We start from the raw sequence: 62,929 nt of genomic DNA on the forward strand, positions 1-62,929 counted from the left end.
CAATTAAAGTGCAAACAAATGTTCCCAGGTAGTCAAGTTCACTCCAAAGAAATACAGCCTAATGTTTAGACTTACAGTAAGTAGTCTATGGGGTAAATCCCATTTGTCTGGCCAGTGTTCTGACGCATATTAACCACAAGAGGGCGCCAGAGAGCACCACACCAGAGAAAAGCAAAATGTGAGGATGTGTCATCATTTGGCTCCGCCAACAAACAGACCGGTTAGCTCAGATGACAGAGAACCAGACTTACAATTTAACAATCTTGGGATTCAGGTTCGAATCTCACCTGGAGTGAGTGTTTATTTGATAAGGATATCTTTCACTTTATGTTAGGGTAGCCTACACAAAAAGAGTAACAAATGGACAGGTAATGATTCAGTACTCATAAACTACTTAGTATGATACACCACTTTACAATAGGGTACACAAAAAGAGTAACAAATGGACAGGTAATAATTAAGTAATGAGTAACTAACAATTAACAATATACTCACAAACTGACCATTGACTAACCATTAACTAATGAGTAATTACTCTACTAAGGAACTAACAACTAATCATCAACTAATGATTAACTACTATACTCACAATGTGACCTTAACTAATGATTAACTAATATATTCACGCACTGACATTTATTAATCATTAACGAACGATTAACTACTCTACTCATGGAACTGACCAACTAATCAGTAGCTAACTAATGATTAACTAGCCTACTATATTCACGAGCTGACATTTAGTATTAACATTAAGTATTGATTAACTACTCTACTCAGGAAATTAGATACTAATCATTAACTAATGACTACCTACTCATTAACTGATTAACTAGTGATTGATTAATGACAAATTATTCCTTAGCTATTCATTAACTAACTATTAGTTAATGATTAGTTTACTAGTAACTACTACAGTATTTGTGTAGTTATTGTAAAGTGTTACCCCACAGCCAATGAGCTGTATGGTAAGCACCGTTTAGTAGGAAGTGAATTTGAATATATTTATCGAAAAAACTTTACCAATAATTTGCCATTGTAGCTACATTGCGTGGGGGGGCGGTCTTTATAGAATAGCTCAAAGTATGTTGTTTCGCCTTTTCGCCTCTGGGGGCGTGCTAGAGAAACGGACTATTTTGCGTGGAGGAGGAGGTGGTAGTGCTGGTGGTGGTGGGAGGCGGCACCGTGATTATTTAGCATTGGTCAGCAGCTGCGCTCTCCTCTCCTCTCCTCTCCTCATTCATCTGCACAAACTCTTGCTGACACACATCCACTTGCTGGCTCGGCCCGTGTGAAGTGAGCCCTGTGAAGATGTTGTGCAGACGGGCATGGCAGAAACTGGGGCCGCTGGCCCGGAGTGCCGCCACACCGCTCAGCAGACACGGTGGTGAGTCGACTTTTCCAGGTTTTTACTTGATTGGGCGTGTAGGCTAATTTAAGGAGCAACATTGCTATCATTGGCCTACGTGAGGAGTCGACCGTTGGCTGTGCAATTAGCGGGTCTGCATTCGAATAAAGTTGTTGTAAACCCGGTTTAAAAATAGCTTGAATTTCAAAATGGACATTTCATTGTAAACATTGTCACATGTCTGGATGAGTTTCTGTGATGTTATAGGCCTAATAAGTGCGTGCATTGCTTAAAAGTTCATTTTGTGCGACATATAACGTTAGTAGGCCTACCTCAAATCATTACTTCGTAGGCTATTTGACATGAATGAAATGGAAATGCAGAGGAAGAAAATGACTGCCGTGTGTGAGTGAAGCTGTGCGGCATGGCAGGGCAGAGCGGAGGGGGCAGGGAGGTGTGTCTGCTTTGGGAACACGCAGTTCTGCACATTATGAAACGGCGCATCACACACACAGACCACAACTCTTTCTGATCATATTATATTATAGGCTATAACTGAGCTGCGATAATTGCATCCATGAAGCATCCACTATTGGTAACGAGACCACCGCTTACAAGCGCTTTTTGTTGTGTTGACACATGTCCTAGGGACATTTACCAGCAGGAACATTGAGTTCCAGCTCCGCTTGAACGTAATGGACGAGGGGGGAAACAACCTTTTGTTTGAAACTGAGTTTGCATGCAAGCTCATGGGGGTTTTAATGCGTCCTTCCCCGGATCATTCAGAAGTTCATGTATGTAGTGGTTCTGTCTTGTTGGTTTTCTGTCCTACAGATAGGCCCAATTAATTGAATTCACCTGAATCAATCCCTGATTGAAAGCCAGGTGGGCTGTGAGTGTGTGAGAACCACTGATATGAAGAACAGCGTGTTGTCATTGTGTTGAGTTGAGATTATGTAAAAAAATGCAGAAGACTCAGTTGCCAGGTCTTGGTGGCCTGTGTGTGTGTGCGTGCGCGCATGACTGTGTGCATGTCCTCTGTATAGACCAAGAACGCCTGTGTGCTTGTGCACGCCTGCTCCTGTGTGCAAAAGGAGACATAAATGACTCCTGTTAAGCTGCAAGAGCAGGCACAATCTGTCTGCCATTATATTGCATAACAGACACACACACACACACACACACACACACACACACACACACACACAGAGCCTATAGGCCACAGGGTCAAAGCAGCCTTCTGCACATTCCCCTCCCTGATCTTGTCATGTCATTGAAAGCACATGGCAGCAGGACACATGTTGTGCACCCCCCACACATGTCATGGATACTGGAGCAGCCATCTTGGCTGTTTGTGTGTTGCCTGACATGAGTGTCCATTTTGACATGCTTTAACCTCAGTGAGGATTAGCTGCTTTACCTAATAAATAAGCTGTACTTGGCCTTGTCCAGGTGCTGTGTCATGACTCAGAGGAGCAGAGATAACGCTGGGACTTACTGCCAGGTTGACTCGGCATCCATGACGGTTGTTGTTGCAGTTGGACTTGCCTCCCATCAGCGTTTTGTCATATCAATTGGAATTGAATACAACTAATAATTGAGTCTGCTTTGATGAAGGGCAGAATTGCACTTGTGACCATTCGATTGTTAAAGCTGACTTGGCCAAATTCGGATTGGACTATTGCAGCATGATGAGAAGTGTTAATATTTATGCAAGTTTACAAAAACAAAATCAGTTCTCTTAAGAACGAATGTCTGTGTGTCCTCTGGTAAAATTGTGGAGGTATAAATGAGTTAAGATGTATTATGTAGCAGAGTTTGAAGGAGAAACCTATTATTGGGTGATTTTGAATCTGTAAATGGTCAAAGTTGGGCAGTGGCACTCTGCAGATCAATGATACTGGTTAAAATTGGGAGTGTAGAAGGTGATCAACAATCGCTGTCTTTGTGGATCCAAGGTGATCTTCAAAAGACAGGCTGAGTTGGAGTTCCCAGAACGCCTGGAAAGAAATGTGGGCGGGGGAGGGGCAGTGTAGCCTGGGTAAGGGGGAGTGAGGCTGGGCTCTGCTGTACATTGTGTTCTTTCACCGCTTTAACTGGGCTAGTCGGCTTGCTGGAGAAACCCGCGTGCATGTGTCCACACAGGTTAGGGCACAGAACATGCTAAATGCATGTATGTAATTGAACTGTATACACACTCTTCTGTGTGACTGTGCGCGTGTCTCACTCGGTGTGCCTGTGCGCACTGACGCAGATGTTTGTGTGACATGGACCAAGAGATTAGGCCAAGGCAGTGTCTGTGGTTTTATTTATGGCCTCCTCTGCATGCGCCACAGGCAATCCTCTAAACACATGGCAATCTTTTCACCTGCAAGCCAACACTGCCACAGACTCGCCTACAGTCAGTAGCCATCACAACAACAACAATAGCCTAATAAGAGGTTGCTAAGGTCATCGGATCCGCTTGACGGATAATTTTTCCGTTTTGACGAGGTGTAGATGGGCTTGCCTTGCATGCGTGTGGAGGGACTAGTTGACCAAACAATTGATAGTATTCTGTTACATCACCACATGGCCACCTTTGTAGTAAAATAAACAATCAAGTGACACAAACAGCCAATGAGCTGTGTGTATTGTAGCGCCATATTGGTAGGAAAATGCTTGTGACATCATGGGAATACTATGAATATGATGGCTGCTACTACTAGTGATAAACGGTCTGCTAGATAACTGAAATAATTTGTCTAGATATGCAAGTCTTGGCCCTTGAAGCAGGAAGTAGCTGTTTGTTTGTAGGGGGGCTTAATTAAACGGTTTCACGGTTTAGCTTGGCTGCTGCTAAATCTTTCCATCTCTTCAGCTACAGATGAGTGGTGGGGGCGCATTGTGTAACTGGATTAAGGGATAGAGAGACATGTTGACACTAACAGAATGCACTAGCTTTGTGCAGAGTCAAACTTCAGATGGGCTGACAACTCCCTGAAAAAAGCGATCACAAAAAGACAAGGGGTCTTGCAAATGATCAAATTTACCATCTGTCTCACTCATTTTCACTTTTTATTTTGGATTTCATGACACAAAACAAATGTTCCACCGATATCTAAAGTTTAGTGTCACAAGGCTGTAAATCAATTGTTGAAGGAAGGAGAAAATGACTCCCATCAGAAAACCTAAATATTTTCTTTTTTGATTTTCCAAAGTATGTGTTGTTGAACCCCTTAACTCTGTACCTGGTGATTGTTGGTCAGCCCCCTAACTCTGTACCTGGTGCTCCTGTGTGTTTCTCAGCGCCCCCATCTCGTCACATGGCCTTCGGGATCCCCGGTGGCTCCACCAACATTGCATACTTTGTTCTGTGTGGAGGAGGCCTCACTGCTGCAGTGGTCTATGTGAGTATCTCCCATTTCTCTGTTCATTTTCACCATAATTTTTCTACCTGGTGAACCTCGAAGTCTGTATTTCATGCTTGCGTCCTTCCACCATGTCCTCTAAATGCATTTGGGTCATTGCTTTGCTCCGTTTTATTTTATTTTTTATTTTTTAAAGAAAGTAAGGGTAATAATGATTCTTCAAGAGTTGTTTCCACAAACGCATGAGCATTGGTACAATTATTAATAAATTGAGCATCTAGAAGTAGCCTACTCAAATGACTATTCACACCATTTTCTACACAATTTTTTGGTCATTCCCCCCCCCCCCCTTCCAATAAACCCTTCTCACGGGGGCCATTTTGTGTGGAAAAGGCAGGGTTAACACTGGTGCAAGCAAAACACTAATGAGGGTTTCAAACTTCCATGATTGGAATGTGGAAACCGTCATTAGTGTTTTGCTCGCACATGTATTTATTCTGCCTTTTCGACACAAAATGGCCCCCGTGAAAAGGGTCTATAGAGGGTATGATGCACGTGATGTCACAGAGGCGGAAGTCACTGCAGGGTCACGCCCACTGAGTGGCAGCAAGAGTGAGCTTGAATGCAGTAATCAGCCTATAGATAACTGGCACCTGCTGCTCAGGGAGGAACCTGCTGAATGTTTTGCCACTCAGTCCCGATAGACCCTTTTCCCCGGGGGCCATTTTGTCTCGAAAAGGCAGGGTAAACACAGGTGCAAGCAAAACACTAATGAGGGTTTCCAACTTCCATTATTGTAAGTTGGAAAGCCTCATTAGTGTTTTGCTTGCACCTGTGTTTACCCTGCCTTTTTGACACAAAATGGCCCCCGTGAAAAGGGTTATAGAAGGGGGCGTGTTCCAGTGGGAAAGTGATGTCCGTGCATACCCTCTATTGTTTATATGATGTGCATCTTGGGACCCAACCGTAGGTCAGAGCTGTGCTGTACTTTCCTCTGAAAGAAAATGGCTGCTGTGTGACCAGGGCCATAGATGGAAGGCACATAAAGGTTCATTGTGCGTTCTGGCAAACGTGGTCATTTGTTACTTTCTACAGACCTCTATTGACATGGTCGATTTATTCAGTTGGAGCGGGCGGAAGTGTTGCTTTAAATGAATCAGAATCCTGCATGCAGGGTTTTTAGCAACGCGCATGTTGTTTATGTTGGAGAAAATGGCGGTGTAAGGTGGCCATTTTGTATTTCTGTTAAGGTCACACGTCCATCTTTTTGCCCCCCCTCCCTCCACAGGCCTACAAGACGGTCACTGGTGATAGTGAGAGGTATGACGACAGACTTGCCGACATGGGCTCCAAGACGACGGGTGAGTAGGACTAGCTGCTCGCATAAACACACTCTGACTCCTCAATATGAATGTATTACGGCCCACACGTATTATATTATCATATTTGAGTAATTTCGGAATAGTTTCACTCACTGAAACGTAACCTTCAGCTCAGACTTTCTCTAGCTGGCTCGTCTGCTCGGCAACGAAAGCACAATAACCTGTGGAATCCACAGGATGCCACCCAAATATCAGTCATGGTAGACTGGTCACTCTCAATAGGTTAATCTTGCCTGTCCACTTTGATTTCTGTCTGGCAATTCTTTGTCTGTTCAGCCAGTTTGGGGCCTGGAGGGATGATGGGCTGTGTGCCCAGACCAGATAACTAGTCTGTCACGGGGGTTAGCTTACTGCTACATTCTGTTTGAGAAAGTTACATCTAGTTTAAAAAATAGTCCCTGTGCTGCCCATATATTACTTAAGACTGACTGGACAATGATTACTGTGGATGGGAATGTGCTGAGAGAAATCTGGCCTCCAGACAGTGATTGTGATCAAGGATCATCTTGTCTAAACACATGAATCTCTATGAATACACAACACAGGACTAGGACCTCATGTACTGCGATTGAATGTTCCTTCAGATGCACAAGCAGATGACGACTAGTTATGCGTTTGTTTTGTTTAACTTGGCTGCCAAGTGATTCGCCAATTAACTGTGGAGTTCCGTTTAGGGTCATGAATTAACATTCATCTCCATTTCAATGTGATGGGTTTTCATGGGCAGTGAGTGAAACAATGCAAAACACTGCAAACTGTTGCTGCTATACTTGTTGCACTGCAGCAATGTGACATTTTCATTGCGAGAATTATTGAATTAATTTAATTAATCAACTTTCATCACAAACTCTTTGTTTTGTTACATACAACTTTCTCTAATGAAAATACCATGTTTTGGCATGTAATTCCAGTGTCTATATACTATATTTTCCAATAAATAATAGTTTTAGGTTTTATCTATTTATAATGCTTGTTTAGTATGGTCTGTCCCTGACTGAAAAAGTGTAGTTTGCATTAAGGACTGGGGAACTACTTTTTCTGCTTCGTTCCACATTTGAGTTTAATGTTTTAGTGACAGCTGGGTTTTCCGTCACACCATTTAACACGCCCACAATGGAAACAGAATGCCTCGTTTCTAAAGTCCACAGAACATTTCTTCATGTGTAAGAGTGTTTGTTTTGGTTCCCTCTTTAGATTACTTTTGCTTTAGTTCTACCCATTAGTTTTCAAAAAATTTCTAAAAGAACGACTCTGGTGGGACTCGAACCCACAGCCTTTGAATCACTCCTCCTGTGTTTGACTAGAAGTCCAATGCGCTATCCATTGCGCCACAGAGCCGTTTCCTTAGCAGGCAGTCAGACCGGCTCTAAACGGGAGGAGCCACAGACAACAGCAGCATGTGTTGTTACACAGGCACTTTCCTTTCCTCTGGTCTTTATGTCTGGTGGAAGCCAGCGAGTTTTTCCATAATCTGCTTCTAGTATTTCCTTGTTTTTAAACTGGTAATGTAATAAAATGTCCCTCCTAAATGGGTTGAAAACATGATCAAACCTGGAAACGGTTCAATGGGCCACTTTCTTTTTCAGAGTTTTTGACTCTGAAGAAGACGCAGTGTGCGTTGAAACATCAGTCTTTGCACCTTATTAAATGTATTTAAAGTGATTTTGTGTGCTCCAGTCCTCTCTTTGGCTTCAGTCTAATTGGCCCATTGAACCGTTTCCAGTATTTTGTCCTGTTCTGAGAGCAACGACCTCCCTCTGTGGAGGGGTTGAAGCGCAAAATTTCTTCTACATGATAAAAACCTGTTAAATGTTGTTGCATTATCCAGTAATTTATTACATTATACATTTACATATGTATACAATTGAGTATGTGGACTTTGTCTGTCTGTTTGTTTCAAGTTCTGTGTTCGGCCACAGCTATGCCGTTTTACGTGCCATCGGGCTGAAACCTTCAGGGTGTGTAAAGGGCACCCGTGCGGGTGACCGGACTAGGGCTGGGTTAAAAAATTGATTCTCAGATTTTTTATCTATTTTAATTTTAATCCTTTGATATCAATTCATATGTCCAGAGATCGATTTTCTTTATTATTATTATTATTATTATTATTATTATTATTATTATTATTATTATTTTATTTTTTTAATAAACAGGGTATAATATTATAGGCTGTGTGTGGTAGTTGAAACATAGTTTCAAGTTAACGTTTATTTAGGTTTGTAGTTCAAACAAAAACATAAATACTGTAGGCTACATAAATGGAAATGTTTGATCATTAATATCTACTTTTAGAAATGTATATAGGCTGAAATCAAATCACTGTGCATAATTGTGAAAGTGTCTTTATTGACGGATGAAAAGGCTGTTATTTACCCTTTGTCACCACCTGGGGCGTGTACTACGAAGCTAGTTTAACAGATCCGCGATAAGTCCCTTTGATCTGGTTTGACTGAACAGGATCAAAGCTATCTAGTTTAAGGATACTACGACGCTGGTTTTCTAGTCGATAACTGAAGCTGGGATCTGCCTGTGCACGCGCACGTTTTTCGCTCGTGCACAGGCGCGCGTCCACGCGAAAGAGGTGCGCTAGCCAATCACATTATGAACAGCTGAGTTGATCCACGCCCACACCCATTTCCACACCCATTTCTTCGTTCAATGAAAGCGCAGTGCATGATCAGAGTTTTAGCGGATATTTAATGTATCCGCGATTTAATGTCAGAATGAAAATCCGCGTTGGATAGTCTGCTGAAGGGCTGTCTAAAGCAGCAGCTTGTATTCACATCAGTCATTTGATTTACTTTGATCAGCGATTTCTGTCTGATACAGCTGCATTGATACAGCAGCAACAAATGTAAATGTGTAATCTCAGTCTATACATTTCCACAATCTGTAAGCCTATTTAGACCATAGATTTAGAAACGCATGCTCAATGAATAATGATTTCTATCACTCATGTGTGTGGTTGCACTGATCGAATAATTCATATATAAAATAGCCTAGTATAAAGCCTAATAGCCTACTATAAAAGAGAAAACTGCTGAACTGAATTGAGACGATGCGGGCATAGTTATCATTGATAAAAACTAGCCTATTTTTGCTCATATATTGGAATACAGCCTACAGGACACAGTTCCAGCTGAAAGATGCAAGAATAGCCTGCATATTTAGTATTGGGGCTATTCCATATTTATCCCATATATATGTATAGGCTTTTCTGGCATGTAGGAGAATATCACCCTCACTCCATTTGAGGGTCCGTTCATGATATGCGCCGCGGTGATTAATAGTGATCATATTTCTCCACGCATCGTTGAGCTGTTAAGACATAAAGTGGTAAGTAGGCTTAATTTAATTATGTAGCCTACAGAGCCACGAATGTTTTGCTTGTTCTATTCTCAGTTGACTGCAATCTATTTTTCATATGGCGATCTTATGAATGGTGAGTGACTCCAGAGAGCCGATATTATATGGGTCTCTCATGGATTTTGATCTTATCCTCTGAAGCTAACCTGGTCGCGACCAGGTTAGCTTTGCAGCGTCAGTTGCCATGGTGATTGAAAGTTAACTTGCTTTGTAGTACGGCTAAACCAGGTTTAAACTCAAACTTACTCGGATAAGGCATTAAACTAGCTTCGTAGTACAGGCTACTGGTGAGTAAATATATGTGTAACTAAAACCATTAAAATTGACAACCGGTCCACAACTTTTTTTCCCCATGTATCTACCGGTCCTTGGTGCAAAAAAGGTTGGGAACCCCTATGTTACATAACTGGACAATCATGTAATTCAGGTTACAGCTTAAAAAACATGTTTTAGTATCACTAACCAAATCGATATTGAAATTAATCGAATTGGAATCGAATCGGGATTAATCGATTCAGAACCTTGTGAATCGGAATCGAATCAATTCTTTAAATTTGAACCAATACCCAGCCCTAGACCGGACGGAGCCAGATTTTTTAATTAGGCTAATTAGCTAATGATGTGATGTCATCAGTGATGTCACATTGGTGCGCGTGCACACACAAGGAGGCATTGTGACAAGACTGATCAGTGATGTCACACACACGGAGGCATTGTGACAAGACTGATCAGTGATGTCATAGGGGGGCACACACTGATGTCTTCAGTGATATCATAATGAGCACACACACGCACACAAGGAGGCATTGTGACATCACTGATGCAATAACATTTAGTGAGCAACACACGCGCGAGCCAATAGGGCAGGCGAGGCCGAGCTACGGGCGAATTTCTTGGTATCCTCTGATGTTGAGGGCCGTAACATTGTGCTTGGGGCATTAAACTTTGATAAACATTGCCTTGCATTCCCCAGGAAAACTCATTAAGGCACAAAACCCAAGACACCAAAGCCTGATATTTACCATTTGTTATACAACAAATCAAATGTGTTCTGCTGTTGTCTTCATGCATTTCTCCCAACCCCTTTTCTCCCTTCTGTCTTGACCATCAGCAGCTGCTCCAGCTGAGGCGGCACCCGAGGCCGTACCTGCCGCAGCGGAACCCGCCGTGGTGGAGGAGGCGGCACCGGCCGCAGAGCCCGTGGCCGAGCCCGCCTCTGCTCCTGCAGAACCCGAAGCTCCAGCTGCAGAACCTGAAGCTCCAGCTGCAGAACCTGTGGCAGAGACCGTCGCTGAACCCGTCGTCGAGGCAGTTCCTGAGGTAGCGGCTGCCCCGGATCTTGCGGAGGTCATTGCTGAGGTTGCAGCTGAACCGGCGGTCGCAGAAGAGGCTGCTCCACCTGTCGCAGTAGAGGCGGTCGCCGAAGCGCCTGTCGTCGCAGTAGAAGAGGTCGCCGAAGCGCCTGTCGTCGCAGTAGAGGAGGTCGCCGAAGCGCCTGTCGTCGCAGTAGAGGAGGTCGCCGAGGCGGCTCCTGCCGTCGTGGAAGCGGTCGCTGTGGAGGAAGCGCCGGCCGAGGCCCCCGCAGCTGAGAGTGCTGGTACGGCAGCAGTAGAGGAAGTCCCTCCCCCTCCCCCTGCTGAGGTAGAGACTGGCGTTGCAGCCCCCGAGGCTGAGGCCGCCCCCGCTGCTGAGGTGGCCGCATAAGGCTTTGGCGGTCCGAGGTTCAGCCAGCCGGGAGGTCTAGAGCTTAACTGTGTTGTGTCCCACTTCCTTCGCCCAGGAAATTGGACTTGTGAACCCCTTTTTTTCCTTTAAAGATGTAAAAATAATTCAAATAAATACCAGAGGCAAACGGATTTTGTTTTTCACTTGCAGCTGGTTAATGCATGACTGTTAGGGGTCCATCAGTCCAGTTTTTGGGTGCCCTTCCCCTTATGTCAACCCACCCGGAACAGACCCAAACCATAGCATTTGACGTTTAGTTGCAAAGTCAGATCACGTTATTAAAGCCACTTAAATTCTCTTGGGAAAATTCAATTTCTGTAGCAATTCTCAACTCATCGCCAGAGCAAATGATGGTTTGGCTGCTGTCCATGCAGTTGTGTGGAAGTGTTGAATTGTGGGTACAAGGGATAGAACTAAGTGTTGATGAATGTAACTCATGTTGTCCTGACGATCTGTAAAGATATTCCAAGTGCTCTTTGAAACGGGACGTAAGCGTGCATCTTGTTCCTTCACTTGCCTGAAATATAAAAATGGCGGACATGACTTCTCCCCTTCCTTAGCAAATTGTTAGTCGGCTATCGTTTTCAACAGTCGTATCCAGCTTAGCAGCTCTCTTGTCAGATAAAGCTGTATGTGGGGCGTCATAACCCCCCTGAATCTTAAAACTTATGACCGGTTATGCTTACTATGCAAATGGTAGATCTACTGTATATGAGGTTGAGGAGGCAGTGCGTTTGTTGATTCTTTATCTTATTGTAAAATGTGACCAAAAACCTGCTAGCTCCTTTTCCTCCAGCACTTTTCTACTTTTCTTCTCTCAGATAAAAAGCTATTTACCCAAACTCGACTCCAGAGTAAGAAGGGTTAAAATGGTGGCGTACTCATAATCTGTCATGGCTGCACAGTGCACACTGTGAAAATGCCTTTGTTGATCATACACATTTATTGTAGTCATTTGGTCAAATTGAAATCCTCATACAGCACTTAGGCTGGCTTTACACGGTGGAGCTTTCACGCAACTTTAGTTGGTTGAAACAGAGGTGAAACTTAAGTTGCAAATGATTTGCATGGTCTAAAGCCCTCTGCAACCCACTTTAAACTTGTCTGAAACTCAGCTGCAACAGTTGCAAAACTCACAGCTTTGTGAAACTAGTTTCATCCAGCCAATTCAAAACACTGATATGTAGGCTATTGATGCATGGACAGCCATAATGAAAAGAAGTGACCAGCCAGTGGCAGAAGAAAACCTGATCCAACACGTCTGGATTGATATTCTGTCCAGCTAGAAAACGATACAAAATATGATACAAAGATGCAAGTTACAATGAATGAATGACACTCCACTTGATACAGTAATTACTGTAGCAAGAGAGCGAAGGAAAAACAATGACAAATGAAACCCTACCAATCTAGCTAGCTTATTTTAGTTAAACAAACTACTGTGTTGCATGAGACTTGATCATTTTTGAATTTGTATTTTGAATGTCAAGTTGCATGAAAATTGTTTCATGCAATTTGCAACCTGCAACAATAGTTGCCTGAAAGTTTCACTGTGTAAAGCCAGACTTACAGGAGTCAAACAGACCTTTTGAATGCACCTATTGAGTTGAACCTGACTGCGTTTCGCTCCCGTACTTCTGCTTCTTTTACTACAGAATCACCATTTGATCCTTCTCCCGTCCGAGTAGGCTGCTCGTTTAGGGCAAGCACACGTCAACATATTCCCACCGCTACACTAAGCTTGGACCCATTGGAAATGTGCACCCACTTAATCCAACCGACCATGTGACTTGCCTTATCACTTATGTTAATAACGAAGCCTGAACCTGCCACCTTTTTGTAGATCAGATTCACCACCAATTTACCAGCCACATACAACTGTAGCATTTGGGCTTCACACATCAGACCATACGAACATGCTGACCATCTGTGTAACTAGCCGTTTGACCCCTTTTCTGTGGTGTTGTCTCTTCACTGTGAATTTAAATCTTCAAGGGAACACTAGAAACCGCTTTCACCTTTATCTCCAAGCATTGGATGTTTCATACTTTGTTTTCAAGTTTGTCATTTATGACTAATACATATTAGTGTTTGATCTAAGAATGAAGCATCAGTGAATAAGGGAAGTTGAAGTTGTTCAATAAAGACATTGTCGTTCTTTTTTGGTCCTATATTGCATTTTTTCCCCCCTTTCATTGTGACTGAGGGTTTAAAAAAAAAGAAAGGGTCCCCTGCATGTATTGTTGGACCATTCTGGATTTTTGCCCCTCACTTGTTTCGTAACACTTTTGTAGGCTGTAGAACAATGAAATAACGCTATGGCTAATATTGATTCAGAATCGATATCTAATCTTGTATATGATTCAGAAGTCAACCTTTGTCAAACTGTTGCCAAACCAGGTACTGGCTGCTTGATGTGTGCCTGAGTCCCTCCAACACTTCTCCTACACCCTGCCCCTATCTTAGTCCTTGTTGGATGTACAATGTGTTTGAGTAATGCTTCTGTAGAGACCATGTGTTTGAGTAATGCTTATGTAGAGACCATGTGTTTGAGTAATGCTTCTGTAGAGACCATGTGTTTGAGTAATGCTGTAGAGACCGGAGGATCCCGGTGCCATGTTCATGCCCCTTTGCATTTGAGTTAAGTTCAGATGACAGCTGACATTATTTGGCACAGTTTACAGTGGAATGCCCTGTACTCCACTTCGTTCCTTCTCGTCACATCTGGAAAGCAAGCCGATCAACCTCGCCAAACTTCTGATCACTTTGCCTGTAAGTGTTACGAGCTGCAGGCAGTAAGTAACCAGCTAAAAACCATGGCTAATGGATGTGCAGAGACTTTAAGAAGTCTCTCTGCAAGCACTTAAAAGTGCATCATGTTGCTGCTACGAAATAGCTTTTGCTTCTGTCTCTTCCATTGTTTGTCTTTAGACATTTTGACGTGGAGGTTTTGACTAATCCTAGATTGCCAAACTTGTCCTGATTCTCAGCAGGTTGTGGGTGTCAACCTAGCAGATGACCTTTTGACATCCTACCACTTTGTCCCACCATTCTGAATTTATTATTACTTTACACTAACGAGGTAGAAATGCCATAACTAATACATTTTGAAAGCCTTGTTGAGTTAAAAAAAAACATCCACATCTAGCATCAATCCATGTCAAAGAAATTAGTGGTCTATCAATATTGAATGTGATCAAAAACATCTTGAATTATGGCATTGGCAAACACCCAAACCCATATTTTTAGTAGCTGCATTGGAGCGATCACAAGATGCATGTAAGCTAAGCATTGTTATCTATGACAAATGTACATGTTTCAAACTTTATTTGAAAGGTTACAAGACATGGGGCATAAACTGGCTGAGTAGTCTCCTGTAGAGCATTTCCTGAACCAATGGTGATTTATACCGCCCAGAAGGTAAGTGGAATTTCTTTTTACAAAACAACACAATACAAAATCACGCAAGGATTAATCCAAGCATTACTGAAGTGTTTAAAGATCACATTGTGAGTTGTATCTGCTCTGTGTATAAGCCATATTACACACTGCAGTAGAGATTTACCAGCTGTAATGTTTCAGAGGGAAATCACAGTACGGTCCATAGTTAAAATATACAATAAATCCTATATAGTATAGTAGTGCATTGCAGAATTTACAGTAGAACCCTTAGAATGCAACATCATACAGCAGTTACAATATTGGTGTGGTGCTGCTGGACTTATGATAGATGAGAATACATCAATCCTGTCCATGAAGCTCAACTAGGCCTTTATAGCCATCATGCTTTGGGGCTATTTGAGTGTGTGAACTCAAATTCTCCGTGTATCTCAAAACCATTACTTTGTATCCCCTTTTCTCCATCAGAGTCTATGCCACACCTAACAGCTGTGAAGATGCTGGCTGACTCTTCATTTGAAATTGTGGTGGCTTCCGTTGGAGAGACCAGCATAGTCGAAGCCGTCCAGCAAATGGAAGAAGATGGGAAGGCACCCCAAACTTTGGAATCCACAGTGGACGGGATACAATCAGAAGTCCTCAATGCAACCGAAGAGGAAGAAGCAGCAGAAGAAGCAGTAGCTGAAGCGGCAGCTCTACCTGAAGCTGATGAAGCGGCTGTTGTAGTAAATGAGGAGGAGCCCAAGTCTGTGGAAGCTCCTGCTGTTGACCCCCCCGGTGAGGAAGTGGCTACCACAGAAGATGCAGAGGAGTTGATTGCAGAGGATCCACCTGCTCCCGCTGCAGCAGATGAGGAGGAGGAGGCAGCTGCACCTCCTTATGAAGAAGCTAGAGATGCAGCACCTGCAGTGGAGGAAGCAGGTGAGGCTCAGACTCCAGGCCCTGAAGAGGCTGCCTCTTCTCTGGAGGCCTCCCTGGAAGAGCCTGCCCCCACGGAGGAAGCGGCACCTGTTGAGGAGGCTACCCTCAATGAAGAAGCTGCTCCAGTGGACGAGGCAGCTCCAGCTGAGAAGGCCCCTGATGCTGAAATGTCAGTTGAAGAGGCCGCAGTCGAAACCCCAGAGGAGGCGGTTGAGGATGCACCAGCACACGAAGAAGCCGCACCAGCTGTGGACACAAATCAGGTGGCAGTAGCCTCCACTGGATCAGGCTTGGAGGTCCTTCCAGCTGCTGAACCAGAATCAACATCAGAGGCACCAGTGAAGGAGGTCAAGCACTGCCACTCTGCTCCATCAGCAGAAGAGGAGGTGGCGCCACCTGCTGCCCAGGGAGTGCAGGGGGAGCAGCTGGCCAGTGAGGGAGTCATGGATATAGCAGAGGAGGACAAGGAGGCACTGGTGGAAGAAGGACAAAGTAAGAACACAAACACAACACAAATATGTTTGTGTGTCTGGGTTTCTGTCATGTTCTGCTATTTTGGGATCCTGAGATGGATTGGAAAGACAGTCGCATATTACAGAGAGAAGCACATTGCCTGTGTGCAGAAATGCATTATAATGGACAATTGTCAGTGGTTATACCAGTGGTTCTCAACCTAGGCTCCAGGGACCACCAGGAGTCCTTCAAGGCCAAGGGTATTCCAAGGGGTCCTCAGCAAACTGATTACCCTTCAACGTTATTTCATTTACAAGAAGTTACAACAATTAAAGAATGTAGAACAATGACTGTTTCCATCACAGTTTCACTGTTATCTGTCTACCTAAAATACAGACAGTCATGGAATTCTGCACAAAATCATATCTAACAATAACAATATTCTCAGATTTGGGTTTGATAGACAAAATCTCATGAAATAGGGTTCTGTTGCTCTAATGTGGCCTAATCGAGGGGTCCTTGATATGAAACAGGTTGAGATTCACATATAGATGACTAGATGATCAGATTCTGATCAAATGACCAGATTCAGATAAATCCTGATTCAGGAGAAGCACAAGAATAAGTCACGGTAAAGCCGACAATGTTGTTGAATGGATTATCATGTCCATTTTGCGTCATCTGAGACTATTCTATTTCTGCCTGTATCCACAGTGTCACAGCCGTCTATATGGACTGTAAAAAGCTGCTCAGTGATGTAATAGTACAGTTGAGAAGGTAAAGAGTTAAAAAGAGACATAGAAACACAGCTGTCTGTAGGACCGCATAGAACTAGACATAGTAGAATGGACATAGCAGGGGCGATGAGGGTAGTGTGAATCAGTGTGAATCATATTGGCTCATTATGGTTTTTTTAAGAGCTCGCTACAAAATCTGCTGCTGGCTGAAATTGACTGAATCCTGTATTAGAGACGATAGTGGATAACACATGTTGGGAAGACTGCACAGATGTGTAACATACTGTATGTCCATTCTACTTCAGATTCTATGATAAGAACTATAGGTAGTGGTCCCTAAATGAGTTGTAATACAGTATAGTCATGTATTTACTCAACAAAACTATTGTTGTTTTTGATCGTTTCAGCCACACAGTTGATGGCGATGGAGGCGGCCCAGTCGTGAGATGAAGACAGCCAGATGTGCCAAAACATTCACCTATCTGTCAGTCAAGCCAGGATGACCAATGACAAGTACATCAAGAGTATAATTACTTATGGGTTGAATGATTGTCTCCTTTCTTGAATCTATAATGCTTTAATGTTTCTGTTCTCTTTCTGTTCCTGTTTCTGTCCATGTTGTTTATTACAGCAGGAGGACATCTTTGTAAGGTTTTGGATTGTTGCACTTCCTGCTGTTTATCCCTGTGGAAATGTATCAGTATGAAATATATTCCCATTATCTTTCACTTCCTCCAGGTGCCACTATTGCAAAGCTTTTCATGACCAGTTGAATGTAACCTAAGTTTCTTGATAGGCGGTGAATTGTTAGAATGGAAGTGGTTAGTTTTTGTAATTACCCTAATCTTGTGTTAGAGTTTTTGATTAAAGCAAAAAATAAAGAATAATCCAATAAAAGGGTCCTGTGGATACTCTTTTCAACACAATAGACGGTTGTTTTTAAACAAAGGATTTGGTTTATTGTAGTCAAAGTTAATCAACTTTGTTATAAATATATGAAACCAAAAAAGGCTACTTTAGGAAGAATGTAATTTTCTTCATTGTTCAATATCTTTAGTCGGTTTAATGTAGAATAACATTGAGCTAATATCATTGGGGGTGGGGAATGCAACTTAAATCTTGTCACTGGCTTTACACACCTCTGCAATGTACCATGAAGTATAGGCAAGAAAGAACACACATTGGAATCTCCCTTTTCAGCCTGTTTCTGCAGGTCTACACACAAAGATCTGGGAGGCATAACAGCCTGAACAAATCATAACTGGCACTCCTAAATCTACAGTTTGCCTGCTCAGCAGCTGGAAGACCAACATCAGAGATGAGAGAGAGACAGGTCACACTTCTACAGTCACACTTCTACAGTCGTGTGTGTGTGTGTGTGTGTGTGTGTGTGTGTGTGTGTGTGTGTGTGTGTGTGTGTGTGTGTGTGTGTGTCTGTGTCTGTGTCTGTGTCTGTGTGTGTGTGTGTGTGTGTGTGTGTGTGTGTGTGTGTGTGTGTGTGTGTGTGTGTGGGTGTGTGTGTGTAGGAATGGCATTATAATCAGTCCGTATTTGCCAAAGAGAGGGTTTGGAGGCACAGGGACAGACAGTGCTTGCATCGTTTAGTTTCATTGTGATACTCTCAAATTAACCATTCATAAAACATGAACTATATATCTGGGGTGTGTTTGATTTCACAATAGTGTGACGCAATTAAAAACCTGAACAATCAAATTACAGTAAAATATGAAACATACAGAATAACTACAGATAGTGCTGGATGCAGCAGATACCTGCCTACTGTAGAATGGTGGAGTCCAGTTACATTATGTCTACTTAAACAGAACTTAAACAGCCCCTCCAGACATTAAAATAATTATATTATTATTAGTTGGAGAGGAAAAATGAATTATACTTCAGTACCCCCCGATCGGTAGCCGAGTTAATTTCAAATATCTTTGTGCACTAGGCCTACAAATAAAGAGATATATATAGATAACAGTTGACATCAGTTTTGCTGCATTCTCTTCTGCTCAACCAATGGTCACTATCAACATGATAGCCCTAACGTTTATACGTATCTGTATAAGCGCTGTTGCACGGTGCTGGTGAATGTCAGATTAGTTTATTGACCACTTGGTGGAGACAAATACTTTATTTTGATCTGTTGGCTAACATTCTGGTTATTAGCTCTTTAGGAGAGTTGTGTTCATCACTGGTATAATTAAGACAGAGCAAGAAAATGAATAGAACATAATCAACTATACTTGTAGCCACACATGTTTGGTTATAGTTTATGGAGTAGAGATTAAGTCAAACAAAGGGATAAACGTGTTTCCAAAACTCGGCCAAAGAAAAAGAGGGGAAGTTTAGTCCAAAGAGGATTTATGGTTTATTATTCTACGACGTGACGTCACGAGTGTCATTCGCGAGAACAAGCAAGTGAACTGACAACAGGCTTTGACCTCCATTAATGGAGGGACAGCCCCTCTTTACCAGCTGTATCCATTGTCCCATACAAAGAACTGTATCGTCTGTCTGGTGGTTTCGGGGCATCACGGAGACAAACAAACAGCTACAGTAACGATAGCATTGGAAGAGCTAGCCTTAGCTTCAGCTTGACAGGAGACAGCAGGATCGAAGCCCGTCCGGAGAGGAGAGCTTTCAAACTGGATGTCACACACAGTGACAGCGCACTAAGCTCAACTTGTCTGAAAACGCATTCATCCAGCATCACCGAGCAAGAAGAAGACTTCCAAGGTGTAAGGTCAGGTGAGCTGATCTAACAAACGTTAGCCAACGTTCTGCTGCCTTCTTCTGACAGCTCAAACAGCTAATTCAGCTAACGTTAGCTAACATTAGCTAAGTTTGGTTGATGTCAGTTGCCATATTATTCCGCTCATGCTGACGGGAGTTAGCAGGCAAAACAATCTATTTCTAGCCAGATTGCTGCTTTTGAACAATGTGCACTCAATACATTGTGGATTTGGTGCTTTTTGTGCATTTGGTTTGGGTTTTGCAGAAAGATTCATAGCCTGCTAGTTAGGTTAACTAACGTTACATTATTTACGAGATAGCTGCCTGGCTAATAATTCATTGGTCAGGCTCGCTGCATTAAAGATCAAAGGTATTATTGCAACAGTAAGGTCCCTTTCTGGCTTGCTGTAGTGTGCATGCCTGACATAATCTTGCTTTCCATTCGTAACCAATACAAACAAGCAACTGCTGAGTGACTGCAGGCAGGGGTGGATGTGGATCCCTGTACTAGCAAGACCGTTCACAAGACCCTGCCTCTCTGTATGAAGTAGCTAGTTACTAACCTAATCAAACTAAACTAGCTTCAACACACTTTGTAGAACACAGCATGTACATATAAACTAGTGCCAGCTAGGACACTGCCACTGATGCCATGCCAGCTTAATCTGGTAATACTATAGCTATATCTCGTTGCTTGTTCAAAGTTTCATCTAGAAAAAAGACTGCTGTTAGAACCTGCTTCCTTCACCCTGCTGCCTGTCTGGCACCCATAATGGACCCTGAAAGGTCCCATATCATGCTATTTTAACTGTATAAAGCATGTCTCAGGGGTCTTTAAAACAAGGTTATGAATTATGTTGCAAAAAAACAACAATTCAAATCCAGCCTCTGTGGGTCTTCTCTATGTGCTCTGTCTCTCCCCTCATTAACTACGCACTGTTTTGATAAGATAAGACGATCTTTTGGGATAGATCCATCTTCGGTGCAGGTAATTGTTTTCTGTAAATGTTTCCATTCTACACAGCACAGCTATGCTACAGACAACAAGGTTTGCTCTTCCACATTCAGTTGGCGGGGTGGCGCTGTGAGCGGGCAAATTAAGTTAGTGTTACTTTGTGATGTCATAAAGTCACAGAAGTCAAAACGACTCGTTTGGAGGCACTTTTTCCTTACATGGCTGGTGTGGCTTCATCTGGGGGCCATGTGTTTTGAACCTTCCATGATGTGTCTATAGCACACCCAAGTCCTTTTTATAATCAAAGAAGCAAGGACATCTTGTTTTACACAGGATGGCACCAGGGTGGGATTTACATGGAGGCCATGGCCACCGTTGCCCCTCCCTCTGGCCGTGATGCCCTGTGATCCTGATCCCTAAGGCCACCTTGGCAGTGCCCTGCTACCAGCCTGCTACTGTCAGTTGCTTTAAAATAATCAGTGGTCTCAGTTTAATGTAGCCTGCCCTATGCAAAGGATGTGTAATTGGCTATTTTTTTATTATTATTATTTTTTAAATCGCTCTTCACAGTGTCAATAATAGAGCAATCGCCTTTCTGCCCTGGCATGTGGTCTTGTGCCCTAAACGCTGAAGGCCCGATGGCCCTGCCCCTAAAATGACGAAATCCCCACCGTGGATGGGACCTTAATTGAGTTCATGTGGTGGACGGTGATAATAAAGTGACAAATGTATGTAAGAGTTGGCATCATGTGCCAGGCGCTCTCAACCTGCTGCCAGTGCCTCAACCCGCTGCCAGTGCCTCCTCCCCTTTGCTGTATTTTGCATTGGACCGTTAGTGCTTTGTGCTGGTAAATGATTCACCAGCTTGCCGCTTGCCCAGCCCATGTCTCCTCTGGTCTAAGCAACAGTGAGCGCACCAGTTGAACGCTGCCCTGAAGCTTTGCTGTTGGCCAGTCTGCAGCGCTGCTTGAATGTTTTGTGTTGGAGCTGATGAGAGAGGGGCTGTAGGGCAGGCAAACACACACACACACACACACACACACACACACACACACCAAGCGCCAGGGTTGGGTTACCATGGCGACTGGATGGATGGGGGATGATGGGGAACAGGAGAGGTGGGGGATTGCTAATAAAAGCAAACCATGGATGTCAAGCAGTGGGACAGGTGTAGAGTCTGTGTGTGTGTGTGTGTGTGTGTGTGTGTGTGTGTGTGTGTGTGTGTGTGTGTGTGTGTGTGTGTGTGTGTGTGTGTGTGTGTGTGTGTGGTGGAAGGGGACGCACTCACCTGGAGGGTGATTGCCAAAATGAGTCATATCTATATTTAGGATATAGGATCGTATTAGATGCCTGGGGGCTGTGATCTGGCAATGCACAGAAGGCTTCACTGTACTCCTCTTTGAATGATGAGAGCCTGAACCTGACAGTGTAAATGCAAAAAGTCATAACTTGACTAGATGAAACTGAGGCGCAGCCGTGTTTGTGTGTGTGTGTGTGTGTGTGTGTGTGTGTGTGTGTGTGTGAGTGAAGGGAGGGGGAGGGTGAGGGTCAAATAGAACCTGAGGTCATACTTGCTGTGTATTTACGTGTCGTGTGTGTGTGTGTGTGTGTGTGTGTGTGTGTGTGTGTGTGTGTTAAAAGGGCAGGGCACAAGGCAGGGCGTTGTATCGTTAGCAGCCCCAGTTACTTGGAACAAAAGCTCTGTTGTTGAAAGATCATGTGATGTCTGTGTGTGTGTGTGTGTGTGTGTGTGTGTGTGCGTTCGTTCCACCCTGGTCATGTGATCCGGGGGCAGGGCTCGGGCTGAGAAGTGCTGAGTCGCTCTGAGAGGTTCCTTCCACTGCATGGAACAGGCAGGCTGTAAGCGTGCAGGCAGAGAGAAGAGGAGGATGGATGGCTGGAAAGCAAGGCGACACAAGTCAAGTGGGATGTCAGACAGAAGGGGAGAGAGAGACAGACGGAGAGAGAGATGGAGGAACACTTCTCTCATTCCTTCATTCTCGTCCTCCACTTTTTGTGGATCTTTTCAAACGGCAGCGGAGTGTAGATGCCTACTCTGTGAGTATCATGGACTCCTGTGCGACACCAGTTTGGATTCTTCTCTCCCTTGTTGGAATGTGTCCATTCATTGGGATTTCATGGTGGGAAAGTTGGACTGTCAGAATTAATCTGCAGATTAAAGACTTTCTGATTGACTCGTCAGTCGGACTAATGGAGTCGAGCTCCCCCTCTGCTTTCACCCCGGTAATACAAAGTTAAAAGTACACGTTTATTTGCCTGTTTCTGACATGCTTTACTGATTTAATTCACATGTACATTTGGAGATATTTAGTGACTCTTATCCAGTATGACTTTCAGTGAGCGCTGTAGCGCTGCAGTAGGAGCTAATTCATTATTGTTATAACTAAAAGAACAAAGTGCAAGGGTCACATCAACTGCTGTCTTGTTTCTAGCAATGATCCATTCTTTCGCTTGGACCGTGCAAAGGGAAATCACATGCACATGCTGGCACTGGCAGTGTTTGAATGAAAGCCTTTGTTCAACATAATATAGGCCATTTACACCTGGCGCTAACATGGGTTTTCTGTGATCAGATTGCAATCAGATTGTGTTTTATCACTTGAAATGCCAGGTGTAAACACCCCCAAAACGCATTGAAGAAGGATTGCAATCTGATCGGCCAAACCACCTCCGGAGGTGGTCAGGGATGCATTGTGTACACATTGAACACAAGTGTAAATGCAATGTGTCCTCTCAATCTGGATACAGCAACTTTATGCGGATTGAGAGGACAACCATTTCTGCAATCAGATTGCAGAAAACGCATGTTAACGCCAGGTGTAAATGGCCGCTTAGTCTAGTTTGGACTTGGTTTAGGTGTGACTGGTGACATGGCAGCCGCATGTGGTTTAGGTGTGACTGGTGACATGGCAGCCACATGTGGTTTAGGTGTGACTGGTGACATGACAGCCACATGTGGTTTAGATGTGACTGTGGTGACATGGCAGCCACATGTGGTTTAGGTGTGACTGGTGACATGGCAGCCACATGTGGTTTAGGTGTGACTGGTGACATGGCAGCCACATGTGGTTTAGGTGTGACTGGTGACATGGCAGCCACATGTGGTTTAGATGTGACTGTGGTGACATGGCAGCCACATGTGGTTTAGGTGTGACTGGTGACATGGCAGCCACATGTGGTTTAGGTGTGACTGGTGACATGGCAGCCACATGTGGTTTAGGTGTGACTGGTGACATGGCAGCCACATGTGGTTTAGGTGTGACTGGTGACATGGCAGCCACATGTGGTTTAGGTGTGACTGGTGACATGGCAGCCACATGTGGTTTAGGTGTGACTGGTGACATGGCAGCCACATGTGGTTTAGGTGTGACTGGTGACATGGCAGCCACATGTGGTTTAGGTGTGACTGGTGACATGGCAGCCACATGTGGTTTAGATGTGACTGTGGTGACATGGCAGCCACATGTGGTTTAGGTGTGACTGGTGACATGGCAGCCACATGTGGTTTAGGTGTGACTGGTGACATGGCAGCCACATGTGGTTTAGGTGTGACTGGTGACATGGCAGCCACATGTGGTTTAGGTGTGACTGGTGACATGGCAGCCACATGTGGTTTAGGTGTGACTGGTGACATGGCAGCCACATGTGGTTTAGGTGTGACTGGTGACATGGCAGCCACATTCTTGCAGATCCTGTAATGCCCGTTTGAATGGAACTTGCAAGTCCTGTTTCAGATCCTCAACTGTGTGTGTGTGTGTGTGTGTGTGTGTGTGTGTGTGTGTGTGTGTGTGTGTGTGTCACTGACCCATTTCTGAACTCTCCATGGAATAGGAATATCAACTGTTGGAAGGTCAGACAATAGTGTGTGTGCAAGCATACATGTTCCCATCATTGTGGAAGGTAGAAAGTGAGGAAGAAATAGGGAGAGAACACAATGAGAAGGAGAGGAGGAACTTGCCCGACAAACAATCATCAGAGTCAGCGATAAATTAATACATTTCTCTCTGATTATGCCTAATAGCCTACATGTAGGCTGAAAAAAACACACAATAGGAAGGTCTATTTTAGGCCTCATGTTCAGCAAGGATACTAGCTAATGCATTGGCTGTGGTGAAAAAGTGACGTGACACACAAAACACACACAGGCTACAACTGTCTTTTTTTTGTGCCTGTTTTTGTGCCAGATAGGAGATGGAGGGCATGCCATAAGAGATGAATTGTGAAATATAAATATTCATAGGAAGCTCACTGGAAGGAGGAAGTGGATGGATCGGAGGGAGTTAGTTTAGTTTGACTGTAGAAAGTAAGGTGGCGTTCTGTGACTTGATGTCCTGCAGAATTAGCGGGAGTGTAAGTGGACTTTCAACCCTCCGATATAGACTCGAACATCGGCTAGCACCTTTCCCCTAAGGTCGATTGACTTGTAGCAACCCCATAAATGCCTTTATGCACGCAAACAAAAATAGCCAAGATTTGACATTTCATTCTCATGGTTTTAGATGTTATGTGTTTACAGTGACGGTTGCAAACTGTTCTCCCCTTTCGTAAAATGTAGAACGTCAAAACAGCCGTCTATCGGTCGCCATGGTGATGACTGCTTCCAACTCTTCCACTATAGACCAAATCACCGTGACGTCACCATGTAAACAACATTTACTTCCGGGTACCACTTCGGGAAGGCGGCAGGTTTAAATTTGCGTGTTGTCAAATAAATGCTGTCAAACTCTCGTTGTTTTCGGCCGACTACTTTCAATTTAAATGTTCAAACGGTTGGTAAACATGCTTGTCCGACGTATCTAGCCTTTCTTCTGTGTTTGTTTTATGTAGTGTTAGCTAGCTAATAACGTTTGTTTACAACTGTCAAACTCGCTGTTTTTTTGCAGACTCGTTAACGTTACGGTACAGACAGAGGCTACCAACAAGTAGTGTCAAATTTGGCGCCCCAAGTCTGTAAATTAATTTCTATCCTCCGATTCCTCTCCCTCCGAAGGCACCTTCACAGCTGCTGCGAGTGTAACTTGATTCAGAGTGACACTTGGTAGTGCGACTGCGGTAGGGGATGGTTTGGGATTGAGCCAACTAAGTGTGGATTTGCCCTACTGGTCGAGCACAACTCAGGGGGGAAAAACTCAGAACACTCAGAACAGTACAGTACTGGACTGTTTAGTGCAGCTTGGGGTCTCCGTCGAGCCTCAATTGCACACAGTGGCACTCCAGAAGCAGCCGCAGACAGTTTGACGGCAGCTGAAACTGTGGAGCTGTGCAGCAGTTTGGAAATATGTGGAGTTTTGTTTTTGGTGTAGTCTGCTTCTCAACTGACGGTGTGGTGATGGTTCACTGCTCAACAAGTGAGTGTGTATGTCATGCGGGTGCCTTGATGTCTCTGTGAGCTCTGGATGTGGGTGGATATACTGTATATTACTCTCTGCATGAACCTCTTCCCATCAAAGCAGAGTGTATCACTCTATAGATTAGTGTCTGCTGTATGCCATCAAAGCAGAGTGTATCACTCTATAGATGAGTGTCAAGAGTGTATCACTATAGATGAGTGTCAGAGTGTATCACTCTATAGATGAGTGTCAGAGTGTATCACTCTATAGATGAGTGTGAGAGTGTATCACTCTATAGATGAGTGTCAGAGTATCACTCTATAGATGAGTGTCTGCTGTATGCCATCAAAGCAGAGTGTATCACTCTATAGATGAGTGTCAAGAGTGTATCACTCTATAGATGAGTGTCAGAGTGTATCACTCTATAAATGAGTGTCAGAGTGTATCACTCTATAGATGAGTGTCAGAGTGTATCACTCTATAGATGAGTGTGAGAGTGTATCACTCTATAGAGAGAGTGTATATCACTCTATAGATGAGTGTGAGAGACGAGTGTATCACTTATAGATGAGTATCAGAGTGTATCACTCTGTAGATGAGTGTCAGAGTGTATCTCTTTATAGATGAGTGTCAGAGTGTATCTCTTTATAGATGAGTGTCAGATGTATCACTCTGTAGATGAGTGTCAGAGTGTATCTCTTTATAGATGAGTGTCAGAGTATATCTCTTTATAGATAAGTGTGAGAGTGTATCTCTTTATAGATAAGTGTCAGAGTATATCTCTTTATAGATAAGTGTGAGAGTGTATCTCTTTATAGATAAGTGTCAGAGTGTATCTCTTTATAGATAAGTGTCAGAGTATATCTCTTTATAGATGAGTGTGAGAGTGTATCTCTTTATAGATGAGTGTCAGAGTGTATCACTCTGTAGATGAGTGTCAGAGTGTATCACTCTGTAGATAAGTGTCAGAGTGTATCACTCTATAGATAAGTGTCAGATGTATCACTCTGTAGATAAGTGTCAGAGTATATCTCTTTATAGATGAGTGTCTGCTGAATGCCATTGAATAATTGAACAGAGGAGTTCCTCCGTAGCCGACACCATGTCTGAACAACAGCCCAGGATGACTTGTCAATTATACAGTAGTTCGAGTTCCTGGCAAGTCCTCCTACACAAACGTTAGAAGATGTGTGGTCAGGCCATAGACATGGTTCCCATGGTCATGGAAAACCTGGAAAAGTCATGGGATTTCCTAATCTTCTTTTCCAGTCCTGGAAAAGTCATGGAATTAGTAAAATCCTTGAAAGGTTTGGAAAAGTCATGGGATTTTGTGTGATTTGTGTAATGGAATTAATTGTTACAGTAATCTTCCATGGATAACCTTTCATATACCATAATGGCAAATTTATTTATGTACACACCTCTTTATAAATATTGGATCTACGATGGAGTATTAGGGCCATGTATGATGAAAAATAAAAATTGAAAGTAAGAATTGAAATTTCGTGAAGAAAGTTGACATTTCAGTATTAAGCACCAGGCAATACAAAAAATAAATCAGATGAGGAAGTTGTTTTTTCCCCTTTCATGAGGGCAAATACACAACATAAAATGTTAAGAAATTGCATGATTGACAATGAGAAACAATTTAGAAAGTTGTCCTTTTGGAGATTCTGGGTTCTGGAGGACACAAATGAAATGCAATGCTTGCAGATTGCAGAGTGCATTCGTTTTGTATGTAGCTGTAGAGTACAATGTGCTATACTGTACTCTACTGTCCAGTGTAAGAGTCCCCTAAACTACCAAAGTCAGCCTACTAAACCAGTACGAGTAGTTGGTCCATCATGCGGTGTGTGTGCGTGGGTCTGCCTGCCTCCCTATCTGTCTGTCTGTGTGTCTGTCTGTCTGTCTGTCTGTCTGTCTGTCTGTCTCTGATCCTGCCTTCAGGGAGAAGGCTAGCCTGGGTAAACCCAGCCCCCACGTGACCTGCTCACCTAGCAGGTCACTGGGGGCTGGGTTTACCCGATCCGATTCCGATTCCTGGGGTCACGATCCGATTCCAGAATCGATTCTCGATTCCAACGATTCTCGATTCCAACGATTCTCGATTCCAGAATCGAGAATCGATTCTCAATTATGTAGTTTTATATTGCAATAACACACAAAGGTAAATATAAGACAAAAAATGACAAATGTATTAATGCTGAACTTCAAATTCAACTTCTGTATTACAGTCAGGGCCTAAATTCATTTTGCAAACTAGGGGGGAATTCCCACCTTATGTTCTTCAGATAAGATGGATTTATAGGCTGGGGGGGATCTGTAGACTTTTGGGGGGAATACATTAACCAGAGTTGTGCAAGAGGTGGTGGCACCGTGGCAGTACAGTACACAAATGACATGAACATTTGGACACTTATTCAGCCGGTATCTTGCATGTTGCGTTCAGGTGCACTGTAAAAAAAAAAAATTTTTTTTTTTTTTTTTTAACGATTTTAAGAATCGATTCTTGGGAGTTTGGAATCGATCCAGGAATCGTGGCATTAAGAATCGCGATCCTTTCAGAATCGATTTTTTGGAGCACCCCTAGTGTGTGTGTGTGCGCACGTGCGTGTCTGCGAGTGAATTACTTGGCTTCCCGTCAGTCCATAACTTCCTGTATTAGCATCCAGACACTTCCTGCAGGCCAAACCCAGAGGGGAGTAGAAAGGGGTGGAGGCCTTCTTTACCAAAGCCTTGGACTCGAGTTTGGGACAGATGGGGCAGAGTGGAGGCACTAAGCTGCACCCCGGGCCAGATGAGAGTCACTTTTACTTTCTAAAGAATTGGGACATGTCTGTTTTGCAGTGCTTAACCAAAACTCGCTTTTCTTTTTGGTAAAGTATCTGGGACCAGTTGCACAAAACACTTTGAGTTAAGATTTTCCATAGAGTCCGAGTTAAGGTTTCCATCAAATAAAATCGGGTTGCACAAAACACCCTTAAGTCCTGTCCTTAAATTTTCCTTAAACTGTTTAACCTTAAGGAGAAGACTAAGGTGTTTTGTGCAACCGATTTTATTTTATTTACCTTAATTTGGACTTTTAAGTAAAATGTTAACTCAAGGTGTTTTGTGCAACCAGACCCTGGATTTGATGTTGGACTCGGTGGTTAGCACTGTTGCCTCACAGCAAAAACGTCATGCATTCGAACCCCGGTCCATCCCAGGTCCTTTCTGTTCGGTTATTATGTTCTCCCCGTGTTCATGTGGGTTTCCTCTGGGTTCCTCCCACCATCAAAGCCATTAGGGTTAGGGTGGTGGTGTGGGTGGTGTGGGGCCAGCAACCCCACCCCGTAAAAACCCACTTGCTCCAGAAACTGCAATCACAGACTTCCTCTGTATGAGGAGTCTGTGAAGTCTGTGATTGCCCGGAGTACATTGGCGTTTGGCGCGTGGTTGCAGCGCTAATGCTCAGTTTAGGAGCCTACAGGGAAGAAGAAGAATCTGGATTTGATCTGATGATGCTTTATTAATCTTCATGGGGGAATTTAGGGCCATGATTTCCGCAAAACAGAAAAAACTGACAGAATCATCAACTGTAAAACATGGAATATTGCATAATTTTCCATAATTTGGCTGAAATTGATATAAAAAAAGGCCTAATTATGAAAAGAACAAGTAGACCTAATTATTGTTGTAACCTAAATTATTTCATAATTGTAAAATAGGCCTGGAAAAATAATTCTGTTTTCGATTGGGGTGTTTTGAGGGGGGGGGGTCGCTCTTGTGTGGGACCCTTACGTCACCTCACAACTTGGTTTTCACTGTGAGAAGCATGTCGAAGAGGCTGTCTGAGAGCCAAGTAATCAAAAAACAAAACAAAGAAATATCGATATAGCACCTAAATTAAACTTAAAATGGAAAAAACTGAATTTGGGAAAAAATTTAATGGAATTTGAAAAAAATAAAAAATAAAATAAAACTGATTTCATATGGCCCTAGGGAATTCTCTGTGTGTTTAGGGTGCAGCAGACAGCAGGGTGAGCTACAGTACACAACAGCACTTTTGCAGCTGGTCTTGATTATTGCCTTGAACAGGGACACTGTCCACTCAGGGACTTGAACCCAGGTTGTCTGGTTGAAGGATAAACTCTCTAACCACTAGCATGTCCTGCTGATTCAGCATGTTATGGCGTTCATCGCTGTCATCAAACTCCTTTTTGACCAAATCTAGCCACACAAGTGTCAAAGTTTATCACCAAAAACAAATGTTTTGTTAATCGGCCGTCTTTTGTCTTCTCCTCTCTGCAGGGACCGCTGTTCACCACACTGGCAGAGGCCGCGAGGTGGAGGCGCTGTGGTGAGCCCTTGGCAGTGAGCACAGCTCCCAGAGGAGCATGAGTCATGACCTCAGTGGTTTTGATCGACACTGGTGGGACGGTGGTGGAGTATGTCACCGACGTGGAGGACCCGCAGCAGGTGGGGCAACACACACACACACACACACACACACACACACACACAAGCAAGCAAGCAAAAGTAACATCTTAAACTTTCGTTCACTACTAAATCCGGCTTCCTTTCTCTTTTAATTTCTTCTCCCTTCACTCTTTTTTCTATCTTCCTGGATGACGTCCTCCCTCTGTGTGCCTCTGGGCAGCAGGAGGGAGAGTATGAGGTGGATCTGGAGCTGGAGGGAGAGGTGGAGGGCGAGTGTGAAGCTGAGGAGGCCTATGATGAGATGCAGGAGGGAGAGGAGGCTGAGGGATACTCAGCAGTCATAGTGGGGGAGGAGGAGCAGGGTTTCTCGGCCGAGGTGCTGGTGTTTGACGACGAGGCCTACCTGATGCAGGAAGTGGGAGACGAGCAGGAGGTGGTGACACAAGGGGACACAGGTGAGACACACTCCTTTTTTTTATCATGTTTTTCTTTCCCCCCTCATTCCCCCCCCCCCCATTTTCTCCCCAATTGGACTTGGCCAATTCCCCCTGCTGTCCTGGACATTGCTCCATCCCCTCTGCCAATCTGGGGCGAGCCGTAGACTAGCACATGCTTCCTCCGATACATGTGTGAGGAGTTCCACCAGGAACGTAGTGCATGGGAGGATCATGCTTTTTATTTTTATTGAAGGTCCATTTGTGAATTTTACACAAAAATCAAAGGTCCAGAACAATGCCAGTAATAACATACTGCCATACTATAGTATGGTGCCTTGATTGATTGATTGGTTGATTGAATTTATTTGGATATAAAAGACAGCGAAATCCAAGGGATGTACATGTAAAAGTGTGGACACTTATTTCCAACATGGTCCCTGGTCTTAAAAACAGAACATACAGTAACACACTACATAAAATTTACTACATAAAATTACAGAACAATTAAGAATAAAGGAAAACGAGAGATACAAGCAACAAATGTTAAAAAACTAGATTAAATAAAAGAAAAGACTCCGCCCACTACTCTAGCTTACTCAGCAGGAATTTTTTCAGAAGGTTGTTAAAACCACTCAGAGAATTTGCAGTTGTAATTCCGTTATGGATCTTGTTCCACTCCTCTCCCCCACATGTAGAGGAATATACTTCTTTCCATCTTGTTTTTTTAGATTAGGTCGTTTCAAGGCCGCTACACTAGCTCTGGTGTTCCGGTCGTGAGCGTCCTGAACGTTTTGACCACGTTTTCCGCACTCGAATTACAGACGTTTAGGCGGAAGCATTTAGAAATTGCGAGAGCCAACCGTCTGTTTTAAGAGACTAGTATTGTGCTGGCGCAAAAAACAACGGGTGTATGTCAAAAAGTCTGTTGTCAAAAAGACTTGGAAGATGGTTTGCCCAACCTTGCTGTGATGGTGTTGACGGATTCTCTTGCGCTTTACGCTTGGTTCACACCAAAAGCACGTCAGAAGCAGCGTGTCACGGAAGCGTCGAGCAGCGTCGAGCAGGAGCCTTGCCATCGACACCTGAAGCACTCTGTTTTGCCCCGCGCCAGTCACAACTTGTATTGACTTTCATGCCTTGCTGCTCGCGTACTGCTCACGTGAAAAATAGACCAGAGTCAGACGGCGAAACTATCACTGTAGCACGCGTGCAGCGTTGCTTCGGCGAGGCAACGCGCTGCAGCCGGTGTGATCGGTCTCCCCTGTTAAGGGACGCCGAAATGAAAGCGTGTCCGCGAGGCGTTGCTTCAGCGTAGGATAGGCGTCTGGTGTGTTTTGGGCTGTCAGCCCCTCCACAATATCAGCATGTTGTGATGGCATTGCACTACACACACAGTCCCTTCTGGTAAGCGCTCTTGTTTTGCGCCGCTGCTGCTACTTTTTTGGGTTATGTATTGGCTCAGTGGGGGAGGGGCAAGCCCATGCAATACCTTCAAAATCAAAAGTCAAGCCTCTGAAAAATGTCAGAAGTTATCTAGATTTAATAAATTGCATTATGGTGATCACTGTTATTCTGTCAAGTGTTTTTATTGTCTGTTTGAAAAGGGACTCACTTGGTTTTAGAGTACCGGTAGTCATGCTTGCTTGTTGTGACCAACTGGTGATGCAAGCAGTATCCTTGACTTCTTCATGTTAACTACAGCAGCTGTTCACTTGTTAACATAAAGCCCTTGCTTTTGCCTTTGCAAGACTATAACACACACAGACAGACACCACTGACTAGCCAGAATGCTCACGGCAAACTTGACTTCCGTCACTAAGAAACCTGTTCTACCCTTTTTCAAGCTACTGATGTTGTTGACTCGTAATTAGTTTAGCATAATGCCAAGGATCAAATATGGTAGAAAATGACAATCACCCGTTTGAATCATTTTCCTGATACCATGTATGCTCTTCTATATCGTCACCCGCTTAAAATAATGGCCTACGTCACTACGTTTTTCAGAAAACAAAAAACTGAACCAAATACAGAATATAGGATATTTATTAATCATTCCACAAAAAAATGTTATGACAATAGATGACTATTGACATACAAATAACACTGTAAATGATGTAACATAAAACGATTAGATGACTGATTAGATGACTTAGGCCAATTTACGAACATGCCATTGTGACTTAGGCAACAAAAAAGAACTGACTTAGGCCTGACTTACAGTTGCATTTTATGTCAAGTGTGTGACTTAAGTCACACGCTTGACATAGGCCATTGCACTACCAGCTAGGAACAGCATGATCCTTTCAATTAAGGACTTAGGCCATTTTACCAGAGGTGGCCAGCATCATGAAGAGAGACAAAAAGTGACTTACCGGTAGGCCATTATTTTAAGAGGGTGATGATATGTTGTCACTGTGATTGAATTGATCGTATCCAAGTCGGCACTACGCCCCCGCACACTGTCACTGTTCTGTACATGTGGTAGCTGCATCAGAAGAGCCAATATGCACATTCTGTATTACGTTATCTACATACAGTGACGACTCTCTATAGACCGGTTTAGATGAGCATTATGCATAATTTGCACATTCTGTGTATATGCGTTGAATTCACATGATGCTTTCTTCATATTCTCATATCCTCCTAGTGTGTTTTGTTTGTTCTATTGCACTGTATGTTGTTTATTGATGCAGTACAGCAGAAAATATAGGTCCCCATTTCTCCAGTGGTATCATTATGGTTTCATACTCCATTATCTTGAAAAGAGAGGAATTGGCTCTGCATCTACTGTGCCATGTGAGGCTCCTAATGTGCTTCAGCAAACACAGGCCATGATACATGTGATATGATATATGTATGAGCATAACATGACTTGAAGAAGAGTGCTGTGTGTTGTTTTGGGCTGCTCACTGAAAGAGAGCACGTATCTTTTTTCCCCCCAGCCAGCACTGCCATGCTACATATTCATGCGTTTGCACACACAGACACCTGGGAACTGCCCAGAACAAGCACAGTCTTCTGTGAAAGCCCCACTGGAGCAGTTAGCTGGCAGAAGGCATTGATGCAGAAGGGCACCTCAGCAGTCCGTGCAGGAGAGGAGGGCATTTCTTATTCATTCTCCCCGCCCAGATTTTCCCAGCCAGTCCAGGGAGAGGAAACAGTGACCCTCCCTAAGGTTTGAATCATACAGTCCTTAAAGGCCTTTAAGAACAGACAAAGTAGATAGGGATTTTCACTGGTAATTCCTTCAAAGAGTAGCTTTTCATTATGTCCTTGTAAGCCACTATGATGACTGTGTAATCCACATGTATCTTGTCCTCATTCATGTCGCAGCTATTATATAACCTCTCTATGTGGCAATACAAGTTTTCCTGTATATCATTAGCCATTAGATTTGAGTTCAGAGTAATCTCACTCAAAGGGTCACAAATCAATTTCATATACTATGTCAACTCTCAGGCATTTTGCTGCCTTTATCCATGTTTCACTTTCATGCATGATTGGGCTGCGATGGGACATCCCGTTTTGGCATAATGATTCTGCTGGGACAGACTAATGGGACAGACTGTGCCCTTACACTGCCACCAGGCAGATACTGCCACCTTGTGGATAGTTTTGCACAGTAAATACTTATGAAACATTGAAGGTTTGGCTCAGTATTCAGAATCCCTTATTGAGACTGCCCTATCCAGCTCAAAGTTCACATGACTGAAATACATGGACAATATAATATTTAAATTAGAAAGCTTGTATTCATTCACACACTCCATGTTCCCTGCACTTTCTAATTTGCAGTTGAATCTATTTGCAATTATCAACAAGAAAATTCAAACTACCTCTTAGTTATCAGGAAATATGTTTACATTACTGGATGTTTTTTGTCCATTCAGTTAAGGCCCAATTATACTCTACGTTAAAGATAGAGACGGACAGAGCCTTCTGTCCATACTCTGCGTTAATTTTGTGCGTTTTCAGTCCATCATCTGAAAGCTTACGGATACGCATGAAATGGAGCAAAACCACACACACACTCATACATTTGACTCTCTACTGCCCACTGGTGAATGTATTGCTTAACATGATACCAACGTGAAAGATGCATGGAAGTATGTGGGCAGTGACGATAATAACGTTTGAAATGGACGCATCTATTTACGTATGAAAATAGAGTATAAATGTGTGTGTGTGTGTGTGTGAGTGAGTGTGTGAGAGAGAGAGAAATTGATGTTGTAACGTTTATACATAAGCACTGTCTAAATGGAGAAAGTGTCATACATCATGGAAAATCCATTTTAGCTGACCCAAATTTAATAAACACCTTATAATGATATGCTGCCTGTAATAGTTGTCATGTGTTGAGCCACCTGAAACAGGAATGCAACACATCATTTCATTTCATTGAAATACAACTTTAATGTCCACCCAAATGTTAAACTTTGAATTATCCCTCAAACAACTTTATATAAAAACTAGTAGTAGAGTAGATTTTTGAATACTACTTAAAATAGATATATATTTAACAGTCCTTATGAAATATTGTGATGATAATGACCAATAATTTGAAAGAGCAATGCTAAAGTGGGTAAATTAATCTTCCATACATTGGACAGGCTAAAAGTCTAAATAGTTATTATTGTATGGATTAAATGTAGCACGCTCACCCGGTTGCGTTTAAGAGCTTTCTTTTTTTTACGTCCTCTACGCACGCGCGCTCGGAGGGAGGGCGAAGGATTTCCTGTTTGGCAGCGGAGGGATACCTCTCTGCCGCTGTTGTTGTGCGTCTGGTTGAATTTGATGAGATTTCCTTTAGAGGCGGAGTGATCTGTGCTAGTAGCTTCCCATACAATTCAGTGAGAAGTCAATGTGAATCTGCACCAAGGGGAGAACATGGCGACTTCACTGCATGAGGGGCCCACAAACCAACTCGATCTGCTCATCAGAGCAGGTAACCTACCCGTATTTATTAGTAACTTCGAGTCGGGAGCGAACGACAACGCATCCCCTGTGTTTTTATCGGCGACCGCTGCGCCCCTACCCGCTAAGTAGTTTGGTGAAGTAATGGAGGGCAATCAGGAAGTGATCACCTTGGTAGCAACCTGCATGGCGATGCTACACGGTTTCTTTGCACCCGGTTTAAAAGGTTAAAAGCGAGAGTTTGGTTTGCCAGCGTGCACGTATAGTTAGTCATCTGCACGACGTGTCATTTGCATATTGGCGTATATTTTTCTTGCCCCGGCTTATTTCATTTTAACAGTTTACAGTTCGGCTCTGAAACCAGGAAGTGTAAAGATGTTGTCTTTCCTACGTCTTTGCCACGCTGTCTGAGTCGGAAGGACATGTGGGTTTATTTTTACCGACATTAATCTGTGCTACCTTGTTAAATGGCACGCCATATATTATTATTGCTGACATGATTTATTTCAACATGGATGGCTTTGGTTTCTTCCGTTTGTTGAAAATAGGTGTGCAGCAATATTCGTAACACAATCGTCCCTGAAAAACAATCCAATAATCGCTAGATCAAAAAAATATACGGTGTATATATATATGTACCGTATATTGCTCTAAATATAATATTTTAGCGATTTCGACATGTGTTGTGCGCTTTTACATCATTATCAAGGTTCGATTTTTTTTATTTCCTCGCTAACGGTAGCTGCTGTTTCTGCACCCTGCTATCCAAACGTGGGACGGCCTGGCAGTCTTGCTTTCTTCCTTGTGAAATGAGTTGTTTGAAGCGGGGCTTTATTCGATTGTAAAGAGCAGGAAAATACACGTTTTGTATAATTTCATACATGTATAGTAAATGTGGGTGGTTTATTAGACTGCTGAAAACACCGCATAGTTTCCTGTCCAGTGTAATTGCAATTATCTAAGTATTTTTGCCCATTTCGATGGCGGAAGCATTGTTATGCGTAAGGGCGGGGTGTGTCTTTGATTGACACAGCCGTTAGCCCAATGGCGTGCCCGAGGCGTTAGGACGTGTGCTGGCAGCCAATTAGATCCCACCGGGGGCGGGCTGTGAAGCACTGAACGAACCAATAGCAGGTGAGGCGGGCTTTGATTGACAGGAGGATTTGTGTGCGTCTTCGAAGAGAACTGGAGGGAAAGGATGATGAGTGTAAACACGGAAGTCATAAGAGACGACAGCACTACTTTTTGTCGGACTCGCTGCTATTCTTGGCGCCGTTAAAGCACGAAGGTTTTATTCCTTTTATTGATAAACGTAAACACCGATTTTCTTAACAGTCTCACATGGAATATATTAAAAGTACGTTCCAATCTATATGCACTGCATATTTCTTACTACATTAATTATTGCTGCAGTGATTTTCAGCATTGGATCATTTCAAAGTACAAATTTAAAGCTGAATGCAAGCATTATTTTTTGGGGGATGAAAGCATTTAAATGGCCGACGCATGTATATGTGGTTTTATAATTTAGGCCAAGAAAACCCTAAGCTCTCTGACCTCTTGCCTTTTGCCTGGCTTAGCACAGCACTCCTGCCTGCCTGGTATCAAGGGCGACTCAGCAGCCTATAGGGTCTCTGCTGCTAGTATGTCAGTGTTGTCTGCAAGAAGGCCTGAAAGAGTGGGATCATCTAAAGATAGCCTGTTTCTCTCCCCTTCCCCTATGCCATGCCTGTTGCCTGGACGAGATAGCCAAACATGGCCATGACAGGGTGTAACGGGGTCTCATGTTTCCCACCAGTGATTGACAACAACAGCAGGTGTCCCGCCGCGCTCCTTCCCGGGGTGGTCCCAGATGGGCTTCGTACCATTTCTTTAACAGGCTGAATTCCTTTTACGATTAAATGGCATTGTTCTTTTTCTTGCCTCATCTTCTCATAGGTCTGAAGGTAAACATAGATGAATAAAGGTTTTTACTAGCCCCCCCCCCCCCCCCCCCCCTGCAATACTGATATTAGAGGGCAACTGCAGGTTTAGTTCAGGTGTTGACAACATTACCTAGTTACACAATACACATCTTTCTAAAACATTCCTGCACTCTTACTTGCAGCTCAGACCTAGATTCCCAGCTGAGTGCAGTGAAGAAAAACTTAGTCCTTTTTTTTTTTCTTTTTTATCTCAGTCATGATAACTTGTTAAACTAATGAAAGGAGGCAGGGGGATGAAACCATTGCTTCTAGCGAGAGTTTCTTCCAACTTTCTTCCAACTCTCACTGTGTCAGGATCATAAAGTGAATGTGTTGATTTGTCCACTGAAAATGACAAATCAGTGACCCGACAGGAACTGGGCTGCTCACTAGGGGGCACCAAATAGTTGTATAATTCTGTGCGTGTGTTTGGAGGGGGCAACGTCACTGTTAATGGCAGTGAAAGTGTGACTGGCTCTTTGAAGCATTTTTGGCCCCGGTGCTTGGTAATGCACCAGGGGCCTTACATTCCCGCATGTCGCCAAGACTATTATGCACCCTTTCAGCCGACTAAATGGCGGCCGGCCACTAGATGGCGCCGCTGCCCCACTAAGATTTGCCGTCATACCTTCCTCAGGGTATCAGCTGTTTCCCCAAAACAACGTGCCCAGGTCGCTTTGCAGAATGCAGCTTACGCGGCCCCTCCCCCTTGCTGCATGCCAGACGCACAGTAGAGAGGACCCTGTGTGTTTACAATCATGTGTGTGATAAAGCAGGAGAACGCAAGGACCCCCCTGAACTTTCCCCCATCTAAAAACGTTGGCTGTATGGGAATATTTCGCCGTTTGTAAAAATACAGATGGCCATAGCCTCAACGCAAGACTCATCCGAATGACTGATGAGTCTCGCGTTGAGCCTAGGATGGCCAAGGCTTAGATCTGCGTGAGCACGACCCGTCGTAATTTGTCAAATTCAAGGTACATTAAAACGTTGTCTTGCTTCAACATACATCGCATCGCATAAACCATTTCCACCCGCAGGTTTGAGGAGTAGCTAACATAAACGTCAGATAAATACTCTATAGGCTAACGTTACCTACTGAGGCAGCTAACATGGCTAATTAGCTAGCTAACGCGGTCCATCGATATACAGTCTGGTAGACAGATAAAGCAGTGTGTTCCTTCTGTTTTACACAATGTTAGCCAGCCTGCCTGGTCTCTTCTCTGTATATCCAGCTAAGAGAGGAGCTTGTGAAGATTGAACGAACATCCCCACAGTCAAAGCACTTCCCTGAGATATCTATATAAAAACGTTTATTGCTTTAATACCAAAAATAAAACCTCCAGTGTCTGTAAGCTAACGCTAACGCGTTAGCGATTAGCTATTGGCTGGTTGTTGTGTACACTTGTGTAGGCCCCATGTTATGGTTAGACCCGGGAGTTAACATTATAAAACACATTTCCTGGCATATGCAGGTAGTTGGAAAACCTGGTAAGTTCTGAAAATATGTGTCTATTATTGTGTTATTCCAGCTATCGTTATCGGTTGTTAGGTTAGAGTAATATGAAGCCGACAAAAACCGGCAAAACAGACAAGCGGTTAATGCTAGTCTGCTTCCATTAAAACCATTGTGTATTAAAATAAACGATAACGTAGCTGGAGTAACTAATAAAACACATTATTTTCTGAACTTACTTAAGTCCCCAACCAACTTCGCGCAGCTTTCTCAAAACAATGTCCTTTTTATTGCGGTCCATCGATATACAGTCTGGTAGACAGATCAAGCAGTGTCTTCCTTTTGTTTTACCAAGCAGTGTCTTCTCTATCTAAAACAGATCTATAAGGTGAAGAGCCTGTAGCCTGTAGATGATGGCTTGAGACTGGCTGCCACAGCTGTCAATCATCCCTTTTTATATGTCAAATACGTACTTAAAAACAAACTGATCAGAAAAATGACCACTTGCACAGGCATTAGCATGACAATAACTATCTAAAATGATACAACCCACCTTTGGAAAAAATGCGTGACGATAACATGCACCGGGGCTATGCCAGGTTTCGACCTGGCCTTGTTGTCCATTGTTTTGTTAGGACAATTATTAAATGGCATTGATAAACAGAAATATTGTGGCTACTTACAGCACCAAATATGGGGTGAAGTGCTGTAGTGATTGATTAGAGGGACCAGCCTCAAAGTGGATGACCACACCCTGGCAAGCGCCCATCCTGCTGAAGTGTCCTTGAGCAACACACTGCATCCCTACTGCCTCAAAGCCACTGACCTTCCTGCTGGGAGAAAATGACAATGATTTCTGTTTGGCGAATGATTAACTCTCTGCTCTCTAGGAAAACATGGAAAAGTAATTGCATTCCAAAATAGTATTTTGTAGTCCTGGATAGGGATGTTCATCAATTATCGAAAATCGATAATCGATCGTTAAGGATTGGAATCGATCCTGTGGCATTTGGATCGATTTTTTAATTATTAAATTTTTTTTTTTTTTTTTTTTTTTTTTTTTTTTGGACTAGGTTTGGGTGGAATTCGTTACTCCTCGCCCCACTCCATTGCACAGCCGACTAACGTGAGGTGGAGCTTCATATAGTCTCTAGTTTTCTGGCTGGGCACGGGCCTTTGTGCCAACAAAACTGTTTTAAACATGGGAAATTCACACCGGCATGCGCTGGGGACAGCAGTGTTGGAGAGGAGACACATTGAAATAAAGAGTTCATTGAGGAGAACACGTTGTCTTTCGTATTTTCTGCCATAGGCATTCATTTTGTAAAAAAAAATTGAAAATATTGAAAATTTTCTAAGTATTAATAAAATCGATAATCGATAATTGATCGTTAATTCTCACCGATTATCGATTTTGGAAATTTTTCAAAATGAACATCCCTAGTCCTGGAGAAGTTTTGAAAAATAATAAAAGGGAGAAAAGTCATCACATTTTATTTGCAAAGTTATGCTAGTGTGACTGCCTCTGAAACGGTCTCTAGACTTCCCTGCTGGATGAAAATATTGTTGGTTGCTGATTGTTTTTTGTTGAAAGGGTTATCCTGTAATAATATCATATATAAAGTTAGTGTCGCTGATGGTAACGTTTTAATTCAGTCAAATTGGTAATGGAAGTTTGAAAAAAGCTTAGAAGTTGTGTAAAAGTTTTCGGAATTTCAGTTAAAAGGAGTGTGAACCCTGAAAGAATCCCAAACTTATTATTATAAAGGGCATGCTACACAGTGCAGTGTTTTGCTCAGGGTCTTTGTTAATTCTGTGTGTGTGTGTGTGTGTTTCAGTGGAGGCTTCTGTCCATGGCACCAGCATCTACAGCTCTGATAAGACCATCGAGGCTGCAGAGGCTCTGCTACACATGGACTCACCTTCCAGCCTCAGAGGAGACCACAGTCCAGGTAACGCACAGCTGCATAACACACACGTTTCACAGCAATATTTATGGAAATGTTTTACTCACGCCTAAGTACGGTATTGTTTTAAAGCTGCCAAATGTAGTTTTGGGGAGATTTTGTGGCTCAGAGAGTAAATATTTGGAATTTCTTGAATCTGTTTTCCTATCGCATATACACAACAACAGGCTGAGTGCAGAGCAGCCATTGTTGTTTCATCAGTATTGACTGTTGATAGGCTGATCGTGCATTCCTTTATAACTGGGGACTGGTAATCTTACGACTTCAAAGGTCATGAGCTGGGCGGTGACGTCATCAGAGCTGGTATTTCCCATTACAAACTCGTAGGAGCCTCAGCAGCCCCAACCTAAAAAATCCAAGATGGCTGCGCCGCCCAACAACAGTAGTAGTAATCGTAGTAATATTGTTTAGCACTTCTGTTTTGTTTGTGTCTCATTAAATCAGCTGTACACACAGCACTGCCTAACTTCTATCTGTGTGGACATGAGGCTGCAGTGTTTGTATGTGCAAAATGCCGCGAAATGCCATGTTGTCAATTGTTATTGCTAACAATGGCTAGCCTGGCTAGCGACTGGATCTGACCAATGAACAGTAGGGGTGTCACAATATATCGTCCCACGAAATTTCGCGATAGTAAAACGTCACGATATGTATCGTTGAGATGAAATCTCATATCGCAAAAAAAAAAAAAAAAAAAACTTTTTTTTTTTACTTTTTTTTTTCAAAAAATAGACTAAGAAACGTCTTTGTTTGTTGAAGTTCAATGTGTGGAAAGTAGTTCAGTTGAACATGAGAAGTTATACAGGAGAGAAACCATTCAATTGAGTTTCTGGCAAAACTGTTTACTTGACAGGAAAAACTGAAGATGCATAAAAAATAGATTAAGAAAAGTCTTGTTGTTTGAGTTTGAAGAAAAACTGAAGATGCATAATGAGAATTTATACTGCTGAGAAACCTTTTAGTTCAAAGTAAATCTAAGTGACGGTGTAACTCATTCTATTTCAAGATAAGCCTTATCTCCAATCTCATGTTTTTTCTAGTTGTTATTGTAATAACAATTTCCCACAACAGCATGTTTTGTATTTGTGCATTTCAAATAAAATACTACTTTTCCAGTCATATATTGTCATTATTCAAGTTTAAAAAAATATTGTTAAAATCGTATCGTATCGTATCGTTATCGTGAACCCAGTATCGTGATACGTATCGTATCGTGAACTGAGTGTATCGTGACACCCCTAATGAACAGTGAACTTCCCAGCTCAAGTTTTCTGCAAATGGAACGCTAACGGATGTGATGTCATTTAGCCTCCACATCCCAGTTATTTTGCGATAAAGGAACGCACGATGAGTCCTGACGTTTAACCAATCAGACAGTGCTCTGGGCAGGACCCTGCTCCAGTGTGAGAGTGTTTTTGTGAAGGGGGGGAGAGAGGCTGCCGTCGCCTGCATCACAGCCATTTTAGCGCATTTTCAAATTAATTGATTATATCAGCAATTAGCCAATGAAAATACCGATACAGATAATCGGCAAAATGCTAAGTATGGGCCCCGATAATCGGACAAGCCTAGTAAGGATGGAATTCCCCCAATACGCAAAATCAATTTTAGGCCCTGAACAAAGGCAGGGCAGCAGTTATGAAACAGTTGTGAACTATAGATGGCGCTCTAAGGATCCAATTTACCAAACAATGTATAATAGAATTTAACGTCCCAGTCTTTTCTCTCCTCAAAATGTATAACGCTTCAGTGCACAAGCTCACAACAGACACCCACTCACACATCTCCCTCTTCCGGCCAGAAGCGTTTGTCCCACCATGCGTCGCAACGCCAGACTTCCTGCATGCTGCCATGCGTCCCGACGTGATCTCAGAGGTGGAGGTGTCGACGGAGGACTACTGCGACGACGAAGATGAGGAGATGGTCAGCCTGCTCGAGGAGCCAGAACTGGAGCTGGACCACGAGCCTGTCAGAAAGAAAAAAGGTAGACACAAACACCCCACTGACGTAGCCTGTGGTCACTCAAATGCCAAAGCAGATCTTGTCATTTCGGGGGAAAGTGATTTTAATAACGTCAAAGTATTTTAAACTGGGAATTGCACAAAAAGTCTGGAAAGGTATGGAGCAATATTCTTTATCCTAAATAAACAATACAATCATTGAATGCAGCTCTAGGCCCACTATGAACGCCCCACTGAGGAGGAGGGGTGTTGAGTTATGGAAAAGGGGGAAAGCTAGGGACGTTTAAAATGTCTGTGAACCCTGTGATTAGTGAGTAACCTTACCTCACAAGGCTAAAACTGAGCCAGACCACAAACCTCAAACCAAAAGCCGACAACTCTTATTACAGTGGTAATCCAAGAGCCCCATCTAGTGGTAGACTTTTACTGCTGCGGCCCAGCTCAAGCTTCACAAGTCAGTGATTCCATTCAGTCCCACTTGAATATTTCTTCTAGATTTAGATTTTGATCTCTCCCTCTGTAGCCGGACGGAAGCCAAAGACGCATCAGTCGGCGCTTTCCAACGGCTCGCCGGACCTGGGAATCAAGAAGAAACCGAGAGAAGGAAAAGGTATAGTAATGGTGTGAAATTCTGTTCTTTCACTGTTTCTAATGTTCACTCTCTGGCTCTCACAGATGTATATACAGGTCAGTCTATGCGTAAAAGAATTGAAAAAGTTTGATGAACCAGAAATGTGACACAGCAAAGATGTACATAAGTTGTGGCCACACCTTATATTATGTCTTTGCTGCATCACATTTCTGGTTAGTCACCCTGATGAAGGCCTGCATGTCGCAACGCGCAAGTGCGTTTAACATTTTTGCTGCTATGCATTAGCCCTACAATAAAGGCTTTTTAACTTTTTCAACCACAAGAGTGCCTTGGTTGCTTCTTTTTTACATCAACTGCACCACCCCTGTACCAAAGAGCACCTTGTTGGATTTCACTCATCCTTCAAAAGACGTACTCCTCTTTCTGCCTTTCTAAATTGAAAAACTATATTGGTTTTTCACAGCGGGCAGCACCACCTACCTGTGGGAGTTCCTGTTGGACCTCCTCCAGGACAAGAACACCTGTCCCAGGTACATCAAGTGGACCCAGAGGGAGAAGGGCATCTTCAAGCTGGTCGACTCCAAGGCTGTGTCCAAGCTGTGGGGCAAGCACAAGAACAAGCCGGACATGAACTATGAGACCATGGGCCGGGCACTCAGGTGAGGAGTGTGTGTATATCTGTGTGTGATTGAGGTATGTTGCAGATTGTTTTTTCCATATTTGCTTTTTTTTTTTAGAAGCAGGGTTGCTTGAATTTAAAACAAACAAACAAAATCAAGTATTTGAAAGTGCTTGGCAACCCTGGAGAAGTAGATGAGGATGAAAGTGAACTGAAAGCAACGTTGACGTCTGCATCCTGACTCTCCCTGTTATCTCGGCCCTCTCTCCCCAGATATTACTACCAGCGCGGCATCCTGGCCAAGGTGGAAGGCCAGCGGCTGGTGTACCAGTTCAAAGAGATGCCCAAAAACCTCATCATCATTGACGACGACAAGGCGGACATCCCTGCCTCAGATGGTCTTATCGGCACGGAGTCCTACGACCGCGTGCCACCGCCCTCTGACATGCTGCTGCAGGTGACCGGGGTGTCGTCCTCCAAGAAGCCCAACATCCTGAGGAAAACCAGCACCCCTGTCCCCAAGGCCAGCAAGCCGATGGCAGGGGGAGGGGCAACGCTGGGGATTCCAAGAATAGTGACTGTTTCCACGGCGCTGGACGGGAGCCAGACGCAACACACGCACACGGCCATCATCCCCACTGCCACTGGGCCCAGGTCAGTCTCCTGTAGAGATGTTGGAATTGCATTACTTTCCTAGTACCATCATGGAGGTTGTGAATTAACTGCACAAATAATGGCTAAACAACGGGTACCTGAAAAGGATAGATGTAGGCCAGTTTTCTAAGTCAAAGTAAATAGTTTGAAAATGTAGATTTGTTTTTAAATCTAGGTCAGTGATTCCCAACCAGCGGTACGTGAACACCTAGGGCTACTTGCGCAGCTTGCAGGGGGTACATGGAAAGATTGCGGATTACAATTTATTTCCAAAATAATACAAAAAATAATCCAAATCATATAGCCCATTGCTAAAATGGTACGTGTGTACACACCACGATTAACACTCCCGCATTGGCATAATTTGCTGGCTCACTAGCTAGCCGGCTAATTTAGCAAAACAACTTACATTAACATATGTGACTACTAGCCATTGTTAATGCTGCATTAACAAGTTTCGACGTTTCTTTGGCTTTTAAATTCTATTTGTTGAGGTCTTAAAAAGTCTTAAAAAGCATTACATTTGACTTGTAAGATGGTGCAAGAACCCTGATGCAAGCTTCTTCTGTATGCATTAGCTAGTGTGCAAATCAGATGCGTTAACAAAAGCTCAGTGATACATAGACAACCACTGTGGTTAACTAGATAAGAATCGGATGTTGTTATCGAAACATAATTCATTGAAACACAAAATTGATAAGATGCATCAGTGGTGAAGTAATCAGTTCTCAGTTAAACACAGCACAGAAATTAACCAATGAGAATGTTTAATACTGATGTGACGGTAGAGTTGTAAGTTCAGAAAACGCAGAGCGCTGCCCAAGATGCCAGTCATCTGCCCGCCTGACTATTGGCTCTTGTTAACTGGATGTGTTGATGTGTAGCTCAGTCTCTGGAATTGGGAGTCAGCACGGTGTCCCATCAGTCAATGTTGACTTTGCAACTTGACCGATCGCCGAGCTCTAACACTAACTCTTGTCTACAGGACAGTACGTGTAGCTATGCAGATGCCCCTAGTCATGACAACGTCGCTGGGCCAGAAGATCTCCACAGTTGCCATGCAGCAGCCGACAGGGACGACGAGGGCACCTGGACACACCACCCTCCTCGCCAACACCTCTCCCGCAGGTGGCAACAACTCTCAGCAGAAGGTGTGTAAATGTGGAAACTACTGAACTGCCATTCTGAATTGTCTAGAATTTAAAAGCAGTATTCATGCATTCCAGTGTAGGAGATTCAAAAATTATTTGGGGGGCCAGTTTTGCCCCCACTGTCTAAAACAATGGGGCATTTACAAAATTTTGCAGGCACTTCTAAACACTAGTAATTAGTGCATGAAGTTGCAAAAGCGTAGTGTGAACAACAGTGCTGTTTGGGTTTGTTCTTCATCATCTTATTCTTATTTTGTTTTGATTGGTAGCTGACAACCAGCTTGCAGGTGCTGAGTGTGTGTTAGAGATGGAAATGGAAATTAAATTAATTGAATGAAAATAAAATGGATCAAAAATCTTGGGACAATCTTTGCCCGTCCGTCAAGCTTTTTATGGGCATTCTGAGATTTCTTCTGGCATTTTTGCCCTTGCCCCACACTCATTTCCTATGCTGATTTTTTCTTTGTTACCTTTTCATTAGTCTTTCATATTACGTTGAATCGCTGCGCGCCGCATACTACATAAGTGAGTCTGTGCCAGTTAACAGCCACTGCTGGTTTTGAAGGCGGGTTGAAATTGAATGAGTGACAGGTCGTAGCACCGATGAGAGAGCGGTTTGAAAAATGGGCTGCGCCTCCCGTGTTGTCTGATCGCAAAGTCGTTACTGATTGGATAGGACTGAAGCATCACTGGCATATGACTGGCCAAGTGAACGGTTCCCTCCCATAACCAGCCCTCTGAGGGAAAGTGTCCCAGACCCAGATAGAGCTCTGCAGCATGCAGTAACGTATCAGCATAAGAACTCTCATGGTTCTGGCGTTGAGACTACCTTTTCATAAGCTTTGACTTTCTGTGTTTTTTGTCCAGGTTGTGATCCAGACCATCCCTACCATGGTCCCAGCCACTGCAGAGAATGGAGACAAAATAACTGTCCAGCTGGCCAAAATCATCACGATCCCTGCCCACCAGTTAGCTCAGTGTCAGCTCCAGGCCTCCACAGGTACCGCAAAGTCCGGCATCGGCGGCTCCCCGACAGGCATCAGCCTCCTCGGAGGCCCCCTGACCGTCCGGGCCCTGGCTCCTCTCAACGTTGGCCCGGGAACGCAGGTGATGAGATTCACTGTGCCAACGCACGCGCAGACGCAACATCAGACTCTGGTGGTGTCTCAAGCAGGAAGTGTTGGTAGTGGGGTGGTTACAGTCACAACAGCCAATCAGACGCTGACTGCACAGCCGCGTATCATTAGCGGCATCATCAATGGCTCAGAGCTGGTGATAGGAGGGCTAGCAAGAGCAACTGGAGTCAGGGCGGAGAAAGCCGCAACTGTCCAGGTTCAAACTGTCCAGGTGCCGATGTCAGTGGCAGTCAAGCAAAACCAAGCGCAGCTCCAAACTGTTCAGGTCCAGCACCTGAAATCAGACGCAATGGACACCAACAGGATAATCAAATCACAAGAGGTCAACCTTGATATTGTAAAGACAGAAGAGCCTGAATGTTAAAACGCACAGAAATATGTGCGCACACACCTATCAATACCCATCATGCCCTCAGCCTCTCTAGCCCCTTTCTGTCAGAGGGGGTTAGCGTTAGCCTGTACAGCAGCCCTGATGTCAGTTTTCTTCTTCTAACCAGCAACAGTCTGTGAGACTTTAAAGACTCCTTAAACCGGTCTATACACCTTCCCGCTTCTGACCAGGACATGTGGCTGAACTGTGCTGGTCTCCTTCAGAACCACATTGGAACCTCTTCCAGTAAAACCCCAGCCATACTGAACCCTTGCAACATAGGAACCCACACAAAGACTTTAAAGGGACTTCTTCAGAAAGGTAAAGGGACCAACCTCGAGCACTACATTTGCGCCTGACTCAAACTTTGAAAAGGGACTACCTTCGGAGAGAGTGAAGAAAAAAAAAGCTCAAACACTACAAAACAAGGCAAATAATTAGAACCAACCTAATGTGAACTGACACATGATATCAAGAATGGGGGATGTAATGAAGCTGTGCTTTTGTACAGAACTTTTTTTTTTTTTTTTGCCTCTGCAGATGTTAAAACCAGCAACTTGTTTTTGACTATCACTGTGCAGATCTAGTACGCCCGGTGCTATGCGAGTCCTATGCAAGGGAGGAGACGACATGTAGAGAAAGTGGAGCTAGGAGAAGCTCGTACATGAAGAGAGATCCGAAAGAAAAAGGGACTTGTATGTGTATATATGTATATATCTACTATACAGTTTACGGAGCTAAAGATAACAGGAACAGCCTTAGATTTTTAATTTTGATGTTTTTTTCCCATGTATTCTCTGAACAGTAAGCTAAGATTTTTGTTGTCTGTTTTGATACCTTCTACCAAGCACAGTATTATTTAAACTAGGGCAACTCATACTTATATTATGCTTTCCTCCATCAGGCTGTTAAACTGTCTCGTGGATCTCGTAGGTTTGTGGCCATGAAGCGACAACCTATTGCCTCTTTTTGCAGATTGCTTGGAGTTTGTCCCTCGTGTGTCTAGGAGAAACTAGGCATGTGATGTCACATTTATTTGACATGGTGGGGTGGAAGACCCTCGGGCATTTCCTAATTTCTTGTGTTTTTTGTGGACATGTGCTCTCTCTCCACAACCCTATGTGGGCTGAGAAAATGCAGTTTCTTTTTAAAATCCAAATAGACTTATGGAATCATGCAAACTCAAACACCAAGAATGGAAATTAAGCAAAGACCTTAGGCATTGTATATCCAGCTACTTTATGCGACTTGGCTATCCAGTGTCACAATTCTTCTCGCTCAAAACAGAGGATCAATTTGCTGGCATAGGTTCTAACTTACATTTTGACCCGGCCCCTACATTTCCTTCAGATTTTTTTTTTTTTTTTTTTGTAATCATAACAAGACGGATCATGTAAGAGAGAAAGATGTTTGCGTTCAGACTGAACTGTTTGTATATTCAACATTTGAAGTATATTCTATTTTGTTGTACTCTTGTTTCAAAGTGTATTAAAGTAGATTTTACCAATATATATAAAAAGACATTTGGAACCTGAAAGTTGTCATTTTTCCCCAATTCGTTTAAGAGCAGGTTGAAGTTACTACATTTTACACCAGTGAGACCCTACATAGAGAATACAGGGGGTGGCCAAAAATATCGTAAAACGTCTGGTATATGAAATGTTTCATGTTTGACCGTTCTTCATTGAGGAAATCATCCAGATCTTTGAGAGACGAAGGCGGTGGAAACCTAGTTTGCACTCTGCGTTCCTGAACTTCCTGTAAAGGTTGAGATGTCTGGAACTGGTGATTGCCACGTTTGACTTCCACCTACCGACACATGTAACAGAATCAAGGCGGCCTCCAAACGTAAAGCTGCCCATTATATGTGGGGGAAAAGGTAAGATAAGATGCCTCATGAGAAGATGGTACCTTTTCTATTGCTCATGGGTTTTGTGCTCATTAGCATCTTGTATGTTGGCTTTAGATATAAGCAGTTTAGGAATGGCAGCCCTGCCATAAATCACTCCATATTGTTTTTCCCACAGCGTTGGGCCAGCAAGCCCAGTCGGGGTCAGGAGACATAAGTCAGAACACTGAGTCACTCACTCATGGATGTTGAGTTTAGTTTAGTGGAGAAATGGGCCATAGCTAGGGATGGGAAGGTGGTAGAGAGTCGGGATTAGAGTGCTGCATAGGGGGGGCACACCACACCAATGCGCCGTGGGTGTAACGTTTATGCTTGTTATTGAGACAGTCACACAGGTGTTTATACAGTTCTGTGCTCACATTTTTAGACTATATTGTACTTTTCAGTACAATTCTGTTGAGTGAGCAACTATACTTGTTGGTGAACTTTGACTTGCGACCGCTGTTCCTCTTTGCTGATGCAGTTTGTCCATGTTTTTCGCAAATGTCCAGATATTTTAGACTAGACACCTACTGCCTGCCATGTCAAATCATTTTGCAGTTTTTGTGGCTGATGCACCTGCACTTTGGGCATTGACTATTTGGCCTCTTTGAAATGGTGATTGTCAGACCTGTTTTAAAGCTGACAATACTAAATATGATTTGCCTGCTGTGTACCTGCCTTCGAACTTGTGATTTAGTTACCTCAAACTTGCTCCTTTTTATGTGTTATGTTTAGTTTGTCCATCCCTTACATATCAAAAACTAGGAAGTAGCACTTAGATTTAAAGGGGTAGTTCGGATTTTTTTGATGTGGGGTGTAAAGTACTATAATATAGTAATACTGTATTGTAGAAGCAATGGTGATCAGGGGGGAAATAAATCAAACCATTATACTGCAAAAACACTTTATTCTCATCCACTCTGTAGTACATTGGCAGCATGAAGTTCAACTGTCATTACAGTTCATCAAAAACACTCGATCTCAGCATTATTTTCAACTGATAAATAAAAAAACGAAACAGCATGAGTGTTTGGGGTTAAGGTACAATCATTTGCAATAAAGGCATCAAAGAACAGGCTTTTACACAAAGTAGGTGTCATATAAGTACTATTGGTACTTAGTGTCTCAAGTATTGTGCAAATCGGATGAGTGTCTGTACATATGTCCTGTGGTTTTAGCCAGCGGTGTCTTTCTCCCAGCTTTCAGTCAGTGCACAGCCAGCGGTGTCTTTCCCAGAGCTTTCAGTCAGTGCACAGCTGTGCAAAAAAGTGGACCCAAGTACGAACTATTGTACTTTAGCTACAAATGCTCTGAAAAGCCCAATTCAGTGGTTTCATGTATTAAAATATCCTTACATTTTAGAAACGTGCATGTCTTTTGGATAATAAGTTTGCTGACATTTCACGTTTCTCAAAATCTGTGCACTAACTGACTGAACCTACAAATCTTCATGTAAAAACACCCATTCAAATGAAATTCTTACATGATGTGACATCAGCAGCAGCATAAATGGAGTCCACTAACTCTTTTCTACACTCTCACTTTTCCATGTTGGTGGAGGCCAACAGCATCTTGTAATCCTACGACAAAATTGAAGATCTGACCGAAACCAACTCCGTCCGTTGGTTTCAATGTTTCAGTGATTTGGGATGTCTGGTACCAGGCTAGACGTCAGGGTAGTGTTAAGGTAGCACTTGCCTACCACCATGGAGACCTGGGTTCAATTCCCAGCAGCGGTACTTCCGACTTGGTTGGACAAACTTGGCCGTGTCTGCGGGTGGGAAGCCGGTGGGTATGCGTCCTGGTCGCTGCACTAGTGCCCCTTGTGGTTGGTCGAGGTGCCTCTTCGCGGGGGAGGGGAACTGGTGGGAATAGCGTGATCTTCCCACGTCTTACCGGTGAAACGCCTTAGCCCGGTAAACCAGCCCGGTCACGTGAACTCATTCCATTTCGTTTTACCAGACCGTCTGGCCTCAAGCCCTGGGAGGGTATTTACAGAAATTGCAAAGCGTTCTAGCCAATCAGCCTCGTAGTTGACATCGTAACGGGCCAATCAGGAACGCCGCTAGGAAAACAATGATGGCTGCCTCCATGCCTGTCCGCCTCGAGGACTAATGTCGAGGTTCGTCGAGTTTAAACAGCCATAAAGTGCAGTTATTGCAGAAATAGACTCAATAACAACAATTAAACAAGTACAGGAGTGTGCAACAGAAGGAGTTGTCTGTCAAGACAAGTACACCCGCCCAACTTCCGCCCACTGCAAACACTGGGTGAAAGCTTAAGGCCAGATGGTCTGGTAGAACGAAAAGAAATGTGAGTTCACGTGACCAGCGGGTTTACCAGGCTAGAAACTCCTCGCTGTCAGGTGAAAAGAAGCAGCTGGTGACTGCATGTGTCAGAGGAAGCATGGGCTAGTCTACAACTGTAAGCGAAAAAAGAAGGAGAGCACGCACATCCACTCTGGGTAGCAGGTACAGGACAGTTGACCAGCATCAAGAAAAAAGTCCGGACACTGCCTAGACTTAGAGACACTTCATCTCTGATGAAGATCGAAATGATCAAAACATTGATGCAACAATAAATTGACTGGGACTAAGTCTACGCAGTTTGCGGACTCTAGTTTTTTCGAGTCTACCAATTCTCCCCAGATCGGCAGAGGGGGTGGAGCAACGACCAGGACAGCAAAGGGAATTGGCCAAGTACAATTGGGGAAAAAATGGGAGAAAAATCAGAAGAAGAAAAAAACTTGATAAAAAAAAAAGTTTCAGTGATTTATATTTGCACGTCTCACATGTGGGGACACAACAACAGTTCAGCTTTAGTGTTGAGTCAGGGGAGGTAGGACTTCTTTGTTGCAGTGTGTGATCTTGCAGCTTGAGTGTCATAAGTTACCTGGCCTTCTTCATCACAGTAACCCGCCTTCCACTGACACAAACTCGCCAAGTGAAGCCGACCCAGAGGCCACAAGTCTCTTCTCAAGTTTGTCCCTTCCTGTTTTTTTAGTTTGCACCTTCCTCAGTCTTTCACTCCTCCTCTTTAAAGCTGAAGTCACACACCAGAGAAAGATGGTCAGATGGATAATTATAGGATGGAAGCCTGTTTGGCCCAATCTGCTCCTCGGTGGGCATGTCCAAAACCGCCTCCACACTCAGCTTGCTCTGAGAGTACCAGATGTAGTCCAGTGTGCTGCAGCATTCCCCCGTAGGCCGAATCTTCCACGTCGTGTACTCTGGCTCCGTCAAACCGTCCCGGCTAAGCTTCTTATAGGCCGAGTCCAAACCGAGAGGCGACGAGGCGAAGCGCTGGTAAACGTCCTCGGTCGGGACGGCGTTGAAATCGCCGCAAATGAGCAGAGGCGTGTCGATGGCGGGAGCGCCTGGAGGGCCACCGGGGCGTTTCTGGACGAAGTTGTGGAGTTGGCGCAGGAGGTCGGAGCCCTGGGAGCTGCGGAATCGCTCCCAGCCGCTGCGGGCCTTCAGGTGCGTCGCCGCCACGCACAAGCATCTCCCTGTGAGCCGACACCGTAGCATCGTCACCACGGCAACCTGGGGCAAGAGAAGAGCACGTCAACTGTCAGAGGTACTTTGGAATGGCTTTCTATCTAAAGGTACACCTTCTGAAACATCAAATTATATACATTATATTACATTATATTACAAAATATATACATTCAAGCACTTTCAATGCCCCATGTCTATTTACAGTATGTCTATTTTCAAAAACAATACCTTGATTTTTTTCTTCTTCTACAATTCCAAAACTTTCAGATTTCAAAGACCCGTGGGAACCTTGTACAAAGGTTTAGTTAGGCTACGGCTCAGACAGTAATGTTTTAGTCACTGCACAAAGTTAAAGTCCACTGTGAATTTGAACACATTCTATCCATCATACACACACCTGGTTTGTTGGAATCAGCATGGCGGAGAGACGTATGCCCATGCTGTCCAGCAACTCGAAGCGCGACTGATCGAAGAACAGTGCGCAGCCATCTGGTCCGTTGTTGCCCTCAACATCCAAACACGGCGACCAGGGCTTGGGGCAGAAGTTGCTGCTGTATCCCAGGCCCGCCAGGATTGGCTGGAAGGTGTCATAGTAGTGGTCTACTTCCTGTAGACACAGGATATGAGGTCGGTATCTGAGGATCTCCTCTAAGATGAGGTACTTCCTTTGCGACCAGCTGAGGGCCTCCGGGGGACACTGGACAAAACTGTCAACTCCCTCACCCAGCGCTGCAGGACACGAGACAGAGGAGAGATCTCACTTAAGCATTAAGAAGTCAGACTTGAGCCTGTACGTTCTATTTTTAACATATACTGTATGTGATATGGGGCAATGCTGCGTTCATGTCACATCTGAAGAGGAAAAACGGGATGAGATCTAGTTTCTGCAACTTGGAAGCGTTCCTGCGTGTTTAAGGAGAACACCGGTGTCATTTAGAGTTGAAGCCAATTTACTTCTGTCTATGTCTACTTTACATTTCCCTCAATGATGTTGTAATGCCATATATAATTCGATTGTTTTTAAACATTTACTCGTTTTCATGGTGTTGTTGCGACGCCCCAAATAAATACGTGAATGTGACAGAGGAAAAAGCGAAGAGACATGTTTTGAGGGATTCTTTTCTGGCAGAGACTTCCATTTCTCCCTGTGGGCGTCAGGTGTCCGTGACAGTTGTTTTTCATCCTGCATAAGAATGACTGGCAGCAAATGGCTTCTTCTGAAGGGAGGAGAACCCTGATGACCAAGTATGTGCAGATAGTACTATAGTCAATAATGCAAAGGAGAGGGGCAACCTAGATTATTGGCTCAAACTTTGAAAAACAAAACACTGAGATTGTCTTTTAATTCACTGAAATGCCCACATCCAAAATACTCATATAAACTAACTGCAGCAGATATCACTAACTTTTTGTAAGCAGTTGATTCTATTTGTGTGAATAGAGTATAACTGCCCATTTAGATTTTTATCATCGTGGACATCACTGGATTCACTGCCATGTTTGCTGACTGTGTTGACACACCTCCGCAATTTGTGATGCCAAGTGGGACAAATCGTCATACTTACTACTGTTTACCGGCAGATGTGAATGCTTTTTCCCCAGGCAGCAGGTCATATTTGGGTAAATCCGACGTGACATGAACGCGGCATTACACGCAGTCGTAAATCTAAGCAAGAGCGTAGCCTACCTTGGGCCAGTATGTTCCACTGCATCACCCTGATGGGGCTGCTGGGGGCGCCGTCTCCATCACTGGGGTGGATGAAGCTCCTGTGGAACCGAGGCGGCCGGTCCCTCAGTGCCTCCTCACACTGCCGGAGCAGCTCCAGCGGGTCCGGGGGACACACAGGGACGCCCTGCTGCTCCTGCAAGGAACACATGACCACCATGCACATTGGCTTAAATGTACGTCTTGTCTCCCCCCCCCCATCCATCAAATCAGTTTAACACTGAAAATTGATACACAAGGCAAAGACAAGGCACAATGTATTTATATACAGGGTTCCAACACATAAAAAAAAATATATATATATACTTTTCCAGAATTTGATTTATTTTGAAGATCTTGTCTGGTGTTCAATATGATTTATGCAGATAGACATCTTGCCCCTGCTAACTAGGTCATATCACTGTATAGATGAAGATTGTTCTTGACAGCCAAAAATATCTGAATATCTGAGATGATCGGCAGGGTTCCCTTCTAAAACTCCATATTTTTCAGACAGACCCTATGTTCTTGACTGGATGTGATTTTGGTCAGTGTTTGATATAATGCATGCTGACAGCAGCTGGGTAATAAGAGCATCCCTCTATCTGAACATTGTTCATCATATCAACAAAAATGGTGGACTTAAAGTGGCTCTACAACTTAATACATTTTTCTATACTTTTTCAGGCTTTCTTTTTTAATTCCCAAACGATTCCAGACCTGTAAATGATCAAATTAATTTTTAATTATATACATATATAAAGAATGACGTGGTCACCTGGCAGAAAGCTGGATCCAGGTCCGTGTCTGGATGCTGCTGATGGGGGTTGAGGTGGGATTCGGGGAGAGGACGGCTACTGCTGCTGAAGGTCTGACTCAGGGCGTTATACAGCCGGGTGACGCCTCCACCCATCGGACACACTGGAGAGGAGAAGGAACACAGGGATGGAGAAGGGAGGTGGGTGGGTTTGGAGAGGGGGGGAAATAAGTTCATTAAGTATATTTGTAATTATTGAGACTTACTCTGTGCCCTAAAACCTGGAAATTAAGTAAAGTCACATTTACGGCAATCCTGGCCCCCACTGACAAGCAGGTGGTGCTGTGACACAAATCCTCAAAATTCACAAAGTTGTCAAGCGATTAATTGGAGAGTCATTTGAGTGGACATTTCTGACTAATTAACTCTACATTGATTCCTGCCCTCTTAGCTTTTTATTGCATCTGCCAGCAGGTGATCCTATACCACTTATTCAAACCCCTTGTAATTCGCCCAGCCAATCAGGTGCCAAATGATGAGCTAGTCCTGCCAGGTGACAGACTGAACATCAAGAACAGTCAAATTATTCTGCCACTGATAAACCAATTTGTCTATACGGCATCACTGTCTGGAATGTTGAACTATGGGATTTAGGAAATTGATTTTTTTTGCAGCAAGATAATGCACTATGATGACATGTGTCTGCCTGAGCTCTCCAGTGACCTACATCGTTGTAATCAATGAACCTGTTGACCAGACAAGGAATTTCACTGAAAGATTTCTATTTACGTACTATGTTTGTTGACCTTCAGTCCTGAACCCCGGTCAGATTATTATGGTCTGTTGGTTGAGAGTAGAAGTTAAAGTAAAATAACGATAATCTCACACAGATTTGGCATGCAGTCTTGCCTCTCTCTCTCCCCAGAGGGTTTTCATAGTCCTCTTCACTGGCTGATTACAACTCTGTTCACCTGTGGGTGTGGGCTCCTCCACTCTGTTAACTGAACTTTCTGGACCACAGTAAGAATAGCTGTAGCATTTGCTGCAAGCTAAACTAAACTAAACCTGTGGGCTCCTGCACTCTGGAGTTCTCCATGGTCCTGAACCTGTCCATTTTGGCCACTAATTAGCCATTTTTGCCCATTTAGATGGCCCTAATTGCTTAGCCTAATTCAAAAATCCAGCTCCATTAGGCCACCCGCAGAGATGCTCTTTACACTGAAAGATTCAGCATGATCACATGTAAAATGGCATAGCTGTGGCCGAACACAATTCTGCTCTTGCGCCGCGCGCGCACACACACACACACACACACACACACACACACACACACACACACACACACACACACACACACACACACACACACACACACTTTGCATTCTTATAGGATTATAGGATGCCACACTATACTTGTGCTGTAATAGCCTATTCTAAAAGCAGCATTCTAAGTGTATTAACCATTGATATTCCCAGTTAACCTCCTAACTGTTCTGCACAGCATTTCAGCATTTAGGCTACCAACACAGCATTTCATGTTGCAATCCTGTACCATAATCCAAGGTGAACAAGTGATGTAGGCTACTATAACCCACGAATGGTGATTACAGAGGACATCAGACAGCCAGGACCATTCACCACACAGCTAATCTGTTACAGGGTGGTGTTACAGTGTGGGTTTGTCACACACTGATCTCTGCTCCAACCTGACAAACAAATGTGCTAACTTATCTCCTCAGCTCCTCAGCCTACGACCGGGAGGACTGGGAGAGGTCAGACCCTGGATGACGACTGGAGATTTAGGATCTGTTCGTGTGTTTGCGTTAGATAGACACCAAAGAACTTACAATATTGCCAAGAAGTCCAAGCTAATAGGTCGATCCATTGCAACATTTCTTTTTACATCGGCGCGCCGGAGCATTGACTGCAGGAGCCGAAGCCGGAGTAGTAGAGCTATGCCTCCGCCATTTTGGACTGAAGGAGAGACTACCGTAATGACGCCAGCAAAACGTCCCGCCTACAAAGTGCAGTAACAAAACGTACCTCTACCGAAACGGCCTGTGCCCTGTGGTCATGATGGTGTGGCTGTCATGATTCTGTGCTGTTGTCCTATTGGCGCAAGGAGGCGTTTTCAGTCCAAAATGGCGGCAGCGCTGTTGTCATAAAAAGCAGCCGTTTTGTCTCTCCTGGCTTCTCTTTGTCCACACTATACATTTTAAAACGAAAACGATCTCCGTCCATATGAGCGTTTCAGAATTCGCACGCACATCACGTGACCATTCACATGGGCATGCGCGCTGATGTAAGTAGGAAGCAGCAGATAATAACGCTAGTCTATTTGGCGCGGTTAGCTAGTTCTCACTCAGTTGCAGAAAATACTACGAAGAAAGAAGCATGGCAAAAAACTTTGCTTGGACCGACGACGAAGTGGAACTGTTACTGAGAGTAACACTTGGCTATAAGGCGGTCAAGGCGGCGGAAAACATCGATTGGGAGTCGGTGCAAGCCAAATATGCCGACATACTTGAACTCTACCAGGAGAGTTATCCATCGCCGGAGGAAGCCTTGGCAATGGGAAAGCACTACCCAAACAAGAAGAAGAAGCGTGAAGTCACAAGAGGTATGTAGGCCTAGCTACAATGTTTTTGCTAGATTTTTTTAATACAAAAAAAGCATCTCATGTTATTAAACTTCCTAATCCTATGTCACATACACATTTATTTTGTGTTGGCGGGGGAGGGGTGCATTGGGTATAGTCCACTCCATACAAATTGTTGAACTAATTGTTCCTGGGGAGGAAGGGGAGGTGTGGGGTGTCTAGTCAAAGATGAACCTTAGTCAACGCAGCATTTTTCAATGCTGCATGCCTCAACAGCCCATATTATCTGCTCATATTTGACCCATCACATGACAAATGTCATTTTTGTTTTGTGTTCACAGGTCAATTGACTTCCAAAATCAAGGCCATACGACACAAATACAGGCAAGCAGTCGAATCGGGGAAAAAACATGGTCATGGGCGAGTAATCCTGAACTACTTTGGGCTCTGTGAGTCCATTTGGGGAGGATCTCCTGATAATCCTGATACTCCCGTCATATACGAGGGCATCGACACAGACGACGTGAAGGTGGAGGCCGTGGAAACGATGGCCAGCTTGCCTGACGCTGACGCTGGGTCGCCGTCCGCGCTGGGTGGGGACGGAGGTGCCGAGGATGCTGTGTCTGCAGAGGAGGTGGCGAATGGAAGCCAGCGACTCTACACTACCCCGCTTGCCCACCGGAGAGCAAAGCTCAAGAGAAAACTCTCCGTGGATTCCATTGCACAGGAGGATCTGGACATTAAGAGGCGGCTCCTTCGACGATTAGAGGCGACAGACGCCGAGTTCCTGCAGACAATGGGCCGGTGGTCCTCTTCCATGGACCGTCTGAACTCTAATATCGAGATGCTGGTGCAGCATATTGTGGGTTCAGGTACTCCACGCTCACCGCACACCATTCACCAGCCACTCCTCAGGATCCGCAACTTCATTGATAAAATTATCCCACCAGGCACGGGTCCTTCCCAGCCTCACCCAAATCCGCTGTTCTGTCAATCTCCGTTTCCCCATTGAGATCTGTTTCCCTCGAGCGCTAAGGCTCAACACAAACTTTTTTTTTTTGCAAGTTTTCTCTGTAGAATGTTGTATTATAGAAGTGAAAGGCAAGTTTCATGACTGTCGTGTCTACTTGTTATATTTTGAAAATGGGATAACAATGTTTTTTTTATGCCTTTTAATAATACAACCAACTACTGTTAGACAATTTCTATCAAGAAATAATATTATATTGTAAGTTTTCATTTTGAATTTGGTAGGCTTTTGGAAGAAATTTGTGCTCATTCACATTAGGGCTGACTGTGCAAAAAACTTTATACAGCCGAGTGCTGAGTGATTATTGCAAGATCCCCCCCCAGATGCTGTATCGATTTTCCAGCCACTCGTATCGATACATTAAAAAATATTTGTGTTTTAAACAGATTTACAAGGTCCTTAAATCCCGGTGATCTAATACATTGGAATGGAAATTTTGAATTAAATTGTTTTGACTCAATTTGTCCACCGAGTTATCAGTATGATGTGATGTATTAGACAGCAAGTTGTATCAGCTCTATTTTAAAAGTTTCAGTAAATCATGTAGAATATTGCTGTGTATAGCAGTATGCATCATGTCGCAATGTATCGTGTGATAGTTATATTGTGAGTCACAATACGTGACCCATGTATAATGGCACGTATCGTGAGGTCCTTGCCAATACCCAGCCCTAATTCACATAACTGTGATAGGCTAAATAGGCGATTGTTCTCAAAAGTTCTGCGTTCATATTGAACAGAGGGGGAACAGTATCTGACGGTAACATTCTCAGCTGTCAGGATGAGTTCCCTCTGCTATGCGGGGCTAGGGGGGAAACCGATCTCGGCGGGAAACAGAGTTCGACACAACACCGGCACTGCATGTCGGGCTGACAACACCACTGGACACAGGAATTTGTCTATTAATGTCTATAATATTAGCTTGCTTAATGCACACGTAGGCAGTAGTAGTAACATTATAAAATGCATGAATGGATTTAACTGCACAACAGCTGCTAGCAAAGACGACAAGATCAGCGATGCCTGTCATTTGTTATCCATGTTGAATTAACCACTGGTATTCAAGGCTGATGTTTGTTTTCTTTCGGAAAAGCGTCATGTGATAGGGGCACGACGAATCAGGGAAGGACACACGTGGCCCAGACTAAAACGCAATCACAGAGTTTCCACACTAAGCAGCGTTTTGAAAAGTCTCTGTTTTAGGGGTTCAAAAACGGCGGAGTAGTGTGGACGCTAGGCTTAAACGTAGCAAAATATATACATTTTAAAATGAAAACGTATTCATGTGGACAGTTGACAAGACTTAACTCCACGAATAGCTGCCCCCACCATCCTTCCCCAATACAAACAAAACCTGCCGTCAGATAAGCTTTAATACATCTATTTCGACAACAACAATCGCCGCTCTCCTCACTGATGGGCTCATTTGCTGATGTAGGTCAGATGTGAGGCACCAGTAGACTTTGAGACTGTTTCATAAGCAGTTAAAAGTTCTCTGTAGCTGCTCTAAACATGACAGTAGAGAAAGACTACTGATATATTAGCCATACATAATTATGTTATGGATGAACTCAAAACACCCACGGGTGAAAGACTCACCCCATTATGGCCTGAGCAATCTGAACACTCTTCAAACACATTGTTACACTCTTTGCAGGCTGATGGAACATGCATTCTAAAACGTTTGTGGGGGTTGGTAGCCTCAACATTAGAACCACTGCTTTAAAACATTGTTACCATCAATCTCTTGTGTACGAGCCTACGTTATCGTTCATTTGACAACAAGCAAATGTTGGCGGTAACGTCGCAAACGAAACATACAAACGTATCGACCAATCAAGTAGTGCTTATTTTATGAATGGTAATGAGTTTGTCCCCTGCCAACCAGAAATTCGCGACCTACTCTAGAACGAAATAAAGACTTGCTCTCTCTTACCCATAGTCTCCATCGCTGTCGACAGATACCTCCACTTGATTGGTCGTCCTTTATGCCTCCACTTATAGTGCTTTTATGAGCCTCACAGTTGTGTTACCGTCAGCTGAAGTGAGCCTTTTGCTAAGCCGCAGGTGTTGTGCTGTAATGGGGGACAGTGACAGATGTGTTGTCACCGTGGGTTCGCTTTGTTCTGACTTTAAAAAAATAACTGTTCACTGTTTCCTATCGACCTCAGGGAGGGAGGGAGGCAGGGACAGATCAGGAAGTATACGTCATCAGCCCATATGGGGTATTACAGGTCATGTGCTGCTGAGGGAGGGTGGGAAGGACACACACTGCGCAATACAAACCACTGCTCGCTCTCTCTTACACACACACACACACACACACACACACACACACACACACACACACACACACACACACACATACACACACTCACAGTGGGTGTGGTAGACAATATTGCTGATAGAAGATGACTTGTACCCTGGCGCACGCACACACACACTCTGTTAGACACACACTGTCTCACACACACAGTGGGCGTGTGGTAGGCAATATTGCTGATAGAACATGACTCGTACCCTGGCGCACACACACGTCACACACACACACACACACACACACACACACACACACACACACACACACACACACACACACTCTCTCTCTCTCTGTTAGACACACACTGTCTCACACACACAGTGGGCGTGTGGTAGGCAATATTGCTGATAGAAGATGACTCGTACCCTGGTGCACACACACACACACACACACACACACACACACACACACACACACACACACACACACACACACACACACACACACACACACTCTCTCTGTTAGACACACACTGTCTCACACACACACAGTGGGCGTGTGGTAGGCAATATTGCTGATAGAACATGACTCGTACCCTGGCGCACACACACATCACACACACACACACTCTCTCTCTCTCTGTTAGACACACACTGTCTCACACACACACAGTGGGTGTGTGGTAGGCAATATTGCTGATAGAAGATGACTTGTACCCTGGCGCACACACACACACTCTCTCTGTCTTACACACACTCAAACACAAAAATGACTGAATGAATTGGAGTGGAGGATAAGTAATTTTCCATGGCGTGTTAAAAGCAGAATGAGTCAGCTGTAACATCATTCACTGCTGGACAATTACTCAACAATAATTGCAAAAAAAACTGAAACAAAGAACTAAGGCCATCAATTAGTCTCCCAACAAGTGTGCGTGTGTGCTGCAAGAACTTCCTCAGTTGGCACTGTGTGCCAATGCCCAGGCCACACATAGTACTACTGTACCATTCAACGTCACTACAACGTTACTTAAAATGCTGTGATATTTTCCGCTCATTTCCCCCCAAACTTGTGCTCACACAGGCGAACGGATTTGGGATGTGGATATTTATTGATCAGTAATGTGACTGTGATCCTGTGTGCTTCAAGAAAATGACACTCTGTGTATTTAGCAGGGTCACTGAGAATAGCATGCAATGCAGTGAATATTGTGTAACTATGGAGTGATATGTCAAATGTATTCTACTCTGCGTTGTACGTGAGGTGCTGCTGTCCTTAGGCCATGTATCAGCATTACAGTGAAAAGAGTGAAGATAGCAGGTAGAGTGGAGCTGCATGGTCCGGTGTAGATCAGCAGGAGGAGGTGGATACAGACTGTTATCTGTCTGTCTGTAGCCAAGCCAACATCAATCTTTGAGAAATCACGTCCAATCAGAATGTGAAAGGGGGCGGAAAACACTCGTTATCAACTGCCTGCTAACCTCTGCAAGGCGTCGGTCTGTCTCTGTCTCTGTGTCGTCGACTCGTAACCAGGACAGTCATTTCTCATTTGTGAGCAAAGTGATTCTGATTTGGAGCTTTTATGAGCAGAGACAAAGCCGTGTTATTCTGACTCTGATCCCTGGCTTAATCCAACCGAATGGAGCGAACGGGTCACGTATTCATTTTCCACTCTGCTGCTTTGACGTCAGCACATCAGAGCCCTGAGCATCATGTTAAAGGGCTCCAGCTCTGAGAGGACTTGTGAGTGTGTGTGGTGACTCATCTCCCCCAGACTCCTGACTGCCAGTCAAGGCATATTATGGTACAGGCTCTGGCATTTCA

The 62,929-nt window shown here is 43.8% G+C and overlaps 4 protein-coding genes across 11 annotated transcripts; 3 read left to right on the forward strand and 1 right to left on the reverse strand.

The window, feature by feature from the left end:
* The first annotated feature begins 1,146 nt into the window (after positions 1 to 1,146).
* Positions 1,147 to 11,302, forward strand: LOC310793550 (uncharacterized protein). 2 transcript variants are annotated; one of them, XM_083655363.1, is made up of 4 exons: positions 1,147 to 1,387; positions 4,637 to 4,737; positions 5,987 to 6,059; positions 10,558 to 11,302. In XM_083655363.1, the coding sequence occupies exons 1-4, from the start codon at positions 1,312 to 1,314 to the stop codon at positions 11,148 to 11,150; spliced, it is 843 nt and encodes a 280-aa protein (XP_083511489.1). In that variant the 5' UTR covers positions 1,147 to 1,311; the 3' UTR covers positions 11,151 to 11,302. The 2 variants fall into 2 exon arrangements, with proteins under 2 accessions (XP_083511489.1, XP_083511490.1); XM_083655364.1 differs by having other exon boundaries at positions 10,561 to 11,302.
* A 7,872-nt stretch (positions 11,303 to 19,174) lies between these two features.
* On the forward strand, positions 19,175 to 48,877 carry LOC310793748 (ETS-related transcription factor Elf-2-like). Of its 7 annotated transcripts, none has more exons than XM_083655627.1 (10): positions 19,175 to 19,432; positions 30,014 to 30,181; positions 30,363 to 30,597; positions 40,752 to 40,865; positions 42,682 to 42,864; positions 43,365 to 43,451; positions 43,897 to 44,092; positions 44,326 to 44,706; positions 45,692 to 45,857; positions 46,725 to 48,877. In XM_083655627.1, the coding sequence occupies exons 2-10, from the start codon at positions 30,107 to 30,109 to the stop codon at positions 47,355 to 47,357; spliced, it is 2,070 nt and encodes a 689-aa protein (XP_083511753.1). In that variant the 5' UTR covers positions 19,175 to 19,432; positions 30,014 to 30,106; the 3' UTR covers positions 47,358 to 48,877. The 7 variants fall into 7 exon arrangements, with proteins under 7 accessions (XP_083511753.1, XP_083511757.1, XP_083511756.1 ...); XM_083655631.1 differs by having other exon boundaries at positions 42,685 to 42,864; XM_083655630.1 differs by having other exon boundaries at positions 30,366 to 30,597.
* A 3,400-nt stretch (positions 48,878 to 52,277) lies between these two features.
* Positions 52,278 to 56,330, reverse strand: noctb (nocturnin b; the record flags this gene model as incomplete). The annotated part of the gene is made up of 5 exons (XM_083655812.1): positions 52,278 to 52,799; positions 53,152 to 53,483; positions 54,442 to 54,616; positions 55,238 to 55,380; positions 56,282 to 56,330. 5 exons carry the CDS (start codon positions 56,328 to 56,330, stop codon positions 52,278 to 52,280), a joined length of 1,221 nt encoding a protein of 406 aa, XP_083511938.1.
* A 1,280-nt stretch (positions 56,331 to 57,610) lies between these two features.
* LOC310793926 (uncharacterized protein) lies at positions 57,611 to 58,827 on the forward strand (the record flags this gene model as incomplete). The annotated part of the gene is made up of 2 exons (XM_083655815.1): positions 57,611 to 57,836; positions 58,157 to 58,827. 2 exons carry the CDS (start codon positions 57,611 to 57,613, stop codon positions 58,825 to 58,827), a joined length of 897 nt encoding a protein of 298 aa, XP_083511941.1.
* Positions 58,828 to 62,929: the final 4,102 nt, after the last annotated feature.

This window comes from Poromitra crassiceps (assembly GCF_964638095.1).
Source record: "Poromitra crassiceps genome assembly, chromosome: 19".
Taxonomy (NCBI): Eukaryota; Metazoa; Chordata; class Actinopteri; order Beryciformes; family Melamphaidae; genus Poromitra; species Poromitra crassiceps.

What these genes read in the sequence shown, in the direction of transcription:
- LOC310793550 (XM_083655363.1), top strand. Translation starts at nt 1,312, where the DNA reads ATGTTGTGCAGACGGGCATGGCAGAAACTGGGGCCGCTGGCCCGGAGT. An exon ending in TCACTGCTGCAGTGGTCTAT is followed by an intron (nt 4,738 to 5,986) that starts GTGAGTATCTCC and finishes CTCCCTCCACAG; the next exon opens with GCCTACAAGACGGTCACTGG. An exon ending in CATGGGCTCCAAGACGACGG is followed by an intron (nt 6,060 to 10,557) that starts GTGAGTAGGACT and finishes CTTGACCATCAG; the next exon opens with CAGCTGCTCCAGCTGAGGCG.
- LOC310793748 (XM_083655627.1), top strand. Translation starts at nt 30,107, where the DNA reads ATGACCTCAGTGGTTTTGATCGACACTGGTGGGACGGTGGTGGAGTAT. An exon ending in GGTGACACAAGGGGACACAG is followed by an intron (nt 30,598 to 40,751) that starts GTGAGACACACT and finishes TGTGTGTTTCAG; the next exon opens with TGGAGGCTTCTGTCCATGGC. An exon ending in GCAACAACTCTCAGCAGAAG is followed by an intron (nt 45,858 to 46,724) that starts GTGTGTAAATGT and finishes TTTTTTGTCCAG; the next exon opens with GTTGTGATCCAGACCATCCC.